The sequence below is a fragment of the Nelumbo nucifera genome, chromosome 3, assembly GCF_055504915.1.
Source record: "Nelumbo nucifera cultivar China Antique chromosome 3, China Antique-T2T, whole genome shotgun sequence".
NCBI lineage: Eukaryota > Viridiplantae > Streptophyta > Magnoliopsida > Proteales > Nelumbonaceae > Nelumbo > Nelumbo nucifera.
The window spans coordinates 102,938,395-102,997,876 of record NC_142651.1 but is presented as its reverse complement, the minus strand read 5'-3'; the positions used below and the strand labels follow the sequence as shown (position 1 = coordinate 102,997,876).

General features: G+C 38.2%; 2 protein-coding genes across 5 annotated transcripts; one reads left to right on the top strand and one right to left on the bottom strand.

Annotated features, from left to right (window-relative positions):
• The first annotated feature begins 18,257 nt into the window (after positions 1 to 18,257).
• LOC104598951 (uncharacterized) lies at positions 18,258 to 18,896 on the top strand. The gene has a single exon (XM_010261260.3). The coding sequence runs from the start codon at positions 18,358 to 18,360 to the stop codon at positions 18,712 to 18,714; it is 357 nt and encodes a 118-aa protein (XP_010259562.1). The 5' UTR covers positions 18,258 to 18,357; the 3' UTR covers positions 18,715 to 18,896.
• Positions 18,897 to 21,284: 2,388 nt separating this feature from the next.
• LOC104598952 (DnaJ heat shock amino-terminal domain protein (DUF1977)) lies at positions 21,285 to 54,075 on the bottom strand. 4 transcript variants are annotated; one of them, XM_010261266.3, is made up of 3 exons: positions 54,007 to 54,075; positions 52,218 to 53,832; positions 21,285 to 21,825 (listed from the first exon to the last, which is right to left on the bottom strand). In XM_010261266.3, the coding sequence occupies exon 2, from the start codon at positions 53,270 to 53,272 to the stop codon at positions 52,220 to 52,222; it is 1,053 nt and encodes a 350-aa protein (XP_010259568.1). In that variant the 5' UTR covers positions 53,273 to 53,832; positions 54,007 to 54,075; the 3' UTR covers positions 21,285 to 21,825; positions 52,218 to 52,219. The 4 variants fall into 4 exon arrangements, with proteins under 4 accessions (XP_010259568.1, XP_010259564.1, XP_010259569.1 ...); XM_010261262.3 differs by lacking the exon at positions 54,007 to 54,075 and having other exon boundaries at positions 52,218 to 53,449; positions 53,729 to 53,967; XM_010261267.3 differs by lacking the exon at positions 54,007 to 54,075 and adding an exon at positions 53,833 to 53,955 and having other exon boundaries at positions 52,218 to 53,449.
• Between the last annotated feature and the right edge of the window lie 5,407 nt (positions 54,076 to 59,482).

Here is a 59,482-nt window from a genome sequence, read left to right as displayed (position 1 = left end):
AATACTTACCATTGATCAATTGTTAATCAGTTGTTAAGTGGTATTTAAAAAAGACACAAATGCCTTTCGAGTGTCATCTAATTTTTTTTATCAACCATCCAAACATTGAAAAAAAATTAATAATCTCAAGTCCCTACTTCTATTCAAAATAGTTGGGGTCATGTCTTAATGGACATTTTGGACCCCAACTTTCTTAAATAAAAGAGGCAAGAATTTAGGAAAGTTAATTATTTGTCGATGTTTGAATGGTTGATAAAGAAAATTAGATGACACTCGAAGGGCATTTGTGTCTTTTTCAAATGCCATTTAACAACTGGTTAACAATAGGTACTAAATTGACACATTTTGAAAGTTCAAGTACTAAATTGTCGCATTTTAAATTTGGGGACTAAAGTAACACTAGGCCCAAAGTATAGGGTACTAATGGAGAATTTTCCCTTAAAAAAATGTTTTAGATTAGCTAAATGTGTTAGGAATTAGGAGTTGTATAACCAATAATAATGCCCCAAGTCACCATGCACACAAAATGTGGAGAATGGTTGTTATGAGTTATGAGTTATGAGTTATGAGCGACGGCGTCATGGGAAGATATTCCAATGGATGCTTATATCCTTATTCGGGTTAGATGGACGGGCATGTTGAGAGAAAATAATTGATGAAAAAATAAAATCTCTCTTAAATCTATACTACTTAAAAAAGGCATAGAATATTTTTAAAATTTTTTGAGGACAAAATTTACCCCTGCATGTATACATTTATTAATATAGAATTGAGGGCAAATAAGTAATATATGATTTCTTTAATTAAATTGAAAAAAAAAAGATGAGTTTTAAGTTTATGTTGATATTGTTTCAATGCGTATTGTAACTAAAAATGATTTGCAGGCTTGCAGCATTCATTCCATCTTAATGAAACGAAGCAAAATTATTGAAGTTAAAAAATTAATTATCGATCAACCTGGCATTGGAGCTTGATCAAAAGCAAACATGGTGGTTTTGGATCAGTTCTTATTGATTGAGCTACAACTAAAGTTCAAAAATTTATTATGGGCCGATCTGGCGAGCTCAATCAAACCAAGCAAAATCGTATTTTCATCAAAATTTGATGATTGTTTTGTAACCGAAGTTTGGAAATTGATTGGCCGATTGGTTAATTAATAGAACCGCCACTTAGGGGAAGGGAAAGGTATATGTATTGAAATGAAAATTGAATCCTCTGTGCTTCTCACGCTTCTTAGTGATCTCGTGTGCTTTGTCTATTCGTGTCCGTAATCAAATGATGATGGTCCTTTTGTCTGTTCATGTTCGTAACCAAACCACGATGGTGCGCATACCTTTTCTGTCTTCTATGTGTAGTTACCTCTCAAAAGGTAGTGCAATTGATAAAATGCCTGCAATTAAAGGGTTCATGGATGGATTCTATAAATATAGTTTATTGGAAAGTGATTCTCATAGAACATAGAAAGCACGGGAGGAAGAAGAGGTGAGTTTCTTTGTTCGTTCTGAACTTTCTCAATTTTAATTTTCAATTTTTGATTTCAATATAATGTATATAGTGTAATGAAATTAGGAGTTCCTGAGTTTTTTTCATTGTAGGTTTCCACTGCTTTGGCCTTTGAAAAGCATAATGTTCTGTTAATTCATTATAGGTTTAAGCTTGGAAATTGTTTCTTCTATCAAATCTCACTTTATTGGTTGGTTGGGTCAAATTGTTTATGGATTTATCAGTTAAATCCCTGGTATATCTGCCTAATCCATTGAAGGTTGGACTTTTTTCCCTTAAGGGAGGGGTGTTTAATCATACTCTCCAGTCTAGAACTATCACCCTGCGGATCAAATAATCTCTTTGGGTAAGTTCTTGTAAGTGCATCTTTCCGTCCTTCCCATTGGTTTGGAAGTGAAGAAAACCAATTGGATTCATCTTATATTCATTTCCTTGCGTCTCTTGTTCCTATTCCATCTGATAACTACGACTGATCCATGCGTTCCAATGGACAAAATCCTCTTGAATTGTGGCCCTACCTTGGAATCAACATATAGTGATGGCCAGAAATGGATTGGGGATGTTGGGTCCAAGTTCGCACCTTAGATGACCAACAAATTAACCTCTACAACTGCCACTCAAGGCCTTTGACAGCAAGGATATTCCGCTCCAAATTTACTTACACTTCCCCTGTTGCATTCGTCCCTAAGTCCATGTTGTTTGTTTTTTGTTTCGGTTTTTTATAATCTGACATCCTTAATTTTCTGTTCAATTTCATATAACTTTGTGTGCTCCCTATTTTTCCTTATTATATCTAAAATATCAAAAAATACTTAAAAGTTATATGTATGAGTCAATTTTAGTATACACATTTTTTTTTATTTAATTTGATTGCAGAAATAATGGTTGCATCATACGAAGTTAGTGTTTCCTTCAAGAACTTGTTGAGTGAGTTGAGTAACCGATTGCCAAATCCACCTCCAAGAATGATCATCTAGGATGTTGGTAAAGACTTTAGAGATACAGTTATTCTTATACTTGAAGAAGACTAGAGATTTTATGGAAATTAACACCTAGCAAGAAGGAATCAGAACAAGATGTTTGCTTTAAAGCGGTGAAGAAAATAATTGATTTCTTTAACATAATTTTTTTTTATATCAACTATGAGCAATTAGAAAACTATTGTTCGAAGTGTATACAACTTCAAAATCATGTTGAAGGACTGAGGGCTGATATTTCAAAGCTAAGAAGTAGGCTTGCTGAACTTGAAATGGAAGTGATTGATTTGGAAGACGGTATTGAGGAAGAAGAATATTCGGTTGGTGGCAATTAGACCTAGAATTTTAGGAGTGTTGATACGAGTAATTTTCTTTGTGTCATGGTGTCTTATGGTCTTAGTTCCAGTCTTCGAAGGAGTTGTGTCTTTCTTTGTTTTTAATGGAAGTGGTGTTTCTGAGAGTGGCCTATCTTGTTTTGTAAGTAATTGCTTTAGTGATTTGTGTGCTAATTTTATTTGTCTTAATGAAAATTGAAATTTGCAATGTTCTCATTGACTAGGTAATTTGTAAGCCTCTATTTTCCTAAATAATATTTTTTCCTACAAGAAAAAACCTTATTGAGATCCTATTAACATAAGTGTTTTTGGTATCCTAACAAATATATAAAGAATTTACCTATAAATAAATATGAAAGCAACAACACTAAAAAAAGGCATAGGTAGACATGTTTGTAAGATGGGAATGGGAAGTTGAAATGGTAAGACCCCATACAGGTTCATATGTTACAACCATGTACCCAGACGATTTCTGTTTTGAAGCATCTCGTAGGACAATAGAAATTCAAGGCCTTATCTTTGAATTGCCCAAACAATACAGTAGCTGAAACTATTTTGAATAATTTAATATGAAACATATGCTCTGTAACTGAATGTAGTGGAATAAAATTTTAGTTTAGGATTGAAAACATATACTTTTTTCATTGTTAGTTGCACTTATTTACATATGCAAATATTTGGTTTACCAAATTAGCAAACCTTACATGTTACAACCATGGTACCCAGTGTAGAAGTATCTAGATTTTAGTTCCTTACAGTTCATATTTTTTCATTTAACAGAAGAAGTGGCTCTGGACATAGTGGAATATTTTTTTCTCTTCTGAACAAGTATTGTATTGATTAAGAAAACATATACAAATAACCCTTTGTACAACAAGGAATTGTGTAGGGGACCTTAAGATTGGAGGATTGACAATAAGGAAACTATGGTTTTACCTACAATTTTCTGATGATATCATTTTGTTCTTTGAGGATATGGAGGACAAAGGAACATGCAATTGCTAATAAAATGTTTAGGGTGAGAGAGTATTCAGCCTTTAGCAACCTTAGGAGATTCTCATTATGGTCATATTTTTCTGGTGGTACTAAAATTAAGACATTTTGCAAACATTCCCCTATGTACAATGTTGGAAGATATGGAATGGGGCCTCACATCAAGCAAAGTTAATGATATGATACAATCTATATGTATAAAGGTGGGTTATGTCAGATTATTATCAAGAGTACAGGAGGTTGTAACGATGGGATGCAAATAGAAATTAATTGCCCAATTGGGAGGGCTGAGTTGAAGATTCACCTATTTGAAGTTCTTTGGATAAGCTATTGAAAGAGGTTGAAGTGGACAGTCCTTAAAGTGATTGACTGGTAGCTTATTTTGACTGTAAGTATCTTCTATTTTTATCTTGATTTTAACTTATAGAGTTATTTTTCACGCATGAAACATTTGTTTAGACTAATAGTTGATTTAGTGCTCTTTGTATCCCTTTTCACCTATATATCTCTCAAGTTTTGTAACAACTTTATAGACTAGAAATCTCCTGACTTCTTTTTCCATGTTTCCTTTATAAATTCTTGGCACCATTGTTTTTGGGTTTTGATGTTGCGCGATCTGATTGCTCATTGCTGGATGATGATCTAGCTTCCAGTCGAACGGCGAGCTATGTAAATCTGCAAAATAAGATCAGAGAACCCAGGGTGGCTAGCCCGGCGAGGTCGCTCCGATGCTTAAGTTAGTAAGCTATAGCGAGCTGAGATAGCTTTGAATGTATTTGAATGTAGAGAGCTAGAGAGCAAAGAAATCATGCATACCTCATGCCATCAGGTTTGGAGCCTTTATATAGTTGAGTATTTGTGGGGCACACGAAATAGTTTTGGGATATTCGAGATGTGGAGATGGAGTTCGCTCCGCTTTCGAATGAACAACATACAGGTAAGGCTTATCTCGTTCTTCCTTCGATTCTTGCGGAGTGAGGATAAGTGCTTATCATGATCCCCAGAAAGGTCATGGTCTGTTAACTTATCATGATTTCGAGGGATCCGGGAGTCGTTGGAGAGACTTCTGGAGTTGGTTGCATGGAAGTCGGTTAAAGAAGGTACAATCATGTAAATTTTGTGGAGAAAAAGATTTGAATATAAGCCTCCAACTTTTTGTTGTTATAATGGACAAATTCTTTTACCTTAAACTCTAGTCTCAAAAAATTATATAGGTTGTATACCTCTGAAACTGAATACGCAATTGAATTTAGAGCAAATATCAAAACTTACAATACAATATTCTCATTTATACCATTTGGTGATAAACTCGATAATGGCTTGTCCAATTCAAGTAAGAATATTTACACATTTCAGGCTCAAGGACAAATATACTATGACCTTCCATCAATTTCATTTGGTGAAAATGGACCATGCTTTTTGCATTGTATTTCTATGACACAATGAATGAAATTTAAAATAGAATGAGCAAAATTGGTGACAAGTAGTTGAATTCAAGAATTATAGAGAATCTAATTCAAATCATTTCAAATAATCCATATTCTCAGTTTTTTCAAAGGCTTAGATACTTACAACATTTGGAAAACTATGAGATATGCATTAAAAGTGATGTTAAATTGGGCCAACGAGTTTATAACGCACCAATAACAAATCAAATTGCAGCAATATAGACTAAGAGAAGTAATCCAACTTAGCAACAAGAAAGAGATATTATTGTCTTTACACATTTTGGAAGAAGATATAGAGTCAAACATTATTATGGATGTTATAATCCACTATAATATCATTTATTGTTCTTAAGTGGAAAAGTTGGTTGGCATCCAAACATACTGAAAAAATAATATGATTTCAAATACATAGAAATTATAGAATTTTATAACAATAAGTTTTATATCAATTGAATACATTATTAACCAACAAGGTAAAGAAAATTATTTTAATAACACAATAAACATAGTTTGTAATAATAATTGTCACATTATATAGTAACTTATTTAAATCTTCATTATAGATGTTATTATTGGTGATAATAGATCGATGTTCTCATGTCATTAATACTATAGTAACTTATTGCAAATAAGAATAAATGATCATTCCATAATCTTGTTAGCAAAAATGTTGTTGTATCAATTTATGGTATATATGTATATAAAGCTTTAAAGCATACACTTGAATTATTATCGTCAAAACCAATTTAATATTCATGTAGAATTGTATCAAGGAATAATGAATATTATGATAACAAGTGAGACCAATGTATATACAATTGGCAAAAGAATTGTTTTACATGCATCATTTATTGGGGGTAATCGTGACATGAGTTGTAGATATCTTGATTCAATGGAATTAGTTAGGCAGTTTGGGAAATCACTTTTCTTTATTACAATGACATGTAATTCGAAATGGAAGGGATTTAAGATGAATTTCTTCTTAAAAGTTGCCACAAGATAGATCAGATTTAACTACAAGAGTGTTCAGGAGCTAAATTACAATACTTAAAAATACAAACTTTTTAAGAAACAGATTTTTGATAAACTCATTGCATATGTTCATGTTGTAGAATTTCAAAAGAGAGGACTTTCACATGCACATTTGCTAATTATCATAAAGTTAGGTTATAAAATTACAAACTCATATCAGCATGATAAGTTTGTTTATGTAGAGATACTTAATATAGAAAAATACCCAAAACTTCATAAATTAGTAAAGAAACATGTGGTGTATAAACTTAATGGAGAATATAATATGAAAATTTTTTGCATGGCTAACAATCAATATAAATACCATTATCTTACAATTTTTTATAACACTACCATGCAAAAACAATATTTGTACCTCATCTATAAAAGAAGAAATAATGGATATAAGGTGTTTATTAGAAATCAATATTTAGGCAATAGATGAGTCATTACTTACAATCATTATTTATTAGAAATATATAATTGCCATATCAATGTTGAAATATGCTCTGCTATTAAAGCGATGAAGTATTTGTACAAGTATATATATATAAAAGACATGATCGAATTGCTATTTTTATTAAACAGAATGATGAATATAATGTAATAGAAGAAATTTAACAATTTCAATATGCAATATGGGTTTTAACTCAAGAAGCACTTTGGAGAATTTTTGAATTTGATTTTAATGAAATTTACCCATTACTCATAAATATACACATACACCTTTTAGATAAACATTATGTATTTTATTGGGAAAACTAAAACTTGATATATATTATCAATTCAGATGGAACTTCTAAAATAATGTTGACAAAATACTTTACATGTTCAATTGATAAAAATGTAAGCAAATACTTATATAGAGAATTTCTAAAGCATTATGTATGGAATAAATAAGCCAAATTGTAGACGCTAAGAAAAAAAGAAGAAGTTATTGGGTGTATAATAGGTGCAAACCCTTTTAAAAGAAAGATATTATTTGAGGCTCTTACTCAACAACATACCAAACCTAATATATTTTAATAACTTATTATGTGTACATGGAATTGAGTGTTCAACATTTAAGAAATTGGTTGAGAGTAAAAAATTACTTGAATCAAACCAAAGTCTATTAAAAACTCTACATAAAGCATCATTATTCAAATGTCATCGACTTTGCGATAGCTTTTTGCGACAATATTAGTTTTTTGTGAACCAATAAATTTGAAACAATTTTGGAAAAATTATTTTGATGTTCTATTTGAAAATTTAAAGAAGCATCAAATATATGACTTACCAGAATTTCAATTTGTCCAAAATCATAAAAATGTTATTATACAAAAGAAATTGATGAAAAATGATGGTAGAAACATCTTAAGAAGATTACCTTGCACAATCAATGTTAAAATCAGAGCAAGAAATAGTTTATGCAACAGTATTAGATCATGTAAATATAAATGAGTTTGGAGCAATCTTCATTGATAGGGGCTTTGATGAATAGGAAATACATGTTTATATTATGTATTACTTGCAACTATCAGATTAAGAAATTGGATTGCTCTAGCTACAACAACTTTAAGAGTTGCTGCAATAGTGATGCCTGATGGACGTACTGCACATTCTAGGCTTAAAATTCTAATTAATACAAATGAATCAAACATGTATAACATATCCAAGTAAAGTACAACAGTTGAGCCCTTACGAAGAGCACAATTAATTATATGAGATAAAGAGTTGATGGCAAAACAAACAATAATTGAAACATTAAATATAGCTCTCAAAGAAATCATCATTTTTTGAGGAGATTTTTGACAAGTTCTTCCAGTCGTAAGTTGAGCAACTATAACCATCTCTGGCCAAAATTAGAGTGCTTTAGCTTAACCATCAATATGAGAGCCATTTCTGATCCTTTATTTAGTTATTCATGAGAGTTGAAAATGGGTTAAAATCAAAATTTCAATGAGATATGACAATAATACCAAAATACATGATTATCAAATATAAAAATGATGAAAATTCACAAAACATGCTCATTGATCAAGTATTTGATTCATTGAACAACAATGCAAACTCGGAAAATTACAACATGAATTGTGCAATCTTAGCTGCAAAAAATAATGTTGGTGACGAATTAAATGAAAAGTTAGTTATGAGATTTCTATGAAAGCCATGGACATATTATAGTTATGATCCCGTCATTGATAATAAATGACCTTCCATCCCATAAACTTACTTTGAAAGTGAATTATCCTATCATCTTACTTCGAATCCTAAATCCATCAAATGGACTATGCAATGGAATAACAATGGTTTGCAAGGGTTTCTACAATAACATCATCAATGTAGAAATTACAACATGACAACATATAGGAAAGCAAGTACTACTTCCAATAATACCATTATCACCATAAGAATTTTCATTTCAATTCAAACGAAAGCAATTCTCTATTCATCTAAGATTTGCAATAATAAAAAATAAAACCAGGGTCAAATTATTCCATACTTAAGCATAACCTGAGCATGTATTTTCACATGATCAACTTTATGTGGCTTTATGTAGGGGAATCTCTACTTCAACAACAAGATTACTCATTAAAGTGGTGTAGTTAAATAGAAAGAAATTAACTTTTACTAAAAATATTGTTTATATGGAAGTAATCACCAAATATCTTGTAACTATTAATGATATTCTAACAAAACATTTTTATACCCTTATGCTTTCTATTGTTTTAATAGAATTACAATTAAAATAAATTATAACTTTTATTGTTATGACCTAATTTCATTACTTATGTTACTTTTATTGTTTCTTTTAGTAATTAATAAATAGTATTAGCCATTACCTTTAACAATTTTTTTTTTTTACTGTTTATCATGGAGGAAGAACAACAATGCATATCAATAAATATTGACAGCAAAAGAAACAAATTGGACCATTAAAATATTTGTTTTACATAAAGGGCAACAGAGGTCTACACCAATCACAAAGGTAGTGGAAAAATATTCAAGGTGCTATTATTGGACAATGAGGTATGTACCTACAACATATATTTACTTTAATAACAAAGTTATATATAATAATTTATATTCAATGTAGGGAACACAAATACAGGCGATATTGTTCAATACAATATTAGAAAAAAATTTAATGCATTGCTTTCTCAGAAAACATTATATCACTAACGGTCAATTGAAGAATATTAATCACTCTACCAAAATGTCCATAATGACTATGAAATTTGCAGAACTGATTTGACATCAATCATAAAAGCTAGAGAATGTCTGATCTCTACTAAGATAAATTATAAATTTGTTCAACTCCATGATATCAAAAAATACATTACAAGTAAAGAATTGATTGGTAATTAAAAAAAATCATTACAATGACAAATTTATTGTCTATCTTCTAATTTACAAAATAAAAATATATTTAATATAAAATAATTTAATTATTTACAGATGTGGTTGCAATGGTGATTGAAGTTGGTAAGACACCAATTAAAGTACAAAGATGGAATCTCAGTGCAACACGATATCACTATATTCGATTCTAAGTACTTATGTTAAATTATAAACTATTGATTTCTTTTTATTACTAACACTAGCAAAACAATATATGCAGGTGCAAAACAATATGTCATCAAAATAATAATACTTTATTGACTACAAAATGTCTTTGTTCAAGCAATTAGAAGAAGTTAAAATAAAGGACTTCATAGAGCATTAAACATTTCAAGTAACTTAACAATTACAGAAAAACTTACTCATTTATACCTTTTATTTAAATAACACAATATTAAATTAAAAATCTACTATTTTTAGGTAAGTTTTTGTTTAATCAATGCAATAATAACGGATATCCTTAGCTTTGGTGAGCTAATAGGTTGAGCTAACAGAAATAGGAGCATATTGTGACAAATGTAAAGAAAATGATGTCAAGTACTCTAAGAAATATGTGATAAATTAAAATAAATAATTTAATAATAATATGTTAAAAATTTATTATTAGTAACCAAATCATGCCAACACATATATGTGCTTAGAATCAACATATCAGATAACAATAAAAATGTATTGTCACATTATTTGAAGAAACTGCTGAGGTAAGTGGATGTTTAGTTTTAGAATTTGTAAAGCTTCAAAGAGAGGTAAAAATTTTGTTATTAATCAATATTAATAATACAAATTAATTTAATACTAACATAGTTCAATTCATATTGTAGGAAAAAAGTGACAAATTCATAACTTGTCTAAAAGAGTTAAAAGGAAATATATATACTTCTTCATCATACGTGTTGATAAAAAATGAAACATGGGTCGTAGCTCTGGCAAATTTCTAGCAACTAACATGATAAAAGTAGATAGCTCAACAATAACATGGATAGAAGATGTCGACTCATTCAATGACAAAAAATTGAAAAAGATCAAGACTGAAAAAGAATGAAGAAGATTGGCAACCTTCAAAAGTCAAACAGTATTGCAAATAAGTCGAGAATGATGTTATTGTAGAAGACATTATAATTGTTTTCTTTTCAGTTCTATGTAATTCCCACAACAATATACAACTATAATTACAACCATTATGTACGCACATTTGTTCACCACAATTGTGATTGACATGAAGGTAGCAAATCAGAGCCACAGAAGCATCCATGGCGACTCGTAGGTCGACACGGATATGTGACAAAGGTAATAACTTGCCATGGAACTTGTGATGAACTCAAAACCCATTAAACACCCGCGACAAGCTATGAAAAATGAAAACACTATCAACCAAGATCAGTCGTGGCAAAACATCTAACAAGCTAAATATGATACATCAGACCAATCCTAACATCACCCACGCCACGTCAATACAAAAGACTTGCGAAGGGAAGTAGCGCACATGTACTATGAGAATCCTCAAACAAAATGAAACTTCATCCTGAAAAGATCTCTAATGAGACATGTGGTGACTCCACAATCTAACAACCAACATTGAATCAAAGATCCCCTTTCCAAATTGGAGTCAAACCCTTTTTGGTCCCTTCCCTTCAAGGCCTCATGATCTCCCCTTATAAAAGGGGGAGATCCATCAAAATAAACACGACTTTGTCGATAAAAGCTCGAAGCTTACTCATATTCCTAGCCTTCCTTTGTCCTCCAAGGAGATTACTACATGCATCCTCACCGCACCACCTACACATTGAAACTTTATTTTTGTTTATATTATTACTTTTCTCAATTTTTAAATTTTATCTTAAATATGATATATTGAAAATTTAATAAATTAAGATCGAGAGAATTTCATCATGTGCAATGCATGTGCTTCATTACTAATAATTAAATATGGCACTAGGTCTCATCTGAGCCCACACCACCCTCTCTCTCTCCCTCTCTCTCTCTCTCTCTCCGTGGGTATTGCGACCTTTTAAATAGTTCATCCTAATTCGACATCTTGCCCAAAGCTTAGTTCTATTAGACTTAAGCCCATGTTGCATCCCCTAACATATGCGCTAAGATAAGGTGGGCCCAACCCATAATCACCCCCATTGTTCCCTTACCCATTACTCCTAGGGTTGTAAATGGACCAGCCTCGAATTAGATTCATCAAAATCCATCCAACTAAAAAGGGGCGGATATGAATCCAATTCAAACTCCAATCAATTTTGAAGATCCCCTTATTTTGGATTCAAAATCCTATTGACAACCTTAATTATTCCCACCTTATTCCATAAAAAAAGGTCTTTTCTTTCTCTATAATTACAATAATAATTAGTAATTGATTATAATGTCTACTAATTATTAATTAATTATAATTATATTGAAAATAGTAATTATTGCAACATAGAGGAGGTTTAAGTAAAATACGTTAAAAAAATATGGTCGAATTTGAAGATCTGACCTAGTTCGGATTTGAAATCCCATTCACATCCCTAATGACACCCACCCAATTCCATAAAAATGTCTTTTTATTTCTTTATAATTATAGTGACAATGTAATCACTAAAACATAGGGGAGGTTTAAGAAAAATATGTTAACAATCTTCTAAAATGATAATAGTAATTAAGTTGTCAATCTCCATCCCATAAAAATCTGTTGATTACATTTTGAGAAAAAAAAGCAAGTAAAATATAATGAAAAAAGAAAGAGAAAACATGTAAAAAAGAAAAAAAATGTGTAAAAACTGAGATCAATGCAAAGGTACGATGAAACTTTACTAATCAAAATGTAAAATAATATTAAAAATAATACATCATAGCTTACTTTTGAAAGTACTAAAATAACCTTTCTTTTGGTAAAAGACTAAACTAATATTAAAAACATGGAAAAATAATTATTACAACCCTCTTTTATCACAACCAATGGTATGTGATAAAAGCCGTATTGATTCATATATCGGGTTTAGTTCCATTGTTGTTTATTGAGAAAATGGCACTACATCAAACCCATTAGCATATAGACATTAGATATCTCTCTCTCGGTACATCTGAAAGGAACATTTCTTGTCCTTATTACACATAGGTATTGGGAATTCTCAATGTTTGCCCTATTTGGGTATGCATTGTTGTGGTTTTGTTTGGAAGTCTGAGGTTCCTAAACCATCATCTTTGTAGGTGTTTGGCATTGGTATTGGAAACACCATCCCGTTTTCTCATAAAAACATTGTTGGGCATGTCTGGGTTGTAAGCAGTTATATTTTGTTTGGAAGCGGTGCTGCCATATTGTTTTCCTAGGAAAACGACATTGGTTTTGTTCAATACCAATATTGTAGAACCGTTTTCAGCATTGGTCATATTATCCAATGTTTAAGATGATGCCACATCATTGCACCATTGGCAACAATGGACTATTTTTTGAGATAACATCGAATTCGGCATTGCTTCAAACCACACTTTCTCGATTTTCAAGGCGTGGTCTAAAGCAATGTTTTTTATGGAAAAATGGAACCAAATAAGAGGTCATTTTTTGAAGTATTGCTTTTTTTCTGACGTGGTGCTTACATGGCACCGTTTTCTCAGAAAACAACATCGGCGCCAAACATCACCTTTGTCTGCCGTAAGCCATCCAACCCATTAGCATTTAAATCTTAATCTTGAAGTTTAAAATAGCATTAAAAGAATGTAATAAATTCCAAAGGTTATCACTAGGTTTGAATAAATAGAGCCCAAGATCTCTTGGATTGTTAGTTTTGTTCAGACAATTAATTAAGGGCAACACTTTGTACTATATCATTATTGTAGTATGTGGTAGATGAAACAGAGAATTCAAATCTGCTGACCAACACATTGCTGGCTACATTCATCTAGCCGTACATTGAGAACATCTTTTGTATTATGTATAGTCAATGTTCCTATTGTGTAGCTGGATGAATGTGATAGCAATGTATTGTGGTTTGCAGATCCAAATGGTGAAACAAAATCTTGGATCTCTAAACCCTCTGGTTAACAATATTTGTAGCTGTGCATTATGAACTTCTCTCCATAAATGAGCATACAATTACGGGATATCAGGGGCGGAGCCAAGTATGTTGGTGGGGGTCCTTGCTCCACCCACCCCACCACCAAACTTTTTGGTATAATTGTTATTCATACATGGTTACCAAGAGGAGGCCGGGTCAAAACATAATGAAATGGGTCTTTGCCCCCCCTCATCCCAAAATATATAAATAAATAAAATTCTTTAAAAAATACATAATGGACCCAAACCTTCTCAATCCAGTTTTTCCCAAGCCCTATTTCTACTTTCTATCTCATTTTCTTGTTTAACTTCGCCCCCTCCCCCCAATACAAAAAAAGAAGAAAATTCCTGACTTCGCCATTGCAGAAAATATTTCTAATGTATGGATGCAGCATTCTGTGAGGAATGTAACCATGACCATTGTATAGATATCATATATTGAATGATCCTTGCATATAGTCATGCTACAACTAACAATTAATGTTCCAGACAATGCAATGTGTGGTTAGTCATGGTGGGTAATCTTAGGTGTTCTCACAGTTTGAATAATATCATAAATCGAACAAAATTCTTCGATCTTTTCAAATATACCAAACCGAAACCAAATTCATTGATTTTGTTAATTGATTTTTTTTTTTGTTCAATTCAGTTCTTTTTTTTTTTTTTATGAACACCACCAAGTAATCCATTAGGCCCTTTTCTGAGCAATGAACAATCGGGCCTTAAAATCTTTATTTGGTGTCCTTTTCTTCTTTTATGACCAAATTCATACATGAAGAGTCTAAAATGACAAGGGATCCGGATAACATTGGCGAGCATTCTCTCCATTTCTGCAATTCTAGATACAAATACAACACACCCGAAGCACAGCTCAAATGCTAATTTCACTCTCCAACATGGAAGATGGTAGGAAAGTCGTTCCGAATATGAGGCCGGTGGCTTTGTATTTTTTGCGGGTCTACGTTGGAACTTGGATTCTTGGAAGGATACATGAAGCCATGAAGGTGCTGCGCTGCATTTGAGAGAATTCGGCTGAGGTCAATGCAATGCAAGCCCATATTCACAACATTCCAACAGTCTCTTGTAACGTTCAATTAGGTCTATCTCCCTATAAAATAAAGCAGATAAGAGATATTCCCAATTTAAGTTGTAAAGGTTGTTAGAGCGCGTATTGCATTGACCGAAGCCAAATTCCATTTGGGAGGGATTCCACATTTGGGGTGCATTATGTTAATTGAATTGCGTTGGTTGGACACCATTAATCTATAGAAATTATTCATGGTGACTTCATATTTGAGTTAAAATCAACCCCACAAGATTGCCCCCCACAACGTCCCACAATACATTTCCGCTATGTATTGGGAATATCTCCCGACAATTAATCTTTCATATTTGAGAATTAGTTCAGAGTTTGAAAATTCTATATTAACTTTTGGGATTTTTACCAAATATAAGTTTCTGGGTCCAGCTTAAAATGCCAGAAGCCACGTCCCAAAAGTCCTCTGAAGTCCCTATTCCCAAAGGGGCACTCAGTTGCAATGTTTTAAAAAGCAACCTAAAACTGGAACCACTTTTGATATTGGTTTTTGGGTTTGTGATTTAATCGCCCGGCTTGAATGAATGGCATGTTCCAATTAAAAAATAAAAAATGGTGAAAATCATTATCCAGGTCAAATGAATCAAAAGTTAAATTGCTGGAGTCAATAAATCGCTAACCAAATTAATAGTTTTTTGGCTAAAGAACAGATTAAGGATGAAACAAAACTAGTTATCTGGACGATATCCAGACCAAACGGTCCGACCGTAAAGAACAAAACTCAACAGGGGGTTGAGTTATCAACACTCAACAGGGGGTTCAGCCTTGATGAGGTTATCACTTTAGGTTGGATACAATTAAAATATGAATTAATGTCTTCTTTCTGGTTTCTTGTTGGCATTGCTTACCTAACAAGTAACAACCCAATACCCAACCACTCCAGTAGTGACGATTGGTATGTTCAATTTTGCCTGACAACCCGAGATTGGGAATTGTGCTGCAATAGTTTGGCCACGAGAGCAATCAAGATTCAAGAGAAGTTGAGAAAAATAGAGGAGTAAGATAAGACTATAGGAGAGGTATTTTAGGTTGTGTTTGGTTGCAATGTAAATAAATTTGTATGCAAAATTATGATAGTACAAATGATTTGAGTGTGAATTTTGTTGCTTATTTTTATTTCAAATTTTAGCTTATTTTATTTGATTGCAAAGTAAATCATGATGTAAAGCAAAATAAGGTAAAATCTAAAACAAAATTACAAAAGAAATTGCATTTTTTTTTCATTTGCACTCCTATGCATTTATATTAATGCAAATAAAATTACACTGCAACTAAACACAGCCTTGGGATATTGACCTTTTTTCTGGGGTGTCGTGTCGTTTCTTTACGAGTTGGACCTGACATGGCTTCAATTGGGCGTCATTGATAGTTCACATCAAATAGTGCAGTCTTGGCGTAGATGCGACTTGACAAATCTCACAATTTGATTAGTTTGGTTTTGGTTGTATTAAACTCATACTTGGGCATCCATAAGAGATTGTTTCGACTTAGGGGTGCCAATTAAATCGGATTTGGTATAATCAGAACCATGTTGGACCGGTCCAATTCAATGTTTGGATCTTCCAATCAGTTCAAATTGATTTTAATGTAAATCTGCTCCAATCTAAATTCCCATTTGAGAGGATTTTCGAGATGCTAACTTTTGACATTTCGAGTGGAGCTCCATATGAAAATCTTTTGAAGCTATATTTGGTGAAAATTTGAAAATCCAGAAAATCAATACGGATGTTCCCAACGCCAAAATTGTTAAGAATAACATAGAAGCTACTCTGAATTAGACCTGTTTATGGGCTGGGTAGCCCGATGGGCCAGCCCAACCCCTGGACAGGCTCGAACACAGATTTGAGCCCACGGGTTTGACATCAGGCCTAAAAGCCCGACTTGAATTTATTTTAGATCGGGCTTGGGATTTGTCAAAATAGCCCGGCCCGACCTTTAAGTTAAAGCAAAAGCCCTAACCCTAAATATCTTAACCCCTCTCTTCACACTCATCTCTTTCTCTTAGTCTTAGTCGAACCTTAGTTCTCTCTTCTCAGTTTTCACAGTCACACCTCACACTCTCAGGAAGACAGAACTGACGAACACACATCAATGCAACCAGTGAACTCTAGCGGACCGGTGGTGAATCCTCTCTCTCTCTCTCTCATCGACGCGAACTCACTTCTCCTTTTCACTTTCAAAATCTCAGCTCAGCTTTATCAGCGCAAACTCAACACTGACAAACACAATCATGCGAACTCAACACCAACGGCCATCTTTCTGTTAGGTCGGGCTTTGGGCTTTTTATTAGGGCCAGGCTCGGGCCCATGTTGTAAGCCTGTTGGTTGGGTCGGGCTTGGACTCGAGCCTAATAAAATCCTATTTATAAAGAAAAACCCAGCCCGACCCATGAAGAGGTCTATTCTGAATAGCCCCAAATGTAGAAAACGTCCCAAACAGGGCCTGAGTTTCACCCTTGGTTTCTCCATCCATGTAGATTGTAGGTGGTTCATGTTTAAATTGATTCACCTATCCACTTCAATTAACAAAAAAAGGAAATCCCAACGCAGCATGTGAATGATGCAGGTTCCTAGTGATCATCAAAGAATCTTCGGTTCAGGCGTTAATCAACAGATGGTATTATTCATCTTGCTAATAAAGTAATAATATCTATGGATCAATTAATTTCCCCATGAAATATAATACATCCTTCCTGTGTTCATGTAGGGATTCTAACAATGTCTGTTTCCAATAAATTTCTCAGCTTCAACTGTATAGAGATTAGAGATACATACACCAAGTATTTCTTTTACATTTTTAAAAGTTTTGTTTTTTAGTTAGAAACAGACGTTCATGTGATCTCATTTGATTATCTCACAAATCACAACCATTATTTGTTTAACCTGAATTCACGTATTCTTGTCTCCTCTTCTACCCAACTGGGTGGCTGTCAACAGGTCGGGTCTGACTCGGGTCCACTAAGGACTCCGAATTGATTCGGGTCTATTGGCTCCAACCCGATCGATTGACTGGCCTTTTTCCCCTGGTTAAGGTGTAATATTAAGGGTAGTATTGTCATTTTATGTTTGGGCTTGTTGTGTTTTTTTATTGATAATAAGTTAAGAAAAAGATTACTTAACTCAAATAACGAAGCAATTTGAACCCAAAAAGTCTTATCGAAATTGTTGGGCCTGGGCCAATAGGGCATAGAATGCGAAAGCTCATATGAAGAAGCGCCTCGTCGTGTTGGCACGTGTCAAAATTTAAATTCGGGCCATCCTTTGACGCCACGCAGAAGTGCAATCATCATGCGACACGCGATCTGACAGGGGCTTTTTGTCTGTTTGCGAGGATGACGTCATCGCATAGAGTTTTCAATTTCCAATGCAGCCCTCATGATGTCAATGAATTGACGAAAATACCCTTTTACAGGGACGCCTTTCTTCACTTTTTATAGACAAACGCGTCCCAGTGGGACTCTCTGTTTCTCACTTCTCAGTGTTTCTGTTTCTCGGTTTCTCCTTATATAAAGGAAGTAGCAGAGAGCTTAGAGCCCCCCCCTTCCCCGACCAACGAAGGCAAAGAAGAAGAAATGATAGAAGAAAGGCGAGGAGCTCCGCACGGGGTGTTGCTAGCGGTGGTGGTGGGCCTAGTGGTGGTGGTGCCGGTGCTACTTAGCGAGCAGGGAGAAGCACTGACCGGAGCGATCTCGGAGATCTTGAGCCCAGTCGGCCTGCTACTAGTCCCTATCGTGCTGCTCCTTCTCATACAGTTCCTGTCGTCGGATCGAGGCACGGTGATCTCCAACATCTTCTCTACCGGCGAGCCGGACTCAATCCACCGCCTAAGTGGGTCCCCGGTCGGCGTCGCTCTCTTCCTCGTCCTCCTGCTCTTTCTCTTGTACAACCGCATCTCCTTATTCGGATCCGACGACGACGACTCCGAATGAGGACGAGCTCATCGATCATATTGCCATTGCTATCCGCCGTGAGGCCCGACCTCCCCCACCCCCCTCCCCCCTCCCCCCTCTATACGTATATATATACGCAGATAATTAACTCACTATGTACTGGTTAAAGCGTAATGATGAAATTTCCAGGTGAAGGAACAGAGTTCTGTTTGTTCTATGAATTTGTGGATGTATTGTCATTTAAGATTTCGATTTAATTTTTTTTTGGGGGGTAGACGAAAGTTGAGATTAATTAATTGAATTGGGAGTTGAGAGCATCAAAATTTGAGTTTGAAATTTTCACAACGTTCTGGGTACTGGAAATGGAGATGGTGATGAAAACGAGGAGGGGAGGGAGAAAACATTAGCTATGTTCGACTGTCTGTCGGTGGCCAAGTGGTGACGATGCTCTCTCTCTCTCTCTCTCTGTACGTATGTACGTATTGATGTGTGTATTGTTTTGTCCTTTTGTGAATGTTCTGATATATTTGATGGGGTTCATTCGGATGGAATGGGAGATAAAAACAAGAACAATGTTGCAAAACAAGTAAACAACAAGAGCTAGCAATATACGGAAAGGTGGATGCTTTGTGGGTTACTGGGTTTATCACTTCAACTAACCCTAATAATAAGACTAGAAAATTGGGTTAAATATAAGTGGTGGTGGTAACAGCTTGAAGTGGAAGTGAGCTGAAGAAGGATTTATTACTTTGCCTTTTTAATAGTAATGAGCTATTAAGGAGGTTGTGAGCTTCTTTAATGGCTGAAGCTGAAATGGAAGTTGGGTTGATTACTCAATAATATGCGCAGTCCGGATCTGCTCCCCATACCTACCCACGGTGACAGTGAGACATTACAGCTGTGCGTTGGGTTGACTCCAACCCATCTAATTTTATGATGTAAAAGAAAAAGTAATATTATCCTGATATTTTATGTTTTTAACGAGGATTTAGGCTATTTTGGAACGAGTATAATACGAATATGTACAGTATGAGTATATATAAAATTTATACCCTACGTTTGTGTATTTGTACTCCTTCCAACTTGGAAAGAATGCAAATACAAGGTTTAAAATACTATGGGTCTGTTTTGCTTGTAGACAGGATTGGAATTGGAAGAAGAGGGGGAGAAAGAAGAAGGAGAGGGGAGGAAAAATAGGGGGTGGTAATAGAGGCGAGGAGGAAGAGAGATAAAGAAGAGGGGGTGGAAGAAGAGAAAAGGGGGGAAAAAGAAGAAGAATAGAGGAGATACAAGGGAAGGATGACCGGCAACCAGCCTTACTTCACCAGAGATGGTGATGCTCGAAGGTTAACTTGGATGGAGGAAGGCCTATGAAACGGTGACAGCTTGGTCGATTAGGGCTTTGGATCAAAGTGGGATTTTTTTTTTTTGGTCAGAAGGGGGGAAGAAGAAGGGAAGGGATGGAATGGCCATTCGCCCGTTGGGAGAAATACCATTTCCCAAGAATGTCATTCTGATCAACCAAATGGTTGGAATCTGAATGAGCCATTCCAATCTGGGCGCCTATTCTTGTGAACCTTTTATATGTAAGGCTTTTTATGGTATATATTTGTATTTGCATTCTTCCCAAACAGAGCCTTGCATTCATACAAAATTAAAGTTGGGCCGTGGTATGGTGAAGGAATCCAGGAACCAACCACCAGCAGCAAGCCTGCCTCTCTCTCTCTCTCTCTCCTACTCCTATTAGTATATTACACATTACCACTCAACTAAAGTTATTAATGCCGGGAGACTACAATAAATGCATAAAAGGAAGCTGCTGCTGGGAGACTACAATAAAACAGGTGTTGCTCCTTTCAAAATTTCAAGATTCCATGACCATGAGCGCTTGATCTTGTTGGCAAAACATGGCAGCGAAAACGGAAAGTAATGCCGCAAGACACGGAACATGATACGGTCAACGGTCCTTTCTTGCTTTAACTGTTCGAATTTTGAAATCCGATAAATGCATAAAAGATTGGCAGCAACCCGCATTGGCACACAGAAGTGCTTCAGCTGGGCTTTTGATCGCTCATCAACTGATCTCCTTCACACCCCCATTTGATGGGCGTAGAATTTGTGTTTACGGGAGAACTGTGACATAGGGTTAGGATGATCAGTCTTGGAGAATTTGGGGTTTCTTGTATATTCGTCATCCTCTTTTTTCTTATCATTGTTTTCCAGTTTTCCATAATTTCGGTGCTGCAGTCGAAAAGATTTCTTGCTGTCCAAGTCCAACAACAGCAAGACCAAGAATATAAGAATCCAACATGATCTGAATAACTTGTTACCGTTTTATTGACAAGTATCAGTTTATAACATGGTTTGGATCTTCAAAACATCATTTTCATCAAGGCTTTCTAGCCTAGGTCTTTAATTGGGACTTTTTTATTTAATTTTTATGAAATGTTAAAATTGGAGTATTATAGAGGGGTTTGACTATGATGCCGGAAAGACATCATACCAGAAAAATTTATAACCAATCAACGGCACCAATCATAGGAGTAACCAATGAAATCAAATGCCAAAACAGACACTACTCACATCCATCCTGTATGGTATCGTTTATAACATGAATTCAAATCAAAGATGTTTCATTTAAGAAAAGATGACATGAAGTTTCAAATTTTCATTTTTAAGTAGGTTGAATCATATTATTAGATAATGAGCTAGCTCATCATATTTTCAAATGATATGAAACACTATTATGAGATATACTCGTTGCTCGTTGACAAATGCATGTTATATGCACAGGTACCACAAAACAAATGAGAATCTCACAAAAATCAGACTTTTTAGGTTATAGAATATAGCCTTTTGCAGTAAGCATTGAGCATACCATAAAGACTCACCATGAGCATGTCCTTGATATAATCCTACCATAAACAAGCGTCCTGTATGATGCAGATGTCCTATGTCTTGTTTGTTTGATCTCTTCTATACCAGCCCATTTCGGTGATCATCGACCACAATAGAAAAAAGCCAAATAGTGAACCGCCTAGGTTTTAATAAGCGGGGTCCTGAAAATACTCACCTACCAGCACCCACTTGAACTTGAGTATAAATGTGTCTTCAAATGTAGCAACAAGTTCTACCTGCCCAAAATAACCACTGCAAAAAAAAAAAAAAAAACCCAAAGAATGAAAGTTAGGTCCATCAGAGGTATGGCATGATAGCTATTAGCTAACTGCCAGAACCACCAAATTTATGTGTTGAGAATAATATAGAACTACTAGAAGATGTAATTCGCACGTTCTAGAATAGCCAATCTTCAATATGGACACTATTTTCTAGAATAACCTGTCTTCGAGCAAAAGTTAGCTTTAGGGAGGGAAAAAAAAAAACTATCAGGAAGTCACAAGTTAATGGATATAACAAAAGAGCTTTGTGCCTACATGCAACTGAATGTTACTAATAAAGCTTTACCACCTAGGTGCTCAGATGAACAGGGTGTCGGACAAGGGAAACCCTTTGGCTGAAAACTACAGCACTTTTGAGAACTACTCCCATGATCTCAGGAGAAACTGGGCAGCAGTGGCTTCTACATCTCCTCAAAAGATAAGAACACAAGCTAGCTGGCTACCCCCTCTGAAGGGCTCTGTGAAATTGAACTTTGATGGGAGTAGTCAAGGGAACCCCCAGGACCTTCGGGCATAGGAGGAGTTTTGAGAGATAAGGATAGCAACATTCTTTCCTTATACTCAGGACCAGTGGGAGTTGGAGACTCTACAAGGGCTGAGATACTAGCACCAGTACAAGGAATACAGCTTGCCAACCAACCAACTCAGAGTGGAGAATTTGGTAATTGAGGAAGATTCCAAGGTGGTGGTGGGTTGGTTGGCAAACCCAAATACTGTTAATTGGGATTATAGAGATCCTCTAAGAAGAGTCAATTGGCTTACAATAAACATGTCAGTTAATTTTCAGTGGGTTAGCAGATCAGAAAATGTTTTGGCTGATTCTCTTGCTAAACAAGGGGTCTCAAGGGTTTCTTTGTACTGGGCAACTTTGTAAACAGATTTCTGTTTAGTGTGAGTTTTGTGCTTTCATCTTTAAAGAAGAGTGCATGTCATGCCTCTTCTTAGACTGTTTGTATGCTCACTGTTTCAATATTAATATCAATTTCTTTCGTCTATCAAAAAAAAAAAACAACGGTTGCAAAAGGGCAGGAAATTAATAAATGAAAGAAAGTTTCCCCATTAGCCTTACAAAAACACACTTGTGTGGGGATAAACACCAATTAGTCATTTTCCTTTGGAGTAAGTCACACCAGGAAAGGTATCCCAAAGAGTCAAAAGGTTGGATCAGGGCCTTAAAGAAAGAAGCCCAGGAAAATACAACAGAGGAGGATAGGGTCCAAATACGACTGTTAGATTTAGAGAAATCCAAATAAATCCCACTAAGGATATGAATCAAGTCCAAAACCTCATCAAATTCTGAATCCCTCACACTCCTCCTCAACCCCAAATGCCAATCAACACCATTCCTCGAGTTTGAAGGAACCAAGAAAGAGTACAAGGGTTTATCTTTATATCTTGACAGGGCAAAAACAGAAGGGAATTTTTCTTTGAAAGAGAAGTTACCCACCCATTTAAAATCTGAATTAGATTTAGAAGTAGTTTCTATACTTAAAAGTTTGTTCAGTCTCAGCTCAATATCAATCCTAGGCCAGCTACTGTTTCTCAATATTAATACTTTGCGCATGACAATGTCCAAATTAGAGCTAGGCAACTAGGAAATAATAAAACAAGCCCTAAAGAATTTTCAATGAAAACAGAAAAGATGTTTTTGCAATTAATATCATAGCCTGTCTTCCCACTCGGCCCCCTCTTTTTTTTTGATAAATAAATAGAACCTTTTATTAATTTGGAAATATTAGCACATACAAGCAGCCCTTGGAAAGGCGCGAGCTGCGATCTCTCCACTAAAGAAGAAAACGAAAGCAATAAGTTACAGTTGTGCCCAATACAAAACTTCCCTAGCTGCCCCTTGCTTGGCTAGACAGTCCGCCATAGCATTTGCTGATCTCCCCACCCATTGTATTCTTAGGTCCATATTTCTTGTCAGCACCTTAAACTTTTCAATTTCATTCCTGAAGCACCAAACTACTGACTCTGAGTCCTGCAACCAGCCTATTACAACCTTTGAGTCACCTTCAACTATTAGCTGTTCCACCCTAATTGAGCTGCAAACTGTACACTTTGCAGGGCAGCAAACAATTCTGCTCTAGTATCACATTCCCGGCTTCATTCTTCAATACCCCACCTAACCCAGAAGGGCCTGGGTTTCCTACACTCGGGCCCCTCTTGAATAATTAAGACTGAGCTACAGAACATCTCCCTCTTTCTCAAATTATTTATTTTAGTTTATGCCAAATAATCAATTATTATACTAAAAGAAGGGCTTTTATGTAAGCCATCAGTGAACGTTACATACTCAACCTCCCCTATTTAAAGCTTGGGGAAGTTCAGTTCAATCCTATCGCGTACAGCTATGACAATAGCATGTTTTAATGCCACTCCTGCCATCTGATTGGTAAAAGGATGGGCACCTACCAGTCCATGCCAATAGCATTTCAGGCCCAATCAAGTATACCATCATTGGGCCAAATGCCTGTAACTGCCATACATTTACAACTTGTTCTGTCTCTGGAAGAATGTTTTACGCATACCCAGCCGCTTGAACCTTGCAAATGATATATGAGCATAGATATACTCAAATGAGACTTTTCTTTTTATTTAACACTATTCAATTTTGTTAATTGAGGACAAAGTAATGGATAATATGTATGGCAAGAATGTGCTAAATACTCAATTGTACCTAGATGCTACCTTACCCATTAGTCCGTGCAGTTTGTATAGAATACTAGAGATCAGATTCCCTAATAACCCCCCCCCCCCAAATACATTCTGTCCCTGTTCTCCCCTTGTCAATGTATCTGAAACTATTTGCTGATTTTTGCGAGCAAAGAAATTTAGCTCTCAATTCATGTGTCATCCGCCTTACTTCCATCAATATATGTGTTTATGCAGACATGAACCTACACCATTGTTTGTTAACCAGCTCTCGTGGTACCTGAATGGACAGATGCAATGAAAGCCAGTTAGGGAAGCTAGGAAACTGGAGATGTTGATGAGAGACTTCTTATGAGCCGGGACAAGAAAAAAAGGATCACTTAGTTAATTGGGAAATTGTGTGCAAAAGTAAAGAAGATGGGGGTTTGGGACTTGGGAGGGTAACTAGAAAAAATCAAGCTCTGTTAGGGAAATGGTTGTGGCATGAGGTGGTGGGAAGCATTCATGGGAGGTCAAAGAATGGATGGGATGTTGGTGTATCAAGGCAAGCTAACTAGCAGCACCTTGGAAGGCCATTCACAACACCCATCCTCAATTCCTCAATTTTATCAGGTATGAAGTTTGTTCTGGCAACATTGTTCATTTTTGGGAGAATATTTGGGTAGGAGACACACCTTTAAAGGATTTGTTCCCTTCGCTATTTTTTGTTTCTTTGTACAAAAAAGAGGTGGTCTCAGGATTTGTCTCACATTTGGGAACACCCTTAGATCCTGTTGAGCAGGAGACCAAGAAGAAGAAAAGAAGAAGGAAGAAGAAGGAGGAGAGGAAGAAGAATAAGAGGCAACTGAGTTAAGGCCTCAACAAAACTTCACTTCAGTCGAGTGAAGCTATCTATTTATATTAATCTGGTCGTACATAACAAAATGTATACAGAATTACGAAAATACCCCTATAGGTACTAAGCCTGTGTACAGTACATATAATACACCTATTAACACTCCCCCTCAAGTTGGGGCATAGATATCAATCATGCCCAACTTGTCACAGAGACCTTGATGTCTGGAATAGTTTAGCCCCTTTGTAAATAAGTCTACAAGTTGGTCTTCAGAGCTGATGTATGGAGTGCATACTTCGCCTGTGATGATTTTCTCTTTGATAAAATGCTTGTCAACTTCAATGTGCTTTGTTCTATCATGTAGTACCGGGTTGGCAGCAATACTGATAGCTGCCTTGTTGTCACAGAGTAGAGTCATGGGTTTACCAACTAGAAAACCCAACTCTCCCAATAGATTCTTTATCCACATACCTTCGGCTACTCCGTGTGCCATTGCACGGTACTCAGCTTCAGTACTGGATCTAGCTACCACAATTTGCTTCTAAATCCTCCAAGTAGCTAGGTTCCCTCCTACAAAGTGCAGTAACCACTAGTAGACCTTCTGTCACTTTGAGATCCAGCCCAATCCGCATCTGTGTAAATTTCAACCCTCAAGTGTCCATGTTTCTGGAATAATAAACCAGCACCCAGGAACTTCTTAAGATACCGTAGTACTCTCTCTGCTGCTTCAAGGTGGGTGGACCTAGGTGCATGCATGAACTGCCTGAGGACACCAACAGCATATGCTATGTCTGGACGAGTCATAGAGAGGTACAACAATCTCCCTACAAGCCTCTGAAATTGCTTCACATCCTTAAGTGGTTCACCTTGACTGTCACTTAACTTATGGTTGGGATCAATGGGAGAGTCAGCTGGTTTAACCCCAATCTTTCCAGTGTCCTTAAGCAAATCTAGGACATATTTCCTTTGAGAGATGAAGATACCCCTTTTTGATCGGACAACCTCAATCCCAAGGAAGTATTTGGCGGGACCTAGATCTTTCACCTCGAACTGAGTGGCAAGGAAGCCCTTCAAACTTTGAATTTCATCCTTCCAGTCACCAGTAACAATTATGTCATCCACGTATACTATTAGGGCAGCCATTTTACCTTCTACTCTTTTTACAAACAGTGTGTGATCTGACTGACATTGCTTGTATCCCCTCTTCTGGACTGCAGTATGAAATCTGCTGAACCAAGCCCTTGGTGATTGCTTCAGCCCATATAAAGACTTCTTCAACTTCCACACCTTTTGTTTACTTCCTTGAGCCAAAAAACCGGGGGGTTGAACCATATAAACTTCCTCTTCAAGGTCACCATTCAAGAAGGCATTCTTGATGTCGAGCTGATGTAGATCCCAATTCAGATTGGCAGCAAGAGAGAAGAGGACTCTAATAGAGTTCATTTTGGCAACAGGTGCAAAGGTTTCTACATAATCAACCCTATATACTTGAGTGAAACCCTTTGCCACTAAACGAGCTTTATACCTCTCCACGGTTCCATCAGCCCCATGCTTAACAGTGAACACCCATTTACATCCAACTGGATCATTTCCCTTAGGGAGATCAACAAGTTCCCATGTGCCATTCTTATGAAGAGCATCAATTTCTTCCTTCATGGCCTTCATCCATTCTGGTACTGAGAGAGCTTCTGCCACATTCTTGGGAATAGGGATACTGTCAATGGAGGTAAGAAAAGCACGAAATGAAGGTGAGATGTTCCCATAGGAAACAAAGTTGGAAATGGGGTGTTTGGTGGTGCACGACCTAACACCTTTCCTGTGGGCAATGGAAAGGTCAAGATCATTAGCAACAGGGAGGTTGGGAGTCAAGTTACCTGAGTGAGTATGATCTTCCCCCAAGGAATCTGATGGCATTTGAGGTACGGCTTTTGGATTCTCCTCAGCTCTTGAACCTGATTGGCCTTTACGACGACGAGAAAAAACACAGAAAGGTGGAGGATCAGAAGGAGGAAGTTGAACCAGTTTCTCCTCATACCTACACTCCCCCTGAGGAGAAACAGGAAAGAAGGGCTCATCCTCAAAGAAGGTAACATCCATGGAGACATAGAATTTCCGTGAAACAGGATCAAAGCAACGATACCCTTTCTGAAAGAATGAGTAGCCAAGAAATATACATGGGATAGCACGAGAGTCCAATTTTCCCCGGGTGGGGGAAAGGTTTTGGACAAAACACCGACAACCAAAAACACGGGGAGGAATAAAAAGAAGAGGGGCCTTAGGAAAGAGAAACTGATGTGGAGCTTTGTACTCTAACCAACGAAAGGGCATTCGGTTAATGAGGTATGTAGAACAAAGGATGGCCTCAAGCCAAAAATGTTTGGGAACATTCATGTGGAGTAGTAAACCCCGTGCCACTTCAAGAAGGTGACGGTTCTTCCGTTCAGTCACACCATTTTGTTGTGGCGTGTGGGCACAAGAGCTCCGGTGAAGAGAGCCATGTGAAGCAAAGAACTCCGTGAGGTCACTATGAAAAAACTCTTTTGCATTGTCTGATTGAAATATTTGAATTTCGGTCTGAAATTGGGTGAAGACCATCCGCTGAAAATCTTGGATAATTTTTGGGACTTCCTCACGGGTTCGCATTGGATATACCCAAGTGTATCTGGAATAATCGTCAATGAAGGTAATAAAGTACTTGTAGCCACTCTCAGAAGGTAAAGTAATAGGGCCCCACACATCCGAATGCACAATGTGAAAAGAAAACTCAGATTTACTATTTCTTTGAGGAAATTGAGTTCTACAATGCTTGCTTAATTGACACGTTTGACAAGAAAAATTGGAAACAGACACGGACTTGCACATTTATGGGACTCAAAAGACAAGTGACCCAAACGACAATGCCATAAATACATTTTACTCTTTTTGAACTGACTCATAGACTCTGTAACAAGAAGGGCAGCCGTATTCTCCAGCATATAGAGTCCATCAACCATACGACCTCTACCAATCGTCCTCCCCAAGGCCAGATCCTGAATCACACAATAGGAAGGGAAAAAAGTCATGGAACAGTTTAAGGAATTTGTAACACTATTGACTGAAAACAAATTCAAAGGAAATTTTGGAACATGAAAAACATTAGAAAGAGTAAGGCCAAGGGGAAGAGAGAGAGTTCCTTGACCAGCTATGGGAGAGTATGATCCATCAGCTAGTCTCACTTTATCTCTTCCAAAAAGGGGGTGATAAGTTTGGAAGAAAGAGGACATACCAGTCATGTGTTTTGACGCTCCAGAATCAATGATCCATGGAGAGTCAAGGTCGTGAGAAGCAACATGGAAAGCTGTGGAAGGATTACCTGATGTGGATGCAAAAGAGGTGGTGGGAGGATCATCCATCTGGCGAATTGTTCTACCATAAAGCTCCAAATGGTCACGGAAGGAGTTGACAATATCCTCTCTTGGGTCGGATCCAGAGTAGTTAGGTTGGCCATGAGGTGGTTGAGTCACAGTGGAGGTGGAGGGCTGATTCTCCCGAGTAACCATATTGGCCATGTGGTGTTTCTTGGTACCTTGTTGCTTGGGTCTTCTAATACCATCTGAACCTTGCTTCTTAGGTAAATCCTGAGCCCACTTCGATTTCCCATGGAGATCCCAACAAGTATCTTTGGTGTGCCGGGGCTTCTGACAATTAGTGCACCACAATTTTTCCTTATCTTCTGCTTTCTTCTGGAGATCTCCTCTCTTGAAAGAAGGTCCACCACTAGTAGAGGGACCCCCCTTTGTTGCCAACACAATTGCATCCCCTCCGGTGTTGTTCATCAAGTTCCTTCTACTCTCTTCAGACTGGACAAGAGCATAGACCTCTGAATTGAAGGAAGATCCTTTGAACTTAGAATTTGTACTCTGATGGGTTCATAGATAGGATTGAGACCATGTAAAAAGGCAAACACCCTTTGCTATGAGACAAGTTTCTTATACAATTTTGCATCTTCCTCACACTTCCACTCAATGTTCTGGTAATGGTCCAGCTCCTTCCAAACAGTTGTCAGATCAGAGTAATAAACTGATAAACTCCTCTCCCCCTGTTTACAAGTAGATGAAGCTGCTTGCAGTTGATAAATTTTGGCATAGTGTCGAAGTTCAGAATAGGTGGACTTTGCCTGATCCCATATCTCATTTGCAGTTTCAGCCCACATGAAGTTCTTCCTTATTTGCGGTTCCATGGAGATCAAAAGCCATGACATAACCATACTATTCTCCTGATCCATTTATCACGTTCTGCATTTTCAGAAGGTGGTTCTTTGATTCTTCCATTTATGTAGCCTACTTTTCCCCTTGCAGTTATGTATAGTTTGATCCCCCTTGACCACTCTAGATAGTTTAACCTGTCAAGAGGAACAACAACCATAGGGAAGGATAGATCACTGTTCCCACTCATTCCATTCAGCATTGTGGAGATTCCGGATGTAGCTGAATCTTCACTACTCATGATTCTCAGTTCAGAAATACACAAAACCAAAGCACAGTCTTACAGAGCTACAACAGTCCACAACAGGACACTTGCTGATTTTCGGCCCCACAGAGAACCAAGCACAAACACTGCAACTGCAGTACTAGGGTTTATCACCTACAGTGTGTAGGAGTCCACAAAACACTATACGAACTGCACATGCAGTGTAACCAGGTCTGAAAGACCTACAGTTCACAACCTTGATACAGCTTCTCAGCCAAAAAAAAAGGTCACAGTAGGAGCAGCAATACGAGTGGTGATTCACCACACCTAATCGGCTGATATCCACTTTCCAGGGCAGCCGAACAGTCACTCAAGTTCTAGGGTTCATCAACAGCCCCTTAGAGTGCAGACTAGGGCAACATACAATCGGAGGAAGGGGAACAGTCCCTACTCAGATTCTGGAACATTAACAGTCGTGCAAGAAGCCATAAACAGGAAGAGAGAAAAAAAAATCTCAGTACCAGCAATAGGCAGCACAGTCATCAGTCATGAACTCGAACTTCCCTTCGGGTCAGAGCCTTCCTTCGAACATCTGGGATGGATTTCTACAGTCCTCTTAGCCGAAGCAACCCAGTTACCAGCAAAAATACATGTAGCCGAACCTTTTTTCTGTGCTAGGAAGTTGAACAGTCAGCATACTTGTAGCAGAGCCCTACTCGGCAGTGGAGACTAACCGCAGCACTAGGAAAGCTTCCTCTTCCTTGTCTTCGAACATCAGTACTATAACTCCTTCGCAGCAGAGGAGAGAGACCTCAGCTAGTTGTTTTCTAGGCATGGACGAACCTGCTCTGATACCATGTTGAGCAGGAGACCAAGAAGAAGAAGAAAAGAAGGAGAAAAGAAGGAAGAAGAAGGAGAAGAGGAAGAAGAATAAGAGGCAATTGAGTTATGGCCTCAACAAAACTTCCCTTCAGTCAAGTGAAGCTATCTATTTATACTGTTCTGGCCGTACATAACAAAATGTATACAGAATTACGAAAATACCCCTGTAGGTACTAAGCCTGTGTACAGTATATATAATACACCTGTTAACAGATCCTACTTGGGATTTTGGGTTTTGTAGAGGACTTAGGGTTGATGAAATTGAATCTCTTTCTGTTTTGCTTGGTTGTCTTAATCAGGTTTGTTTGGATCCCTCCAAGCCAGATATGAGGGTATGAACTCCTAGACCCAATGGAACCTTCACTTGTGCTTCTTTCTTCAAGTCCAACTCTCAACTTTCTACTCACCAACCCTTTCCATCAAAAGAAATTTGGTTCAGGCCAGTTCCCCAAAAAATTATGGTGTTTTGTTGGGAAGTATTCCATGGGAAAGTAAACACTCTAGATAATCTACAAAAGAGAAGACCTTTCCTCTGTATTTCTCTTAATTGGTGTATCCTTTGTAGAGCTCACGATGAGGATTGTTACCACCTATTAATATCTTGTCCCTTTTTTGCAGACCTTTCGGTTTGGCTACTTTCATTGTTTGGGAGTAGTTGGAGTCTACCAGCAGAAGTTCACATGCTCTTCAACCATTCTACCTTTTATTGGCCTACAACAATAGGGAGAATTATGTGGAGATGTGCTCATGCTGCCTTGATTTGGACTCTTTGGGAAGAAAGGAATATTAGAATTTTTCAAGAAAAGGAAAGGAGCAGTCAGGAATTGAAAGACTGTGTTAAATAGGGCAATACCTTGGCTGAAGACCTTGGAAATCTTTCATCAAATCTCCTTTAATGACCTTTGGAGAAATTGGTAAGCAGTAGCGAGGTGTTCATCTCTAAAGGACAAATCAATTACAAGCTTGTCTCCTCCATCCGAAGGCTCACTGAAGTTGAACTTTGATGGAAGTAGCATGGGTAATCCAGGATTATCCAAAATGGGGGATGCTTTGAGAAATGAGAAGGGAGAGATTTTGTTGCTCTACTCAGGTCCCTTGGGAATTGGGAACTCCATCAGGGCAGAATTTTTAGCTGTTGTACAAAGGGTGCAATTTGCAAACCAGCTGGGGGTACAACACCTAACAATCGAGGGGGATTTCAAAGTGGTGGTGGGTTGGTTGAAAAATCCTGAAGAGGCTATGTGGCGTTACAAGAATGAAATGAAGAAATTTAGTTGGTTAACAAGGAATATGTTGGTCACTGTACAATGGGTGGGGAGATCAGCAAATACTTTGTCAGATGTGTTAGCTAAGCAAGGGGTAAATAGGGAAGAATTGTTTTGGGCTCAGTTGTGATTCTTGCTTTTCTTTCCTAGTTTACTTGTAAGATTCAATGAGGGGCTGCAGCTCGCGCCTCTCCTTGGGATGTTGTATGAACTCACTCTAAACCTGCTTCTGAATTAATAAATTTATTATCATTCATCAAAAAAAGAGATAAATGCCCTACATAAAAATGGTACGTGGAAATTAGTAGATCTTCTTGAAGGTAAGGAACCGGTAGGATGCAAGTGGGTGTTCCCAGTAAAGCACAAGGCTGATGGCGCAATATAAAGGTGTATGGCTAGGTTGGTGGCAAAAGGGTTTACCCAAGTATATGGTGTAGATTATGCAGAGACTTTTGCCCCAGTAGCCAAGATGAACTCCATTAGAGTCCTTTTCTCCCTTACGGCAAATTGATTGGTCCAACCTCCTAACTTTAGTGCCCAAGGCAAAGAGCAAAAAGTGTGCAGACTAAAGAAGTCTTTGTATGGTCTGAAGCAATCTCCGAGAAACTGATTCAGCAAGTTTCATCTAGCTATACAGTAGGTTGGCTACAAACAATGTTAGACTGACCATACTCTATTTGTGAAAAGAGGGGAAGGAAAGATTGCAGCCTTGATAGTGTATGTTGATGACAGTGTGATCACAGGTGACCAAAATGTTGAAATTCAGAGACTGAAAGATTTCTTAGCTACTAAATTTGAGGTGAAGGATTTAGGTCCCCTTCGATATTTCCTTGGAATTGAAGTGGCCCGTTCTCAAAAGGGGATCTTCATTTCTCAAAGGAAATATATCCTAGATCTGTTACAGGATACAAGAAAACTAGGGGTTAAGCCAACCGACTCTCCCATTGATCCAAATCACAAACTGGGTGACTGTTGTGGTGAAGTTGTCAAAGATGTAAAACAATTCCAGAGACTTGTGGGAAGGCTCCTGTATTTACCCATGACCAAGCCAGACATTGCTTATGCAATTGGTGTTCTTAGTCAGTTCATGCACGCTCCTGAGACCACACACATAGAGGCAGCAGAAAGAATACTCAGATACCTAAAGAGGTTTCCTAGAGCTGGTTTGTTATACCAAAAGAATGGTCATTTGAAGATTGAAGTCTACACAAATGTTGATTGGGTTGAATCAGTTGATGACAGAAAGTCTACTAGTGGGTATTGTTCCTTTGTGGGAGGAATCCTAGTCACATGGAGAAGCAAGAAACAAAATGTGGTGCCTAGGTCTAGTGCTGAAGCTGAATATAGAGCAATGTCCCATGGAGTGGCTGAAGGCATGTGGATAAAGAATTTGTTGAACGAACTGGGTTTTCCTGTTGATGGCCCTATGTCCTTGTATTGTGACAACAAGGCTGCCATCAATATTGTAGCCAACCCAGTTCTTCATGATAGAACTAAGCATATAGAGGTTGACAAACACTTCATTAAAGAGAAAATTGTTAATGGAGAAGTGTGCACCCCATATGTGAGTTCCAAAGAGCAATTGGCAAATATATTTATAAAAGGCTTACACCACTCGTGGCACGACGATTTATGTGACAAGTTGGGCATGATTGACACCTATGTCCCAACTTGAGGGGGAGTGTTGAAATAACTTAGTTTATTTTTAGTTTAGTGCCGCAAGAGCACCTTTGTAATTTTATCCTTTCTTTTTTCTGTATGGTCACCCTAGTATAAATACCAATTAAACTGGTGCCGCCAGTTGACTTTTGTCTCTCCCAATTCTGTGTCTCTCCTCTCTTTTCTCTCTTCTCTCTTCTCCTTCATCTCTTCTCTCTGTTCTAGAATCATACCATCTCAGCACCAAGAAAACAGAAATCTAGAGGAAAAAGTTAGGTCTACACCTTGGGGGGGCCTCAGGGGGTATTGTCACTTTCTGGAAGAGGATGTTGTGGAGGTAGTGGAGGAATTAATAGGAAATTTCACGATGCCTCTAAAGTTTAGAGTGGTGGAGGATGGCTTCACATGGGACTAACTAATGTAAATGGTACAAGCAATTACAAAGAGAGGAAAGAATTCTAGGAAGAACTATTTGGGATTCAAGGGTTGTAGGATGGTCCTTGGTGTTTAGGGGGGGTTTCAATGTAATTCGTTTTACTAATGAATCAAACAATCCCCAATAGACTATTACAACCAAAATAAGGAAGTCCAATGATTTCATTAATACCTGTGAATTAAAAGAACTCTCTCTATTACAAGCTCTTTACACTTGGTCCAACTTTTAGGAAACCCCAGCTTGTTCTAAGTTAGACAAACTCCTCTTTAATGAAAGTTGGGAAAGTCACTGGAGAGATTTGATATTCAGAGCTCTACCTTGTGTTACTTTTGATCATTGTCCCATTGAGCTAAGACATGAATCTTTTAGGTGTGGACCTCAACCTTTCGAATTTGAAAACATGTGGCTAACACACTCGGACTTTGTGAATAAAATTGGGGAATGGTGGAAGGTAGAAATAAGTGGGTGAAGTGGAAAGGAGTGAAATTTCACAAAAGAAAATTGATAAGCTTGAGATCAAAATGAAAAAGAATGGAATAGGGAACATTTTGAGAGAATAGAAATGAAATCTTCTTTGATGATCCAGATGGTGGAATTGGATATGGAGTCCCAAAGAATCACGTATATACAGGAAAGAGATTTGAGATGGAAGTTGAAGAGGGATTTAGAAGACATCCTCTTGTGAGAAGAAATCTCCTAGAGGCAGAAATCCAGATGTAAATGGAACAAGGAAGGTGATGGCAATGCTAAATTCTTTCATGAATTAGCCAATGGAAGGAGGAGGGAAAATCTACTGACTAAAGTTGAAGTGGATGGTTCGGTCCTTGAATCCCAAGAAGAGATGGCCAATTGTTTTGTGGCTCATCTCAAATCTATTTTGAGGAGGCCTTTAGGCAATAGAGAGGAGTTGGGAGGAGTGATTTGGCCAAGACTTTCTAAAGAAGACAAATGATGGTTGGAAAGAAACTTTGAGGAGGAGGAGGTTAGGCAAGCAATTTTCTCAATGGATAGATCCAAGGCACTAGGGTTGCATGGTTTCACTATGGCTTTCTTTCAAGATTGTTGGAACATAATTAATTGAGGTTTTTAGAGAGTTTGAAGATAGTTTTGTTATAAGTCATGGAGTTAATGCTACTTTCCTAGCTCCGATTCCAAAGAAAAGAAAGCCTAAACATCCAAGAGATTTTAGACCTATTAGTTTAGTGACTAGCATATATAAGATCCTGGCTAAGGTCTTATCACTAGGGATCTAAAGGTGCTTCCCTCCATCATCAGTCAAGCGCAAGGTGCCTTTGTTCAGGGGAGACAAATAATTGATCAGATCCTAAAAGCAAATGAATGTGTGGAGATGAGAAGATCAGGTAATCAAGGCTTTATTTGCAAATTGGATCTTAAAAAGGCCTATGATCTAGTGGACTGTAGCTTCTTGTTAGAGGTGCCAAGGAAGTGTGGATTCGAGGATAGATGGTGCAAATGGATTAATGGTTGCCTTACCTCCTACTATTACTCAGTTCTAGTCAATGGGGTAGTCAATGATTTTTTTCCCAACATGTAAGGGCCTAAGACAAGGTGATCCATCGTCCCCTTTTTTATTCACACAGGTTGTGGATACTCTTAGTAGACTGTTATCAGAAGTGGATAAGGTTGGGTTAATAAGAGGGTGGAGAATAGGTAGAGACAGAATTCCGATAACTCACCTTCAGTTTGTAGATGACATCATATTTTTTGGTGAGGTTTTTGACTTGATGAAGGTGAGAAACCTAAAAAATCAAATAATTCTCTTTAGGAATGCTTCTAATTTGAAAATCAATTTTGAGAAAAGTTGTGTGGTGGATTCATCAAAAAAAAAAAGTTGTGTGGTGGGGTTAAACCTGGGGTATCTCAGTGAGCCTTACTCACAACACCTTGGAAGGAAATTTTTGGCACCTCCCTAAATTCCTCAAGTTTGAAAGGTGTGATGTCTACTCTAGAAACTTTGTTCTTTTCTAGAAAGATGCTTGGTGGGTACTCAACCCCTAAAAGACTGTTTCCCCTCTCTATTCTATCTCCCTCTTTAAAAAGAAGCCCATTTCAAGGTTCCTTTCACCTCTAGTTCCCCGCTGGCATTAAATTAGGACTTTGGTTTTTGTAAAAGTTTAAGGGATGAAGAATCTACTTGTGTCTATGAGCTTTTACTTCTTCTAGACTTCGTTTATGTGAACCCTCCTAAACTTGAAAAAAGAATTTAGACTTGACTCCAAATGGATCCTTCACTTGTGCCTCTTTCTTCGAGTCCCTTCGTTCTAGTCCTTCCTCTGGGGTGTTCCCTGCTAAAGAAATTTCGCCAAGGCCTATACCTCCTAAAATAGCTATCTTCTGTTGGGAATCTTATTATGGTAAGATCAATACATTGGATAACCTGCAAAAGAAGAGACCTTATTTGTGTTTATCCCCAAACTGGTGTACTTTGTGTAAAGAAAAGAGCGAGGACCGTCACCACTTGTTGATATCTTGCCCTTTTGCTACTAATATTTGGAATAGGGTTTTTATGATGTTTGGGTGTAGGTGGAACTTGTCCTCTAAAGCAAATTTGCTTTTTGATCCGACTACCTTTGGGTGGCCAACAAAGAGAGGGAAACTGATGTGGAGTGTGTCAAAGAAGCTATTATGTGGACCACTTGGAAGGAGAGGAATGCCAGAATATCCAAGAAAAGGAAAGAAGTGTAGCCAAAGTAAAGGAGTGCATATTGACAAGAAAAAATCCATGGATGAAAACCTCATAACTTTTTGTGATTTTCTTTATCAACAAAATGAGTTCATTAATTAATGATTGAGAAAGATACAAAGTTTTAGCTACACAATAGCCCAAAAACTCAATAGAAAAGCAGCTTGCCCGCCCTATTTGGTTTGCCACCCCCTTTTTACTATCACACATTACAACATTGCCCAAAATAATAAGAGATGAACAGGGGAATCTGTTAGCTATGTTTTCTGGACCAATCAGGGTGAAAGATTCCTTGAGGGCTGAGATACTTGCAGCTCTTGAAGGGGTACAAAGGATCAAGGATATGCAAATTAACAGGCTGATCATAGAAGGAGATTCTGAAGTTGTGGTAAACTGGCTTAAAGAGGATAACTCTAGACTTTGGAATTACACCAATAAAAAGAGGAAATTTAAATGGCTGACTAAGGACATGGAAATTCAATACAAATGGGTAAAAAGAAGAGTGAACTCATTGGCAGATGGTCTAGCTAGACAAGGGGTGAACAGAAATTCCAAATTTTGGGCTGTATTGTAATTGTTTTTTTGGTGTTCAAAGGTTGTTCTCAGGAGCTAAGATTGTTTAGCTCCCTTGTTCTGTAACGTTTCATAATATTAATACAATTCACAGTTATTGATCAAAAAAAAAAAAAAACATTGCCCAAAATAATGTGGATCTATTAACTCCCTGTTTAGCTAGGACATCGGCCAACCCATTTGTTGTTCTTTTTTTTCAAAATTTCACAAATGACTTATTTTTATGTTAATTATTAAAAAAGAGTTTTTAAGAATAACTTGAAATAATCATATCGGTACCTCAAAGATGCTAAATGATACACCTGATAATAGGGTATACCATATCGATACTTTGAACTTTACCCAACCTCCTGCTTTTCTAGGATTGCAAAATCTTACTCCACTTGAGTAGATGCAACTTGAACTCTTCCTTCCAACCATCCTATAAGAAATTTCTCATTTTCCTTTTAATGACCTTGGATACACTTGTTGGGATTGGAAACAAAGGTATTAGATATGTTGGGAAGGAGCATAACAGGCATTTAATAATTTTAATTAAGGTCAGTTTTCCTCCTTTATATAAGTATCTTGCCTTCCAACACCAATCTTCCATCTATTCCCTACAATACCAGCTCCCAAAACATCTTTGAAGTACATTTCTCCCCTAGAAGCATCCCCAAATACCTTGTAGGCAGTTTACCTACTTTGCACCCACATAATCTACCAATTGCCCAACATTGATCTCTTCCCCTACTACCAATGGTTAACTTTATGCAAATTTATTCTAGGCCTAATACTACTTCAAACGAATGAGGATCATGTGAATGGTCTCCATGTGCTCCTGTAATGCTTTTGCAAAGAACAAACTGCCATCTATATGGTAATGCCACCCCTCTCTCCTCACCCGCCTTGAATCCCTCGAGAGGCCACCTTCGACTGCCCTATGAACCATTGAATCCCTCGAGAGGCCACCTTCGACTGCCCTATGAACCATCCTACTCGGTGCCTCTGTTATGCAGATAAACAACAAAGGAGACAAAGGGTCTCCTTGCTCAACTCCCCTGGAACTACAAAATCTTCCAACTAATTTGCCATTTACCATCACTGAAAAGATCACTGTTGTAACACACCTTCAGCCAGTTTTTCCACTTGTAATCAAAGTTGAATCTTTAGAGACTAGTTAGAAAAAGTTGAATCTTTAGAGACTTGTTAGAAAAAGTTGAATCTTTATAGCATATAACCCAAGAAAGACCAGCTAATACGGTCATAAGCCTTCTCCTGTCTACTTTTAATAAAACCCCAGGTTCCCTGCTTCTTATTCTTGAATCAATCAGCTCATTTGCTACTAAGACCCCATCAATTATCTATCTCCCATCAACAAAAGCACCCTAAGATTCAAATATGATGTGCCCCATGACCTTCCTCACCCTTTTTGCTAAGACTTTTGCTTTATCTTGTATACACTGCCAATTAAGTTGATCCATCTAAAGTCTCTTAATCCTATTGCCCCTTTCTTCATACGGACTAGCATAATGAATCAGAAAACAAACTCGTTTCCAGTGCCATATTGTTGTGAAATTCATCAAATACCTTCAATAGATCACTTTTGATAAAGCTCCAACTTCTCTAATTAATCTCCGTTGTGAAACCATCTAGGCTTGGCACTTTATCTACTTCCATTTCCCTCAATCAATTCCAACACTTCTTCAGAAAAGGCCATCTCCAACTTATTAGGTTCCTCCTCAAATAGACTCCCAAATTCCATGCCATCTAACTTGCATCTTAACCCCATCTTTCCCTACATACATCTTTCTAATAATAACTTCCTGAATCTTGCCCTCCCCCTCAATTACCTCACCTTCTTCCTCTTAACCTTTTGATGAAATCTTGCCTTGATCTACCATCGGCCATTTTTTGAAAAAAAATAAATAAATAAATATTTTTCAAGCCGAACCTGAACTTCAACTCAAGTATAGGAGTATTCTAGTCAAACTAAGCCAAGACAAGCCAAATTTTGGCTTGGATCAGTTTGATCGCACCCCTGTTTTCAGGCCCTATTGGCATTGGGGACTCGTCAACATTAAAATCAAGGGATGTGGCAGCATAGACAACATTGAGAAAAATCAAGCAACTAGCAGGGTAGAGAGTTTTGTCAATTGTGTGGATTCATAGATCAACAAATTACTTTGCTAATTCTCTTACTTAACAGGGAGCTAATAGGGTGCAAATCTATTGAGGGAGGATAGCAAATGAAACTTGTTTTTAGCAAGGGAGAAGAAGAGGAGAAGAGAAGAAGAGAAGAAGAGAAGAGAAAATGAATGAGAACCAAAAGTTCTTGCTAGCAGCGCCAACTTTAGATTAAATACTAGGGCGACCGTACATAATAAAAAGAGGAAAAGACAAAAAAAGCCCCTCTACAACATACATTACAAATTACATCACACCCCCCCCCCTTCAAGTTGGGGCGCTGATGTCAATCATCCCCAACTTGTCACAAAGATCATAATGCCACAGTGAACATAATCCCTTAGTAAAAACATCTGCAAGTTTTTCTTTGAAGATAATGTAGGGAGTGCACACTTGCCCCTTCTCAATTTTCTCTCTGATGAAATGCTTATCAACCTCAATATGCTTGGTTCTATCATGGAGAACTGGGTTGGCTCCAATGTTGATAGTAGCTTTGTTGTCACAGTAGAGTGACATAGGATCATCAAAAGGAAATCCTAATTCACCCAATAGGTTCTTGGTCCATAGTAACTCTGCAACTCCATGTGACATAGCCCTGTATTCTACCTCTACACTTGACCTAGCCACCATACTCTGTTTCTTGCTTCTTCACGTCACAAGGTTTCCACCTACAAAGGCACAATAGCCGCTAGTGTATTTTCTGTCATCCACTAAGCTGACCCAATCAGCATTTGTTTACACCTTTACCCCCATGTGTCCATGTTTCTGAAGGTTTAGTTTGGAAGGAGTACAAATCCATATAAAATAATACAAAATATAAGGTTTTGCGCTCTACAAATTTGTATTTGTACTCTTTCCAAATGGAGCCTAAAGAGTAAACATGTCCTTGGAAATTTCTTCAAGTACCTAAGAACTCTATCTACTGCCTCTAGGTGCACCTCCTTGGATGCACGCATGAACTGACTAAGGACACCCATAGCATATGCAATGTCAAGCTTGGTCATGGATAAATAGAGAAGTCTACCCACAAGTCTTTGATATTGCCTTCAATTCCAAGGAAGTAGTGCAACTGCCCCAGGTCCTTTACTTCAAACTGTGTAGCTAGGAATTTCTATAATCTCTTAATCTTTGAGACCTAGTCTACAGTAATAACAATATCATCTACATAGACAACCAAGGTTGTTGTTCTTTCTCGTTCCCTCTTTACAAAGAGTGTGTGATCAGCTTGGCATTGCTTAAAACCCATCTATTGAACTGCCTGGTGAAACCTACTAAACCAAGCAATTGAAGACTGCTTTAGACCATACAAAGACTTCTTCAATTTGCAGACTTTCTATTCACTGCCCTTAGCACAAAAACCAAGGGGTTAAGTCATATACACGTCCTCTTCAAAATCACCATTCAGGAAGGCATTCTTTATGTCAATTTGATGAAGCTCCCAATCAAGATTTGCAGCTAAAGATAGAAGAACTCAAACAGAGTTCATTTTTGCAACCATAGCAAAGGTCACGACATAAATAACTCCATACACCTGTGTAGAGCCTTTTGCAACAAGTCAAGCCTTGTACCTTTCCACAGAGCCATCTACCCTATGTTTTACATAGAACACCCATTTGCACCCTACAAGCTCCTTTCCCACGTGCCATTCTTGTGAAGAGCATTGATCTCTTCCTTCATTGCACTTGTCTACTCAGGAACAAGTAAGGCCTCCGCAACACTCTTCGAAAGGGAAACACTATCAATGGCAGATAAAAAAGCACGAAAAGAAAATGAAACATTCTCATAGGACAAGAAATGAGACATGGGGTGGTGTGTGGTGCATGATCTGGCACCCTTTCTTTTTGCAATAGGGAGGTTCAGATCAGAAGTTGAAGTGTCAATATCAATAGGTTCAAGAACATCAACTGGAGTACCTGGGTGAGGTGAAGGATCCAACCCCTAAGATTCTGATGGCATTGATGGCATAGTTTTTGGCAGCTTTGTGGCAACTGAACTCTGTTGGCCTTGATTTTTGTAGCGCAATCTCCGAAAGACACGAAATGGAGGAGGAGGATCAGGAATAGAAGTCAATAAAATTTCAGTTTAACTCTGTTTCTCCTCAACTATACTCTCCCTCTAAGGAGAAACAAAAAAATGGGGAACATCTTCTGTTGAAGATTAATCAGTTTTATGATGTTTTTCTGAGTAGATGTTTTATATTAGTTGTTAGATAGGAGGTGGGGACCACAATAGTTATGTGAGTCCAAATTTTATTATGTTTTTGAGGGTTATATATGTTGTTTTATGTTTTGCCACCCTATAAGGGCATAGTTGGCTTTGTATTGTTCTATTATTTTTAAAATAAATAATAAGTGAAGGGGGCGGCCAGATTATTGCTCTCTTTTCTTTTCAACTTCTCTTCTTCTCCTTCTCTCTTCCTTCTCTCTTCAAGAAACTACTTTTCTTTCATATTTTTTGATTCAGCAGGTTTCTACTTGGTATCAGAGCATCGGCTAGGGTTTCTTGAAGCATTCTCATGCAGCCCTAGATCAGCCAATTGCATGAAGTAGTAAAGCGCTGATCGATCTGCTATACATTGCCCAATTCTTGGATTTTTTGGTGGGATCTAGTCATCAGGAAGGTGATCTACTGTGCAGCATCAAAATTAGGAAGAACTGGAGTACGGCGAAGAGTCCCAAAAAAGTTGGACTCTTTGATTTTGATCTGGTCTTGGGTGCCCAGGTATTGTTAGTTTTCTTTTGATTTTCTGAAGAGGGCGGTTTGGTTTCTGGAATTTTCTGAGCCTCCCGAAGTGATCGATTCACTCCTCTCTATTGGGAGGCGTGGAGAGGAGAGAGATTTCTCTCCAGCTAGGGTTTTCTTCTTCCGGAAGGGTTGGTTTTTGTGTGTGTGATATCAAATTATTTTTTGAAGGTCTCCAATCTATTTTTTCTTACTGTTGAACAGTTTGAAGTAAGATGGAGAGTTGGAATACCGAGATGAAATCTACCGGTACTGTGGGACTAGGTGTTGGAGGTAGTAGTGACATTTTTGGGTCTGGGATCATTACTACAGTAAAACTTGATGGTACAAATTATTTGGAGTGGGCACAATCAGCTAAGATGGCTATTGGTGCCCGTGGAAAATTAGGGTATCTCACTGGGGAGAAGAAACCTGATACAGACTCTTCCCGATGGGTGCAAGAGAATTACATGGTAATGTCCTGGCTGTGTAATTCTATGTTACCTCATATTGCAAAAAATTTCCTATGGGCTAATACTACTAAGGAGATTTGGGATGGAGTGAGTGAAACCTACTCTCATAAGCAAAATGAAGCCAAAGCCTATCAGTTAATAAATCAAGTGATAAGTATGAAACAGGGAGAAAAACCTCTTGCTGTGTATTTCTCCATGTTGAAAACCCTATGGCAGAAAATAGATCACTTAGAAACTGTGGTATGGAAAAGTATAAATGATGCAGCAACTTATCACAGACTGGTAAAGAGGAATAGGGTTTTTGAGTTCTCGGCAAGGCTGAACCCTGAATTTGACATTGCTAGGCAGCATATTCTTTCTAGGGAGGGTGTGACACTCTCTCAGGCCTATGCCTTTGTCTCTGGAGAGGAGAGTAGGAGGAATGTAATGCTAAGACAGCTTGGAATTGACCACTCGGCTATGGTTGGTACAACAAAACCTAAGCCGAATGGAGACAGGGGGAATAGTGAGACTAGAAGGGAAGATAAGAAGGACTTGGTGTATGATTATTGCAAGAAGCCTAAGCATATCAGGGACCTACTTGGAGGATTCATCCAAATCCTATGACTGCTCGGATAAGAAACAAGAAGGGAAATGCAAATGTAGCCACTATAGGAGACTCTTCAACCTCTCTTTCCCAAACTGATTGGGAATCCATTGCAATAGCAGCAGTGAGAACAGAATTGGAGAGGTTTGGACAGCTTATGAGTAAGAAAGATTCACCTAGCTCTAGCCTTCCAGATGGACAACAGAATGCAGGAGCCAACTACACCACTTCCTTTGCACATACAGGTAGTTCGTATGCAACTACAAATCTTGCATCCACTTCAGGAAAGGAAAGACCTCCCTGGATTATAGACTCAGGAGCATTTGAGCACATGACTAATGCCCTACCCTTTTCAGTTCTTATCAGTTGTGCTTTGGTAGAGACAGAGTCTCTACAGCAGATGGTTCACATATGCCCATTGTTGGGAAGGGAACAGTTAGAGTGACCAATGATATAACTCTGTCTTTTGTTTTACATGTCCCTAGACTTCATACCTACTATCTGTTAGTTCTTTGACAAAAAATTTGAATTGTTCAATGACTTTCTTCCTGATAATTGTGTTTTGCAGGATCTGGAGTCAAAGAAGATGATTGGGAGTGGTCGTGAGGTGAATGGAGTCTACCTTCTGGATGAGATTCCAAGACATCAGGGCCATTGTGTTAGCAGCAGCAGCAGTAGTAGTGGGTCAGAGTCAGTGAACCAGATTATGCTTTGGCACAATCGCTTGGGACATCTTTCTTTTAGTTCTTTGAAATGTCTTTTCCCACAGTTGTTTGAGTTTGTTCAGTTATCTACTTTGGAGTGTGAGAATCGTCAGTTAGGAAAGCATTGTAGACAGTATTTTAAACCAAGTAATAAAAGAAGTACTTCTGCTTTTAATATTGTTCACAATGATGTATGGGGGTCATATCATATCCCTTCCATGGGAGGATTCCGTTACCTTCTCTTGTTTGTGGATGATTATACACGATATTCTTGGATATATTTGATGAGATCATGTGATAAGGTTCCTAACTTGGTACGACAGTTCCACTAGATGGTTCTCATGAGTGAGAACTAAGGCTTTTAGATCAAATAATGCCAGAGAATACTTTGAGAAGGACCTGACCACGTATCTCTTAGAACATGGTGTAGTTCATCAGAGCAGTTGTGCATATACACCGCAACAGAAATGAGTTGCTAAGAGGAAAAACAGACACATTGTGGAGGTGGAAAGGAGTCTTATGATGTGTGCTTCAGTTCCTGTGCAGTTCTTACAGCCATGCATTTGATTAACCATGTTCCTTCACGGACTTTGGGGTTTAAGGTGCCATTTAGTCTTCTTTTTCCATATGGGGAGATATTTAATATACCTCTGAGGGTTTTTGATTGTGTTCCTTTGTTCACATTCTTGGCCCTCATCACAAAAAATTGGATACTAAGGCTAAGAAATGTGTTTTTCTTGGGTATGCTCATAACCAAAAGGAGTATTATTGTTATGACCCAGTGTCGAGGAGCAGATTTGTCACTATGGATATTACCTTCTTTGAATCCACCTTCTCGAGTGGTTCTCCTCAGGGGGAGAGTTTTGGGGAGGAGAACTCACAATTTGTTCCTCTTCTTGTTTCTTTGGTGCCTCCATCAGTTCAGCCAGCACCTGCACCTCCACTTTTATTACCTGAGCCACTATTGGCAGCATCAAAGAAATATCAACGCTGGCAGATGAAGGTTAACTCCACACATCCTCAACCTACACCACTCTCTGTCAGTCCTTCTGAAACTCCAGATTTGGTAGATACAATTCCAGGTATTCCTCTTGAGCCTGAGCCTATTATGTTTTCTGATGATAATTTTCCTATCCCTAACACCATTATTGCAGTTGATCCCACTAACCTTGATCTTCCCATTGCACTTCGTAAGGGGAAGAGAAAGTGTACAGCCCACTGCATTTCACACCATCTTTCCTTCAGTGCCTTGTCACCCTCCTACCGTGCTTTTCTTTCTTCCCTGTATTCTGTGTCTATACCCAGGAATGTTACTGAGGCTCTCTCCAAACCTGAGTGGAAAACAGCCATGCAAGATGAGATGGATGCTTTGGTCAAAAACCAAACTTGGGAAATAGTTGATCTCCCCCTAGACAAGGAGACGGTCGGATGTAGATGGGTTTTCACAGTGAAGTATAAGGTCGATGGCAAGATAGAGAGGTACAAGGCAAGGTTAGTAGCAAAAAGGTATACTCAGACCTATGGTGTTAATTATCTAGAAACCTTTGCAACAGTAGCTAAGATGAGTTCAGTTTGTATCCTTTTATCTCTAGCAGCCACCTATTCATGGCCCTTGTTCCAGCTTGATGTCAAAAATGCCTTCCTCAATGGTGATTTACAGGAGGAGGTATATATGGACATTCCAGCAGCCTTTTATGAAAATGTTGGTAAAGAAAAGGTGTGCAGACTCAAAAAATCTCTCTATGGACTAAAACAGTCACCTAGGGCTTGGTTTGACAAGTTCAGAGGCTACACAGAGACACAGTCTGATGACACCCTCTCTGTAAAGAGGAGAGATGCTCTGATATCAATTCTAATTGTGTATGTGGATGATATAGTGGTGACAGGAAATTGATGATCTCAAAAAATCATTGCAGCAAGAATTTGAGATCAAAGATCTTGGTGAGCTCAAATACTTCTTGGGGATTGAAGTTGCAAGATTCAAGCATGGGATCTTAATTTCACAGAGAAAGTATGTACTTGACCTATTGCAGGAGACTGGGAAGCTGGGGACCAAACCAGCAGACACTCCAATTGATCCAAATCACAGAATTAAGAGTGTGGATGGTGAATTGATAAAGGATGTGGGGAGATATCAAAGAATGGTGGGCTAACTGTTGTATTTGTGTATGACACGACCAAATATTTCTTATGTTGTCAGTGTTGTGAGTCAGTACATGCATGCACCTTGGGTTCAACACTGAGAAGCTATTGAGAGAATACTTGCATATCTGAAAAAACACCCTGGCAGAGGCATTATTTTCTCAAATCATGAGAATTTGAAGCTAGAATCCTATACAGATGCAGACTAGGCAGGATGCCTAGATGACAGGAGATCTACATTAGGAGTGTGTACCTTTGTAGGTGGAAACTTTATCTCCTGGAAGAGTAAGAAGCAAACGGTTGTGGCAAGGTCAAGTGCAGAGGCTGAGTATAGATCAATGGCTCATGGTGTCTCAGAATTTCTTTGGGTTAGATCTCTTCTGAGTGAAATTGGGGTGAAAGCAGAAGAACCTATGATGTTATACTGTGACAATCAGGTTGCAATCAATATTGCCCACAATCCAATTCAGCATGATAGAACAAAACACATTGAAGTTGATAGACACTTTAAAAGATAAAGGGTAACAACCGGAGAAGTTTGTTTGCCTTATGTCTCTTCAGAGTTGCAGCTAGTTGATGTTCTCACTAAAGGGGTGGCAAAGAACAAGCTTGAACGTGATCTACGCAAGTTGGGAATGTGTGACATTTACTCCCAACTTGAGGGGGAGTGTTGAAGATTAATCGGTTTTATGATGTTTTTGAGTAGATGTTTTATGTTAGTTGTTAAATAGGAGGTGGGGACTATAATAGTTATGTGAGTCCAAATTTTATCATGTTTTTGAGTGTTATATATGTTGTTTTATGTTTTGCCTCCCTATAAGGGCATAGTTGTCTTTGTACTGTTCTATTATTTTTAGTATAAATAATAAGTGAAGGGGGCGGCCAGATTATTGCTCTCTTTTCTTTTCATCTTTTCAACTTTTCTTCTTCTCTTCTTCTCCTTCTCTCTTCAAGAAACTACTTTTCTTTCATATTTTTTAATTCAACAAATTTCTACTCTTCAAAGAAAGATACATACATAGAGAAAAAATATTTTTTAAACACAGGGTCGAAGCAACAATAGCCTTTCTAAGAAAGAGGATAACCAAGAAAAATACACACAGTAGCTTTGGGATCAAGTTTACCACGAGTAGGAGAGAAATCATGAACAAAATGCTTACATCCAAAGACACGCATAGGTATAGAAAACATTGGTGCTTAGGGAAGAGGAGTTGGTGAGGGGACCTATATTCCAATACTCGAGATGGTGTCCTATTAATGACATAGGTAGCAGTCAGGATAGCACCCACCCAAAATCTTTTTTGGACATTCATCTATAGCATCAATCCCCGAGCAACTTCAAGGAGATGTCAATTTTTCTCTCTGCAACCCCATTTTGTTGAGGGGTTCTAGCATATGAACTCCTATGATGAGAGCCACAAGATGCAAAGAAATTTGTGAGGTGCCCATGAAAGTACTCCTTGGCATTATCTAATTGAAATATTCGATCTCTGGTTGAAATTGGGTGTAAACCATATGCTGAAAATCTTTTACAATTTTAGGAACTTCCTCCTGTGAATGCATAGGATAAGCCTAAGTGTGGCGGGGGAAGTCACCAATAAAGGAGATAAAATATAACCATTCTTAGTTGGAATATTAACAGGACCCCAAACATCTAAATACACAATATAAAAAGGACGAAACTCTGATATTTTATTACGTAAAGGAAATGAGGTTCTACAATGTTTACTCAATTAACACACTTGACACTGAAAGTCACTGATAGACAAAGACTTAAAGAAATACTTCAAAGACTCAAAGTACATTTTGGCCCAAACGGTGGTGCCACAAAGTAACCTGACTTTACTCCACAGACTCAAAGACTTTGAAACTGTAAAACCAACTTTGTTCTCTAGTACATAGAGACCATTCACCATGTTCCCTCTACCAATCGTCCTCCTAGAGGCCAAATCCTGAAAAACACAAGAATGTGGAAGAAAGGTTATTGAGCAATTCAAGGCATGAGCAATACTACTAATGGACAACAAGTTAATGGGTAACTTTGGAACATGTAGAACATTAGAAGCCACCTTGTTACCACCTGAGAATCCCCTTCAACTAGTATTTTTGCCCTTGTAGAGTCCCCCACTCCCACCGGTCCTGAGAATAAGGAGATGATGTTGTTGTCCTTATTCCTCAAGACACCCCTATACCTGAAGGCCCAGGGTTACCTTGGCTGCTTCCATCAAAATTTAATTTGATGACACCTTCTAGAAGCGGATTCCATTCTAACAAGCTTCTATTCTTCTTTGTAGAAGTATTAGTTATTACTAGCCAATTCTTCCACAAGTCATCAAAAGAGAAATCAGCAAATATATCCAAGGTTTTCAGCCAATGTATTGCTCTTGTTAGGATACAGTCCTTCACTTCATCTAAGCTTCTTTCCTTCTCTAAGAAGACTCTCGCATTCCTTTCCTCTCAAAGAGTCCATAAGGTGGCTGCACTGACACATTTCCACATGAACATGCCTCTTCTAGTGTGTCATACAAAAAAAGATGGGTTAAATAACAAACTATAATCAGATGGCAGAGACCACCTACCTCCAAATAAACTAAGACTCCAACTCCATAAGGCTGTAACAAAGGAACAGATCAGCAAATGGAAACAGACTCATTTTGGGCCTTACACAAGGAACACCAATTCGGGGAGAGACAAAGAAAGGGTCTCCTTTTCTGTAAGTTTTCCAAAGTATTGATTTTCCCATAGTAGACTTCCCAACAGAATCCAACAATTTTTGGAGGAATAGGTCGCGCCCAAACTTCTTTGAAGGGGAACCCTTGGGACTTGGGGTTGGAATTGAGGGATTTTAGAAAAAAAGAACAAGTAAAGGTACCTTTTGGAAGAGGAGTCCAAACTCTTTGATCAGAAGATCAATACTTTGGTGCCCTAGTGTTACCCCTTATAGCTACAGCAATGATCTCCCCCTTAAGAGGATTCATAGCAAACTTCCTACTCTTTTTTGTTATCAATAATAAAATTCATTTTATTAAAGGGCAATAATATTACAACATTCTGAGAAGAGGTAAAGAGGCTTAACTCCCCTGAGAAAGAAAAAAGAAAATATGATTACAATATAGCCCAAAACATCTATTCCCTTCCCACCCCTTGTTTCGCCAATGTACCTGCAAAAGCATTTGCAGTCCTCTTCACCCATTGAATCTGAACCTCCAATCCCCTAGTTAGCCATTTAGCCTCCCTTCTCTCATTTGCATATTTCCACAGTCCATTATCCTTCTGTAACCAACTTTGAGTCTCCTTCAACGATTAGTCTATGAATATTCAGCTCCTTTATCTTTCTTAAACCTTCCATTAAGGCACATATCTCAGCTCTGAGAGAGTCACCATTGCCAATGAGGCCTGAAAACAATGCAATCACCTTTCCATTCTCATCTCCGAACACCCCACCAACACCCAAGGGCCCAGGATTACCCAGGATTACCTTCACTGCTGCCATCAAAATTCAGTTTTACGCACCCTAGGCCTGGTGAGGACCACAAAGGAGAGGCAACTGATGAAAACGAAGCAGAATTTGCCACTTCCAGCCAGCAGCATATCTGTAGAGACATCAGCAAACATATCCAAAGACTTCAACCAATGCACCACCCTAACCATTATTACCTCAATGATACCTTCTTTGTTCCTTTCCTTGTTAGAAAAAGTCCTAAAGTTCCCTTCTTCCAATATATCAGAAACAAAGGGACAAGAAACTAGTAAGTGATAAGAGCTTTCACCATTAGCCTTGCAAAGGGTGCACCAGTTTGGGGACAAGCACCAATTCTGATTCCCTAAGGCCTCTTCTAAGAGCCAAACCCCAATTATACCCAAAATTTGACTCAGAAGAGCATACTTCCTACTCTCTTCAGACTGAATAAGTGCATATACCTCTTGGACAGACAGAAGATCCTTGCTGCCCAAAATCTGAACACGAATAGGTTCGTACATGGGATTCCAACCCAAAAGAAAGCAAGCACCCTTTGTTGTGAGATTAGTTGTTTATAGGCCTTCGCATCTTTTTCACTTTCCCAATCAATGCTCTGATAAAAGTCTAATTCTTTCCCAATTGAAGTGAAGGCAGAATAATAGGTCGATAAACTCCTTTCTCCTTGCTTACATGTCGAAGATATTGATTGTAGTTAATAAATTCTAGCATAGTGAGGCTCTTAGTAAGTTGCCTTCGCTTCGTCTCATATTTCTTTTGCTGTCTCGGCCCACATAAAATTCTGTTTGACGGATGGTAACATGGATGTTAAAAGCCATGACATAATCATGCAATTCTCTTGGTCCCACTTAACGTATTCAACAGTACCAGCCCTAAGTTCCTTTATTTTCCCCATTAACATATCCTGCCTTAATACAGCCGCATCTCCTTAGACCATGTCAAGTAATTCCTACCATCCAAAGGGGTAATAGTCATTGAGAAATTCATGGAGTCATGACCACTACTAATTCCACCCTGATTCATGGTGGTTCCTGAGGTTGCAGAATCTTCAATATTCATGATTTCATTCCACACACCCACAAAAAACTACACAGCCCTCACTCTAAGTGTTCTGACAGTCGGGACACAATTTCAGTTCTTGTAGTAACACACTTTAATGGGTCAAATTGGCCTCCAAGGCTAATATAAGCCACAAACATCAGTATTCTGTTGCTGTACTAGCCACCTGAACACTAACAGGTGTAACAGATCTCCCCAAGGCTAATATTAGCCACACGCATCAGTAAATAACTGTTGTACCAGTCAGCCAGACCAGGTCACTCATGACCTACAAATTACTTCACATGAAAATTGGTTTCTGGATCACCTGACCCACAAAGAAGGGATAAAACCCACCTTATATCATTCGATAGAGGCAAACCTTAACCTGTTCTTGGTATCAGCACCAAGAACCAAAAAAAAGGGTTTAAATAAGTGTCCCTGTTCAGTCCGAGAGAATTCTGGGTTTTCTAGTCCAAGACAAAGTAAGAAAGAACAGAGGAAAAGAACAGCCGACCTCTTAGGAAGATTCAACCAATCATCAACAACTTCTGGAATCACTTCTGCTCAGTTTCAGGCTTTCAGCCCAGAACAGATGAAAGAGATGCAGCCGAACGGTTCTCAGGTCCAGGACAAGTTTGCTTCCTTCATTCTCAGTCCATAAAATACAGAGGAATCCTTCGACCAATGCAGAGAAGAAATTTACAGAGCATTGACCTGCTCTGATACCATGTTTTCAGCAAAGGAGAAGAAGATGAGGAGGAGGAGAAGAGGAGAAAAAGAATGAGCCAAAAGTTCTTGCTGGAAACACCAGCTTTAGATTAAATACTAGGGCGACCATACATAAATAAAAGAAGAGGAAAAGACAAAAAAGCCCCTCATGTGGCATATAATACAGTATTACATCAAAACTATTTGTAAACCTGGTTCGCAAAGCTAAGAGGTTAAGTGCCAGTTCACCAGCATAACAAACTATCCAGTTAGACTAGAATGTATGTGCCCTAAACCATTCAGTTTGTTGCAGGCTAGGATACGAGGAAAATTCAGATCGAACTGTCAAGGAGTCTTCAGTCTTGTTCAAGTGCATCAGGCCAGCCCTGCCACTTAATTCATCAAAGGAACTAGGAATTGTCATTTGAATATCTTGTAGCTTGTTTCAAGGTTATGAGAATAACCAGCTATGACCATGTCACCCAGGCAATCAAATGCATTGAAGCAGCGCTACGCACTGACCAATCCATAGGAGTTTTAAAATGTTTAATTAAAAGAAATAATAATAACTTTCTATTCTAGGGCAGAAACCATCCAATACTTGATCAAGTTAATAAAGCACAATTTAGCATGTTTGAAATGGAATGATATGATAAATTGTTAATTTAAAGTTCATAACTTCCAAAGGAATTAATAAAAAAATAACCACTCATTGACAAAGCATGCTTGGTAGAAGATGAACGGGAAAAAGAAGTGTCAATCAACAAAGAAAGCAAAAGGATTTAAACAGCTAATTTTCTCCAATAAAACTCCATATCTTTACACTTAAAGTAAAGCATTGACAGAATAAGATCAAATCAAATAACCAAAGAGTATTGAATCTGACCTTCAGAATACTCCAAGATTTTTCAGCTTATCGCAGTTAGGCATTGGATAATTTCTATTCCACTGACGCCTTTGTAGCTCAATATGACAGTAGCGGCCAAGGAGATGTTTGTAATCTCTCACCACATGATCCTCAATGTTAGCTCTGGAAGGACTTCCAGGAGGAAATTGCTGGTCAAAATCAGATGATTTAACATAAAATTCTATTCCATGTTTCTCGGTAATCTTGGGAAACTGGTAGGAATAGTTCTTCTGAAGAGAATAATCAGGCTCTGAGAAAGGAAAATATGCTAGCAAGAGGATAAACAAGAACGGTAAAACTTGAAGAAGAACGACAAGATTAGAGCCTTCTCTATGAGTAGTTTCCCTTTGATGACTCGCCATTCCTCTAGTCCTGTACGCATGAGCAGTCCGAAACATATCTTGCTGACCAAAGAATGATCTGAATATCTCATCAGGGTCGAAATCATCATCAAAGTAGTCATGACCGGTTCTTCTTCTCCTCCTCCTAACGTTGTGCTGCTGATTGTACTCAAATTCTTCAACCAGGCCCGTCCGATCATATTGCCTTCTTGAATCTTCATCACTCAAGCACTTGAAAGCCTTGCATACTTTCTTGAATGCCTCCTCCGAACCGGGTGCCTTATTCTTGTCGGGATGGACCTTGAGAGATAACTTCCTGTAAGCCTTCCTAATCTCCTCAACCGAACAGTTCTTTTCCACTCCGAGTATTGCATAGTAGTCTTTGTTCTTTTTCACTTCACGAATCAGCCTAACATGCTCTTCAGTATAATTCCTTTCGCCATTTGAAAACTCAGCATGGTTAGAGGGGTTAGGCTCCTTTTGGTTTTGATCTCTAGGTTTTTCCTCAGTAGAAGAAGTGGAAGCCGTAGACTCTAGCTTCTGGCATGCAGCCAATAAATCATCAACAGACAGATTATGGTTAAGGCGTTGTGCAATTTTAATGAATTTCAGTGCACGCTGCTTGTCGCCAGATGCAATAGCTGCTTCAGCAATCCTAATGCACCTCGAAGCTTCATCTTTGTTGCTATCCATGATGGATATCGCTCTTATAAATTCCAGAATTCCAAAATGCAAATTCTAAGTAACTAGTGTTTCGTGCAAAGCTATAATAACCAACCTAATTGAAGGCAAGAAAAACAAATTTGATCTGAACAATTGAGATAAGCCTATGAGACAAATCCTTCAAATCTCTCTCCTCCTCCAAGCAATCTGAAACCCGACAATAGTCAATATCAAAACCAAGACACAGAGCCACAAAGCTCGAAAATATTTAAGTAGGGGTTTCAGCGTGAATTACTCCGTCAACCCCCAAAGAGCAATTATACAAAACCACAAACCCGAAATCCACTACTAGAAATATATATTCAGATTTCATCTATCAATTAATCAACTATCCAAATCCATGAATTTCAAGTATTCAACCAACTTCCACACTTAAGCGATGTGAATTAGGGTTTCATCGGAATGCAACAATATCCGAAACCCTACCGCGAATGCAGATATAAGTTCCCGATCCGATTAGAATTGCAGTTATTTGAGCTGTCGTATCAGAATAAAACCCATCCCGAATTCAAAGCCGATCTAGAGCTTACCTGGGAGAGAAATGCAAGCCAAAGGAAAGAGAGAAACATTAATCAAAAGCGGGAAAAAACAGTAAGAATTTTTTTAGTGGAAACTAGAAATAACACCCGGCAAACGAGAGAGAGAGAGAGAGAGAGAAAGATTAATTGAACCAACAGCAACAGGCGAATGAGAGAGACCATCACCATCTATGGTCAGGCGTTGATGACTCTTCTGCTTTCGGTAAATGCTAATCCCTCTTTGACGTCACTCGCCCTCCGGTGCAAACAAGTGCCAGGTAGAGGTGTTTTCGGAACTCGAGGTTGAAAATACTAACCTGAAGTTACTATAACGCCCTTAGTATGGCCACGTATTTGCACTCCAAACAGAGGATAAGTGGATAACTACCGTGCCGAAGCCGAGCCAATTTCTCTAAGTTGAGATTTTCTGCCAACAAAATACGTTCGAACCCTCTACCAACTTCATCTAACACCGCACGACCTCGCCATCAGGTTCGATCCACCATAAAAGTGAGACGCGTCATGTATATGAGATGTGCTGTGCAAGATTACGTTGGTAGAGGATTGGAACGTGTTTTGCTAGCGGGTGATTCGGACTCAATTTGTATGATGCCTTTTTACCAAAAAAAGGAAAAAATCTACGATACCTGCAATAGAGGTGGCAATTTTCCCCATCCCCGGCAGGTACCCGGTTGCTTCATCTTCCCGAGGCGAGTGATGCATGTTGGTAAACGGATGAGGTTGCAGAGGCGATCGTCGCACAGCTGTTGGATCGGGGGCGATTTTTAAATAAGGGCCTTAGTCGTGCATCCCTCCATCATTTGACTTCGAGTGTTCTTGTTCTCAGGTTCCTTGCCTTCTAGATCCCTCAGCTTGCTTGTGATTCTTAGAGTTCCTTTGCCTTTATCCTTGCCTTAGGTAAACACCTTGCCATGTCGTACTCTGACTCCGGCCTAGAATGCTATGAATTCGTAGAGCCCTCGGAGGCAAGCTCTTTCCGAACCCCATCGCCCGTTAGCTTCGCCCAAAGCTCATTGAGGTCCTAGGCCATCGACCTCGGTAGCTGTTGGGCTCTACAGGTCCTCGATCTCAGTAGTCCTTGGACTCCATAGATCCTCAGCCTTAGCAGTCCTCAGATACGCGTAGGTTCTCGGCCCTAGCCGACCTTGGAAAGACTTCACAAGTCCTCGACCTCAACAACCCTCTAAAATCGAGGCCATCACATCCACACCAGAAGACTGCTCTCACCAACTTAGTTGTATCCGAGGCCCTCACCATAGAAGACCACTCGCAGCAAGGATAACACACTTTCTTTGGCTGAAACCGAGGTCCTCAACCAAGACCCTGAGAGAGGGGGGCAAATGATGTAGGCACTTTAGGCAAGCCAGTAGTACGCCGACATGCGACGAAGGGCGGTGTGTGGGATCAATGGCGTGGCCACATGCGGCGACCTCGGATGGTTGTGCTCCAAGGCAGTCTCAAGTATAAATAGGGGCTACCCCCCTCAAGGTAATCATCTGAAATCTGGGCTAGAAACCCACTACTCCAAGCTCTCTAGCTCCTAGCGACCTCATTTGAGCTACTTTACTCAGGCCTCGTCTGCTCTCTTTGCTACGCCCTCACTAACTTAACCATCGAAGTCCCCGCCTCAGGCTAGCGCCTGGGGCCTCTAACGTTCCCTTCTCCATAGGTGCTTAGCCTTAGCCAATCTTGGACACACACAGGTCCTCGGCCTCGGTTGATGTCAGACAGACTCCACAGGTCCTCAATCGTAGCAGCCCTTGGATTCAATTGGACCTCGGCCTCGGCACACCTCAAACTCCATTGGTCCTTGGCCTCAACACCCCTCGAAGCCCACTGGTCCTCGACCTTGGCACCCCTCGAACCCCATTGGTCCTTGGCCTCGACACCCCTTGGACACCACTAGTCCTCGGCCTCGGCATTTCCAGAGGCAACCCTCTCCCTTAGCACCTCGACCTCTACTCTCCGACCCCATCGGGTCGAGGTCGGGGATGGGGCTACCCCTGAATCTCCGATTGGGGATGGGGACGGGGACAGGTAATGCAATCCCCACCATAGCCCGTTCCCAACTAATTAAAACATAATTATTCATTTGTTCATAAAATAGTAAAAACTAAAACATAATTCAAAGAAATCAATAAAACCCTCGACTAAACCAGTCTTCGATAGAGTCAAGAGAAGCGACGAGAGAGGCGACTGAACCACAAAACCAGTAAACCCTAGCTTCGTCTTCATCGCCGATCGCCATCGCTGACTGTCTCCACTGCCCACTCGCCCGTCGGATAGAGGAGAGGAAGAGATACTCGAGTCTCGAGTCTTGACAAAGGCCAGAGAACCGAGGAAGAGATACTTCGTCTTCGTCGACCACCGACCTTCGTCATCGTCGCCAACTGTCGTCGTAGTCGTCCTCGTCGTCACTGTCACCCTTCAAACTCTTTCTCATCAGTCACCATCGACATAAACTCTCCCAACGGTCCTCTCTCTCTCTCTCTTAGTTTCAGTCATTCATACTCTCAATCTCAGTCATTTTCTCAAGTCTAAATTTTTATTGATTTCCATTATATTCTAGACTCTAGAAAATAAATCCCAATTATCTAATATAGTTCTTAGTTCAGACTTCAGAGTTCGAGTTCAAATGCAGTTTCAACCGAACCCAAATGAAATGCTGAAAGTATGAATCGAACCCAAATGAAATGCTCAAATGCAGTTTCAGGCTTTCAGTCGAACCCTAGTTGAAATGCAGTAGTAGTATGAGGCTATGAGCCGAACCCAAATGAATAATCACCCCTTAATCTCCAGATCTCTCTGAAATGCAGTATGAGTCGAACTCTGAAATGTAGTATGAGGCTATGAGCTGAACCCTGAAATGTAGTATGGGTCAAACTCAAATCACCCTTCGGATCTCCCTATCCCAATTAGGCTGTTACCAACTTACTATATGTTATTTTATCAAAATATTAATTTTATTGTTTATTATTTTTATAATTTGAACAATTACTTAATTGTTTATGTCATTATAATTTTTAGTTTTATCATTTTATTGAAATTTTTAATTCACATTGGGTTTGTGTTTTCGCATTTGATATTTTGATATAAGTTGGTATTGATAATTTGATACTCGTTAATCGAACGTCACCATATTCATATATACTTATTATTTAATTCATGTTTGGTGTTAGTTGTTTTTAGATTTATAATTGATTGGATTTTTTGCTTTTTAATTTTTTCTCTAGTTTTAAAATATGGAAACTCAAGCTAAAAGTTATAAATCGATGACACATGTTGGTAGCAATCAATCTCCAATTGGGATTGAACTGGAACACTCTCAAAGTCCAGCTTTATCAACTACAATCGGTTCTCCAAGTGAGTCACCCGTTGAATATCCCGCTCAAAATTCTAAAGAAATTTTGGTTGATAATTCAGACTCACTTAGTCAAGCCCCCAATGCTACCGTTGGTGTGAAAAGGAAATTAATAACTATTGTTATGAATCATTTCAAAAAGATAAAAGTGAATGGGGTGGATAAGGCAAAGTGTAATTATTGTCATAAAAAGCTTTGAGGCAGTAGTAAAAGTGGGACAACTCATTTGCATGACCATTATAAGACTTGTCCAATAAGGTCTTATAAAGATATAAGGCAACATGTTATAGTAAAAGAACAGATAAATGATGATGGGAAAGTTTGTGTTAGTAATTATCATCTTGATCAAGATGCTTCAAGGAAAAACCTAGCCTTCATTATACTTTTACATGAATACCCACTTTCAATGGTTGAACATTGTGGATTTAGGAAATACACAACTGGTCTACAACCTCTGTTTAAAGTTCATTATCGGATTACTATCAAAAGTGACATTTTGAAGATATATGACAATGCGAAATAAAAAATATTGCACTTTTTGGAGAAGAATCCTAATAGGATTGCAATAACTACTGATATGTGGACGAATAGCAACCAAAATAAAGGCTTTATGGCTATCACGACGCATTTCATTGATGATAGTTGTGAGATGCAAAGTCGGATTATAAGGTATTTAGTTTTCAACACGTTATTTTAAAATTTAATTTTCTTAGTACATTGTTAAAGTTCTTTTTGTATTATCAGTAATTTGATTTTAAAACAAATATTTGGGACATGTTCTTACTAGTAAATTAATATTGCATTTTTAGGTTTGCTTATGTGCCATGTCCACACACTTTAGAAGCATTTTCTAATGTTTTAATCGATTGCATGATGGATAATAATATTGATAGGAAGTTGTCGACAATAACAGTTGATAATTGCTCCACTAATGATTCCCCCGTTGAGATTATCTTGAGTAAATTTAACGCAAGTGCATTTATGTTAGATGGAAAATTGTTTCACATGCATTGTTGTGCTCATATTATCAATTTGATTGTCCAATATGGTTTTGGGATCATTGGAGAAGGCATAGAAAATGTTAGAAATAGTGTGGTTCCTGATTGTAAGACCCGGTGGAACTCGACATATTTGATGCTTATTGTTGCTTTAATTTATAAAATGTGTTTTATCGGTTGAAAAAATGAGAGCCTTTGTATAAATGCTTGCCAACTGATAAGGATTGAAATTTAGGTAAAAAGATTTGTGAGAGGTTGCGAGTATTTTATAATGTAATCAAAATATTTTATGGGACTAAATATCCAACAGCAAACAAGTTTTTTCCATTGATTTGTGATATTAGACTTTCATTATCTAAGTGGCTCTCATGTTCTAATGAGATTACTAGAACAATGGCATCAAGTATGATGGATAAATTTGATAAGTATTGGTGCATCATTCATGGATTAATGACCGTAACATGTGTTAAGGATTCAATGTTCAAGTTGAAGCTATTAGAATATTTATTTCATAAATTTTATGGAAGTTTTGCTTTAGATGAAATTATGAGGATTCGTTAACTTGTTGTGATTTACACAATGAGTATCAATCAAGATCAAACTCTAACAAAAATACTCATCTGTGGAAGGGAATTTTTTCATCTTAATCTCATTGTCCAACAATGAATGATTCTATGGATTCTATTTTTCTCTGTGGGTATGATTCATTTATTGATGATTCTGATGATACGACGATGAAATCTGAGTTGGATCATTATTTAGAGGATAAAGTCTTGTCAAGAGATCCAGATTTTGATATATTGGCTTGGTGGAAGTCCAATGGAATCAAGTATCCAACATTGCAGAAGATTGCTATGAACATTTTAGCTATTCCCATTTCAACAGTGGCTTTCGAGTTTGCTTTTAATACCGGTGGTAGATTGATGAGTCCTCATTGCAGTAGACTTCATGTTGAAACTTTTGAAGCGTTAATGTGTGCCCAAAATTTGTTATTGAAGCAAATACAATGTATTGGAATTAATATTATAAACTATTGGTTTTCTTTGATGTATATCTAATTTGATGCCTTTAATTTAATTTTATTATCTTTTCTTTTTAGGTGTTCATTCGAAAGTTACAAATGCATATTACCGCACAATTGAATATGATTCTGATGTTGATGATGTATTAAATATGCTTATTAATTTGATTATTGATGTTCATAAATTTTGTGATTTTATTTGTATTTGTAATCGATAATTACTTTAATTTTTGCAAGAAAGTCTCTTGATAAGTCAATCTC

Coding starts and splice junctions, on each gene's coding strand:
- LOC104598951 (XM_010261260.3), top strand. CDS start 18,358: ATGATAGAAGAAAGGCGAGGAGCTCCGCACGGGGTGTTGCTAGCGGTG.
- LOC104598952 (XM_010261266.3), bottom strand. CDS start 53,272: ATGGATAGCAACAAAGATGAAGCTTCGAGGTGCATTAGGATTGCTGAA.